Source organism: Ricinus communis, chromosome 5 (genome assembly GCF_019578655.1).
Source record: "Ricinus communis isolate WT05 ecotype wild-type chromosome 5, ASM1957865v1, whole genome shotgun sequence".
In the NCBI taxonomy this organism is placed as follows: Eukaryota; Viridiplantae; Streptophyta; class Magnoliopsida; order Malpighiales; family Euphorbiaceae; genus Ricinus; species Ricinus communis.
The window spans coordinates 3,166,150-3,231,088 of record NC_063260.1 but is presented as its reverse complement, the minus strand read 5'-3'; the positions used below and the strand labels follow the sequence as shown (position 1 = coordinate 3,231,088).

General features: G+C 29.8%; 9 protein-coding genes across 15 annotated transcripts; 2 read left to right on the top strand and 7 right to left on the bottom strand.

The window, feature by feature from the left end:
* Window positions 1–5,852: 5,852 nt before the first annotated feature.
* LOC8265025 (nuclear transcription factor Y subunit C-10) lies at window positions 5,853–8,837 on the bottom strand. Its single transcript, XM_002528023.3, has 7 exons — window positions 8,569–8,837; window positions 8,359–8,458; window positions 8,171–8,241; window positions 6,969–7,166; window positions 6,378–6,461; window positions 6,167–6,262; window positions 5,853–6,068 (listed from the first exon to the last, which is right to left on the bottom strand). Exons 1-7 carry the CDS (start codon window positions 8,728–8,730, stop codon window positions 6,066–6,068), a joined length of 714 nt encoding a protein of 237 aa, XP_002528069.1. The 5' UTR covers window positions 8,731–8,837; the 3' UTR covers window positions 5,853–6,065.
* A 7,221-nt stretch (window positions 8,838–16,058) lies between these two features.
* LOC8265027 (zinc finger CCCH domain-containing protein 14) lies at window positions 16,059–18,265 on the bottom strand. Of its 2 annotated transcripts, none has more exons than XM_015724707.3 (3): window positions 17,879–18,265; window positions 17,157–17,766; window positions 16,059–16,878 (listed from the first exon to the last, which is right to left on the bottom strand). In XM_015724707.3, the coding sequence occupies exons 2-3, from the start codon at window positions 17,760–17,762 to the stop codon at window positions 16,540–16,542; spliced, it is 945 nt and encodes a 314-aa protein (XP_015580193.1). In that variant the 5' UTR covers window positions 17,763–17,766; window positions 17,879–18,265; the 3' UTR covers window positions 16,059–16,539. The 2 variants fall into 2 exon arrangements, with proteins under 2 accessions (XP_015580193.1, XP_002528071.1); XM_002528025.4 differs by having other exon boundaries at window positions 16,059–16,875; window positions 17,879–18,257.
* Window positions 18,266–22,364: 4,099 nt separating this feature from the next.
* Window positions 22,365–24,290, bottom strand: LOC125370169. The gene is made up of 2 exons (XM_048374798.1): window positions 23,801–24,290; window positions 22,365–23,514 (listed from the first exon to the last, which is right to left on the bottom strand). Exons 1-2 carry the CDS (start codon window positions 24,204–24,206, stop codon window positions 23,477–23,479), a joined length of 444 nt encoding a protein of 147 aa, XP_048230755.1. The 5' UTR covers window positions 24,207–24,290; the 3' UTR covers window positions 22,365–23,476.
* An 11-nt stretch (window positions 24,291–24,301) lies between these two features.
* On the bottom strand, window positions 24,302–24,919 carry LOC125370144. The gene has a single exon (XM_048374704.1). The coding sequence runs from the start codon at window positions 24,917–24,919 to the stop codon at window positions 24,302–24,304; it is 618 nt and encodes a 205-aa protein (XP_048230661.1).
* A 2,201-nt stretch (window positions 24,920–27,120) lies between these two features.
* Window positions 27,121–27,925, bottom strand: LOC8265028. The gene has a single exon (XM_002528026.3). It carries the CDS (start codon window positions 27,839–27,841, stop codon window positions 27,449–27,451), a length of 393 nt encoding a protein of 130 aa, XP_002528072.1. The 5' UTR covers window positions 27,842–27,925; the 3' UTR covers window positions 27,121–27,448.
* Window positions 27,926–35,208: 7,283 nt separating this feature from the next.
* LOC125370061 (glycine-rich protein 5) lies at window positions 35,209–35,881 on the top strand. Its single transcript, XM_048373707.1, has one exon. The coding sequence runs from the start codon at window positions 35,459–35,461 to the stop codon at window positions 35,831–35,833; it is 375 nt and encodes a 124-aa protein (XP_048229664.1). The 5' UTR covers window positions 35,209–35,458; the 3' UTR covers window positions 35,834–35,881.
* Window positions 35,882–37,254: 1,373 nt separating this feature from the next.
* LOC8265030 (putative lipid phosphate phosphatase 3, chloroplastic) lies at window positions 37,255–44,129 on the bottom strand. 6 transcript variants are annotated; one of them, XM_048374801.1, is made up of 9 exons: window positions 43,980–44,129; window positions 41,342–41,463; window positions 40,454–40,678; window positions 40,266–40,353; window positions 40,044–40,153; window positions 39,882–39,972; window positions 39,482–39,670; window positions 39,307–39,366; window positions 37,255–38,042 (listed from the first exon to the last, which is right to left on the bottom strand). In XM_048374801.1, the coding sequence occupies exons 3-9, from the start codon at window positions 40,667–40,669 to the stop codon at window positions 37,837–37,839; spliced, it is 960 nt and encodes a 319-aa protein (XP_048230758.1). In that variant the 5' UTR covers window positions 40,670–40,678; window positions 41,342–41,463; window positions 43,980–44,129; the 3' UTR covers window positions 37,255–37,836. The 6 variants fall into 6 exon arrangements, with proteins under 6 accessions (XP_048230758.1, XP_015580199.1, XP_015580200.1 ...); XM_015724713.3 differs by having other exon boundaries at window positions 40,454–40,784; window positions 41,371–41,463; XM_015724714.3 differs by having other exon boundaries at window positions 40,454–40,766; window positions 41,371–41,463.
* Window positions 44,130–48,267: 4,138 nt separating this feature from the next.
* Window positions 48,268–50,703, top strand: LOC8265031. The gene is made up of 2 exons (XM_015724704.3): window positions 48,268–49,155; window positions 49,558–50,703. Exons 1-2 carry the CDS (start codon window positions 48,317–48,319, stop codon window positions 50,399–50,401), a joined length of 1,683 nt encoding a protein of 560 aa, XP_015580190.2. The 5' UTR covers window positions 48,268–48,316; the 3' UTR covers window positions 50,402–50,703.
* A 2,860-nt stretch (window positions 50,704–53,563) lies between these two features.
* LOC8265032 (probable inactive leucine-rich repeat receptor-like protein kinase At1g66830) lies at window positions 53,564–56,299 on the bottom strand. The gene is made up of 2 exons (XM_002528030.4): window positions 54,570–56,299; window positions 53,564–54,467 (listed from the first exon to the last, which is right to left on the bottom strand). Exons 1-2 carry the CDS (start codon window positions 55,996–55,998, stop codon window positions 53,818–53,820), a joined length of 2,079 nt encoding a protein of 692 aa, XP_002528076.1. The 5' UTR covers window positions 55,999–56,299; the 3' UTR covers window positions 53,564–53,817.
* Between the last annotated feature and the right edge of the window lie 8,640 nt (window positions 56,300–64,939).

Sequence of the window (64,939 nt, the reverse complement as noted above, 5' to 3'; positions counted from 1 at the left end):
TTATACATCAAAATTCAATATTTATATGAAAACAAAAATATTACATATGAGTCCAATAAGTTTTTATTAATAAATTAAAGAAATATATATAATTTTGAGTAAAACTACGTAGTTTTAATATACCAAACTAAAGAAAAAATCTAAATAAAACTACATAATTTTGAGTATATTAAATAAGTTCTTATCAAATTTAGAATTATACAGATATTTTTATTCAGATTTAGATCGAATTCAGATAATAAAAGTAATTTTTTTAAATCCTAAAACGAATTTAGGCATATATATATTTTAACCGGATCTGAATATCCTTAAATGAACGGATACTCTACGTGTTGTCATTATATATATATATATATAATTGTTTCTGAACTGAAAGAAAATAGTTAAATTTTATTATTATTATACATTGAAACCTCTTTTCCTGCTTATAATAATTGAATTGTGAATTAAAAAGGTTTAGAATTTGTAATTAGTGAAGGGTAAAATTGTAGTTTAGAAAAGGGGATGAGGGATGAGCGGCTAATATTGAAAAAGAACAAGGTTCTAGATTAAAAATCCCATTATCTGGTAGGAAGACATGTGAAGTAAAGGAGATATGCTTTCGTGAGCAAGAATCAAAATAAATAGGAAAATGCTAAACATTTCTGCTTCTTTTTTTTGTTCGAAATCTTGTTTAAGTGATGTAATGTTTAATACTTTTTATATAATGTTTCATTAAAATTTATAAAATTTATTTAAAAATCTAAAATTTATTTACTTTAAATAGAGTAAAAATTAATTTAGTATTTTATATAATTAAATTTATGTAAATTAGTTATAATTAAATTAAGATTTGATAGAATAATTGAAATTTTTAAATAAATTTCATATTAATAAGCTAATATATTTCATAATACAAAAATATCTCTTTTAATTTTTTTTATATTTTTTTAAATAAAATAAATTTTCTTATATATTTAACTAATTATAATATTAAAAAATTATTTATTAATTTTAAAATATTAAATAGTGTATAGTAAATAAGAAGGACAAAATATAGCTATCATTCAAATAAATAAACTTTTTAAACATTTGTGTCCGACAAACGCTTCTCCGAACAGTCTCTTAGTTTCTTTTCTTACATTTTCATTATATTCCTGTTTCGGATAGCCATAAAAGTTAATTTATCTAAAAGAATTTCTGAAATTGAATTTTGAAAAACTATTCTAATGAGAAAAAAGATAAACGAATATTTTAATTCCAGAAATAAATTAAATATCAAATCAGAGAATTTTTAAGTAATTATATTTTAATATCCAACAATAATTTAAAATAGTTCTGAGAATTATTAAAATATGTCTTTTACATGCCTTACCTTTATAATAATAATAATAATAATAATATCCAACAACAAATCCAAATGATCTGATACTTATTTGGATTTTTGGGAATATTTTTCCACGCACGCCATATTATTCTATTTGCTTGACAGCTATCCGCCATTTGAATACGATGCCTATTTGATTGACTGCTTCTTTGTTAGATCCACACATCAGATATTTTCAGACATCCAATCTTAATAGATGGATTTGGAACATATATATAATCTTATGTAATTAATAAGACTTAGATTTTGTATTATTTATTTAATATTATTATTTTACTTATATTTTAATTTATTATTTATTTGATCTATATTTTATAAATTTTTTATTTTATTTTAATAAATTATTTTATTAATTTAACTTTTATTTTTTGCTTTCATTAATATTTTAAATAATTTTATTAAATGGATATCGATTTAAATTATCTAAATTTATTTATATAAATAGATTTTCAACATATAGGTAAGTTAATATTTATAAATATAAAATATAACTAATATTAAATGGGTTCAGATAATATACGGATAGTACTAATTAGATTTGAGAATTAAATTTTTAAATAAATTTTAGAATTGGTTCAAATATCTTTTTTGAGCGAGTGCAAACAGTAAGGTGAAACACACGTTCAAGTGTCTTTAACGATCATAATTTTGTAAGATTTTTAATCTAAATGGAAAAATACTAACCAATCTAAGATCACTAGTGATGTGAAAAATAAAATGAAACACACGTTCAAGTGTCTTTAACGTTCATAATTTTGTAAGATTTTTAATCTAAATGGAAAAATACTAACCAATCTAAGATCACTAGTGATGTGGAAAATAAAATCCTCCTTTAAGCAATTATTATGACACTTTTTCTAACTTTTTTATGGCAACTTGGATTACTTAAAAAATTCGATTGCCACATTGAGAGCCTGAATTGGAAAATAAACTTCTTTCAGTATGTGTTTTAGCTTTAATCTTTGTGATATTTTACAACTATAAAATTCATTTATATAATTTTAATTTGTATAAATAATTAAAAATTATTATATCAATTCATTAAAAATTTAATTAATAGAAGGATGTATATAAATAATTAATGAAAGAACACTAATTAGTTGTCTAAAATTAAAAAAAAAAACACTTATAATGGTAGAATACCACATTGGTACTCTAGCAAAACCCCAATTTATAGGATTTTACTAGAGTGCTATTATGGTATCCTACCTTTATAAATTTTATTTTTAATTATAGACTATTAATTAATATTATTTTAAATAACTTATTTTTTTAATATATTTTTCTACTAATATAAATTGTCAATAAATTTATATATTATTTTTAATTATTTATACGAATTAAAATTTTATAATAGAATTTTATAGTTGTCGCTAATTAAATTATAAAAATAAATAAAAATATTATATTTAATTAATTAATAATTAAATACTATATATAATCGACTAATCTAGTATTTAATTACGTTAAGAAATTAGTGAATTAAAATAATATTAATATTTATAAACTTATATAGTATTATATATTTATTTTATATTACAATGGCTCCGAGTTATAAAATATATAAAGTAGAAAAATATATAAATAAGGGTAATTAATATATTTAATGAAATGGTTTTGTCCATTATACACTTGAACACTTAAAATTTAAATTCGTTATACTAAGGATTTTATTGTTAGTCAATGGACACAAACAACTTACTTTATTAAAAGATAAAGGATAAAGATAAATAAATTAATATTTAAATTTATTATGACGTATAAAATTGAACTAAAATCAAGTCGTTTTTTAATAGAGAAAAGCAGTGGTTTCACCATGGCGAAAAGAATACTTTCAATTCAATGTGGTCGGCAGACAGTTGCTTGGCAATTACTAAAACTTGTAACTACCCAATTGCAAAATAAATAAAATCTTTTGTTTATTGCGTTAAGTACAAATTCATCCTCCCATTCATGGGTGCAGAAAACGAGTCTACAACACAACGATAATTTAATATTTTATTATTATAATAGTCAAGTAATTGAAAAATCACTAAAGAATAACTAAATGTAAATGTTTTTAAAAATAAAAATATTATATTTTAACAGATAATTACATAATAAAAATAATATTTTTTATTCATTTTAGTATAATATTTTTTTAAAAAATCTCCTATTCTTTTAACAAACATAAATAAAGAGTTCACATTAACAGGATAGAAGCCTAAAACACTACAAACAATAAACACTAGTCCAGCTAAAAATCGGAGCAATGACCCGAAAGTGTTATTAAACACGAATTTACAAGAGGCAGCGTATAAGGATATAAAAGTTTAATCCCAAAATTCTTATTTAGCCTTATCGCCTATTTTTATTTATATATCAAATTAATAGATGATTGAATATATTTATTTATTTTTATAAAATATATATTAATTATTTAATATTAAAAATATATGTCACTTTTTTATTATTAGTTTAGCTCAAATCTAAAGTAACACAACGAAACGTCTTATGGAACAGTTTGCCTCTGTCACCGGTAGAGTCACTAATGGCAGGGAAGGGGACGATGAAGCTAGAGCCATCTAAAGAAACTTGTACCATTAAGCATCCATCAAAACACGCAGAAGGAGGAAAATCTTCAACTACAAGATTGCTGGAACCAGTAAGCGTAGTCCAAAAGACCTACACTGGTAACTAAGGTTGCCCTCATCGTAGATGATGCAGAGCCAAGAGGATCGTCAAGAGAAGCAAGCCCTGTCACCGACGCTAAGCAAATGATTGTATCCCACGGGTCAAAGGATGATGAGGCAGCCCAACTTTGCCATACTGAAGGAGACACTAGAGAATAACCTTCAAAACCAAAACCACTAATGGCACTAAAAAGATAGTAAAACACACCACACTACTGGATAGAGATACAAACAAGGCCAAGATCTAGGCACTATAAAAACAAAATTACAACAAAGAAAAGGAAATAAGGAATAATAACCACTGGTGACTGAAGCCATTGGAAGTTTCTCCCATACCAAGCCCTAAAAAAGGTACTCAGTAGGCAAAAGATTTTGGAAAGAGAGAGGTTATATCTCAAGAAATCAGATGGAAAAATTTATCTGAACAAGCATATAAAGCCACAAGGTACATTCCAAAGCAGGGCACCATATATGTCCACAACTGATTTGGATAATAATGCTAAATTCTCCAAAATATTCTTAAAATACTTTAATACCATATTTGGTTGAAATCTATAAAAGAATTCATTTTATTTGGAAAAAAAATATAAAATATAAGATAAAATGAAAATAATAAAATTAAAAGAGATATTTTGGTGTTATGAAATATATTAACTTAATTATATGCGATTCATTTCGAAATTCTACTTCTTTTTGTTAGAATTTCATCGGTTCCATTTAATTACGTAAAATACTAAATTAACTTTCACTATATTTAAAACATATAAATTTTAGATTTATAAATAAATTCTAGAAGTAGAAGTAGGGTTCACATATAAACTAAAAAAATTTATGGTTTGTGTGAAATGTAGAAAAATGGGAACCAAAGTAACAGGAAAGTGAATTTCAACCTGTATAAATTAAATAGACAGTAATTTGTTTTAAAAAATAAAATGGAGTTCATTTATATAAAAAATCTTAAGTAAAACTGTGGGGGGTTAATTTTCCAACCTTCAACAAACCAACTACACTTGGCCAAAGGTCTGAATCAGCTCAGAACTGATTCTAAATTGTGGGTTTATTATGGCTTATTTAGAGATTGAACTTTAAACCGGCCCTATATAGAAGATTCAATTTATAATTAAGAATGGAGCAGTTCTGAACCGGTTTTTTTATAATTCAGATTCATTATGATTCTAATTTCAGTTCGATCCGTTTCAAATAGTAAAAAAAATAAAATCTTTATTAAAAATTATGACAAACTACATTTTTTGAAAAAATAAATTTATCACACCTTTATTTTTTTAATTCTTAATAATATTTTATTATAATTAAATTATTTTATGAGAGCTCAGAATCACGATTTAAATTATTTTTTTAAGTGCAAGCTAAATTTAAATTTAAGTATACAATATCAATCAATATTCTTTATATAAGTAATAGGATAATCACATTTGAACATAAACTTAAGAATTTAATTATTTCTAACTTGATATTTTATTTAATTATTTTCCTAATTGTTGAACTAACCGGACGGTCAATTCCGATTCGTCCGATTCAGGTTCAATAATATGTAAAACCTTAACTGCCCTTATTTCTTAAAATCTTAGACCAGTTCATGAACCGAGCCATTAATAAGAGGCCGATTTAGATTTTGACCGGTTTGATTTCAGTCCGATACACGGTTGACCAGGTATAGAATCAACCAATTATTTTGGCTTTCCAGCTTTCTGTTTTAGGCAGATTATGGATCACCTTCGTCTCCAAGCTTTGTCCATCCAAATTGGCCAAAGTACAAATTCAATAAATTGTTGAATTGAATTTTAAAAATGGAATAAAAAGAAAGGCCCATCAACCCTCATAATAATATAATTCTCAGAAAATAAAGCACCAGTGTGGTTTCCCACAAAATTAATTGTTATGAGAAAAAGTTATACTTCATATCTCATACCCAAATAATTTATTTATCTCCTTATTTAATAAAATTTCAAGATGAGGTTATAGTTGTACCCAACTGGCCTCTTCCATCAATAGTTTCTACTACTTGTTCACTGCAAGAAAAGAAAAAGGGCAAAAAAGAAAAGATCAAGTAATTAATCTTCTATGTTTTAATTGACTAAAAATCATGGCACAAATCTTTAATTCTCACCTTAGGACCAGTTTCATAATTGAATTCAGCAGAAGAAGACAATGATGGCCTCATCATGCTTTCCTCAGGAGTTTCATGGTTTGTCAAGACAAAATCCTGCCAAAAGAATTTAGAATTTCATACAAAACTAACCATATAACTGATTCTAACAAGGAACAGAAGTGCATAGGCTTCATTTGATCAATGCCTTGAGTCCAAAAATTTAACTTACCTCATTAATATCTATCATAGGCAATGGACCTTCAACTGGAGGAAGAGGCTCAACTTCTTCATCACATTTTTCAATCTCATCAGCCTGATTCAAAACTCACCATTATAAATGTCAGTTCCCCATCAAAATGGCTCTAGCAATCTCTATCCTTCTAACTTTCTTCTTCCCAGGGTTCTTTATGTCATCGAAGAAGATAACTCATTATGTCATACATTGATTCTTTAATTCTTTTCTTTCCTTTTGATAGTTTGAAAGATGTTAAGGACTTAAACTTTTACCCTAGCAGACAGACATTCGATCACTCAGTCATTAACCTATAAAATTACTAATATGATGTCTCATAAATTACCCAAACCCTCATGTGTGATTCTGAATTTGCTAAATTTGATGAACAAAATAAATTTAATAACTAACTTAGCTGCAAATAGAATTTGATAAATCTAATGAATAAAATGTAGGCATCTACTTGGCGGGTTCTTTTTGGGGTTTAGTAAGGCCTGAATTGATCATTTAGGGTACCCAAAATTTGGCAAAAACAGGCATTTGCAGTGCATGAATATATAGATTAGAGAGGCAAAAGAAGGAAAAAACCTTGCAGTGGTCATAAGGAATAGAATCAAGCAAGAACTTTTGAAGGATGGGATCATGCTTTATGGCTCTGGCAATGTCACAGCGCTGCAACGTTCGCCGCTTACAGCCTTCAGTTTGAAGCCATGAGCGCAGAGTCAGCTCCGAAATGAAGAGCTCACATGCCTTTGCGAACAGCACTGGAGTGTCTCCGCTGATCATCTAACAATCACATTCACTCACATATTAACTACCAATTATTTGTCAATAACAACCTAAAATAGGAGGTTTTTTCTCCAATTTATTTCTAAAATGCAGTGTCTGGTATAAATAAAAATTTATGTAATTAAGTATTACTAAATTAAATTCCAGCGATTTTGATAAAAAATATTTAAATAAATATTAAATTTATGAACTTTTCTTTATTACGATAAGAATGTTTTTATTTGAACATCATTTTTCGCTAAATTCTCTCTATTTCTCGCTTTTCTTCAACTACTTTACTTAATTATTTTAACTTTTTTTCTTTTTTTCTTTTTAGAAAAAACACTTAAATTATATATATATATATATAAGGATAATTTTTAAAAACTGAAATATTAATTAAATTTTACTTAATTTGAATAAAAGTTTTAGCAAAAATATTCTATTTAATATATAGTATCTTAAGCACCAAAATTAATTTATAAATAAAATAAATTCAGACAAAGAATTGAGTCAAACACGACCAATTTTAGAGATCAATTATTGAATCATTTGGATATGTAAAATATACTATTTCTCATCATCACAAGAAAAGAACGAAAATTTGATACTCAATTTAAAGGGCTAAATAGAATTCCATAACCCCATCCTTTTTTCTTAAGAACCAACCACAACATGATGATAAGTTTTTCCAGTTAAAGCAAAGACAAATGAGGATAATCTTTTTTATGTCATTAGGTTAATAGTCTTGTAACCGGGGTTTCTGCCTTATAATGCTGAAAGAGATCTAAATTCGGAGAATTCCATCTTTAAAAATTCTCAAAGTACAAGAAGAAAGACATTTGCTTATATGCACAAAAGGGTGTTCAAATTAGTTAAGAGATATGTGCATATCTTAAATCCATTTTCTTCTTATTTAAACAAGATTTAAGGTTATGATTTTCTTGCAAAATTAGATCCTAATTAGCATGCACAAAGTAGAAAATTGAATAATCAACAAAAAAAAAAAAAAAAAGACAGACCTTCACTTCTCCACCAGACTTCATGATCCTTTTGATCCTTGCAAGGGGCAATTGGTGATTATTCTTAAACGCTTAGATTAGATCAAAAGAAACCCAATACAAGTATAAATTAGTAAATAAACATGTCTCTATAAAACCAAACATATATGGCATTTCAAGTCAGGAAAAGAAAAAGAAATATTATTCACTTGAAATATTTTGAATATCCAACAACTGTTGATTCCAAAACATCTGCAAGTTGTGCTTCTCTCCTTGCATAGAACGAGAATTCCAAGCCTTCTGACATTCCTGTACTTAATATTCATAAACATATTATTTATGTTTCAAGAAAGAAAGGAAAAGAGAAGGAATAAAAAGTCAAGAATTGATATAACGAAAGATGATCCTTTGAGACCAACCTCCTCAACTGGGCGATGGTGAGGAAGCATGAAAGAAGACATTGGCATGAAGTTGTGCACCGGTGGAGATGTGGCTGAAGAAGAGTTGAACTCAATTGACTGATTCAGATCCATGCCTGGCTGGGCTCCTTCTTCTAAACTTCTACCTAATGACCTTTTCATATCAAAACACAATCCTCAGATGAAAGACCTATACGACCCCATGAGAGGTTAAGACAGCAAGCATTTAAGTTTAAAGTTTGGGAAGACTATTAAGCATTAAGTGTGAGGTAATCTCAACCTAGATTTTATTTAGCAGGTGAATTTAACATTATATAGTAATTTTTAGGTACCGACAAAATAAAAACGCGGATTTCTTTTAACTTTTAAGCGTTCATAAAATTGGTAAGTAAATATATTTTGTACTATATTCGTCAAACTTTAAAATAAGAGTTCAAATCTCATCAAACTTCCTAAAAAGAAAAGATCGAGAGTCAAACTGCAATAATAATAATAATAATATGTAATATAATAGAAAAAAGAAAAAGAAAACTTGAAGTAATATAATGCTTTAAATTTATTATAACTTTCTCCAACTAAAATTGAGTTATTCTAAACAATCAACTTGTTTCCCTGATGGCCATACAATAGAAATATGGAATAATAGGTTGTCTCTTTCAAGTCTAATGATCTTGTGGATGGCAGTTTTAGGCGCGCACTCAAATGCTCTAGCAATTATAACATTGCAAGGCTTTTCAACATAATTTGAAACACACTAACTAGTCACAGAGATTAGTGCGGAGAAAATGAGTAGCCACTTGGGTAAATCACTAAGATAATTTTACTTTTTACGTGACATAACTAGATTCCATAAAGAAACTTTACCACATCTAGAGATGGATCCAAAAAGTAGCTTCATGTTTATATATTTTTACCTTTAATTTTATTAATTAATAATCTACTCCCTATAAATGCAACATAATATTTTTTACAAATAAGTAAAATAAATAATAGGTTGACCTAATTCTAGCCCATTTGATTAAGTCTGGCACAATTCTCATTTTATTTGATTAACTTAATTAACTACTCAATTACATACAAAGGCTCACTTTAGGCTAGCCACTTTCATATGTTAAGGCCAAGTTATCAATCTTTAATCCTAAATGGGCTACTTCTACATATAACGTCATGTTTTAACTTTCTAAGTTTAAATGGATCAGTTTATTACTTAAGCATGGCAAAATCTACCTAAATCTAATTGAATTTTACAATTAGGTCCAATTACCATCTTATTAACCTAATGGGCTATAGATTGCATGCCAAAGTCCAAATTTTAAAGTCTAAGTCTAGATAGATTATTTTTAGTTATCAATCAAATAAACATGCATTTGTCCATCACTTACAAATCATAAAAATCTAAACAAAAATAAAGAAAAGAAAGAGAAACTAAGTTACTACAACTCTCCTACAAAATATGCATAAATAGGCAAAAATCGGCACAAATCTTCAGATATCAGTAAAACAGGCGAGGGCCGAACGAACAGCCGATTGGCTATGTCACAGAGTCGATCGCTCTAGAATTTCTTAGGCCAATTCGACAAAGATGCTCCAAACTCCTGAATAATCGACATACATGCACAAAAACGCAAACATAATGATTAATACACATATAAAATGCAATAAAACAAATAAATAAATCAATTTCTATGGCAAAGCAACATGATTAGACTTTTAATAAACCTACAGTAAACAATCAAATTCACTAAATGTGACAGCTTTTTCTAAAACATTGAAAGATCAATAATTCAAAGCCTAATAATGTGAATTTAATAAATACATAGTAAAATATAAATCTAATCATGCAAATACACATGAGTCATAAGATTTAAAACCCTAGCATACCAATCTAATGAAAACAATATAAATTTAATAAAATCTTGACAAACTTATTAAATCAATCATTCTTACATGCAAAATCTAACCAATTAATAGAAAAATTATCATATTTAAGTTATAAACATGTAATTCTATTATAATCAAGATTCATGTTATCATGATAAGAACATTAAGTCTAAACCTAGGCATCAAAGTCAAACGAACATATTCCTAAACATGCCAGTAAGAAAGGAAATCATAAAGAAAAATGAAAGGTGATTAGATGATTAAGATTTAGAAACCCTTAGGTTGTTACTGTATTTTGCAGATCCTCAAGTCTCACGAGTAAAGAAAGAGGTTAATCCAAAGATAGGATAGAAATCTAAAGTGTTTTAGGCTAAGTGTTTGTTTTTTCTTTTAGAAATCTAGTGAGCTACTAATCGTTCTCCGTAGGTATCTGCCAACTGATAATTGCCAACCCCCTAGTCTAAAGTTTTCTTTTCTATTTATAGAGAAGGAATGAGAAAATCCTAGAAGCCAAGATAAATATACTTTTAATTACTGATAATTTCAAAGAGGACTTATCAAGACTTTTTGAACAATACAATCATGTATTTAGGATAATTATTGATAAAAATCCATTGAATTATAAAAAATAATTAAAAGCTAGATAATTATCGATAAAAACCTTTTAAATAGTACATCTTAATAATTGTTGAACTTTTAAAATAAAAAAATTACCAAAATGTGATGCTAAAGTTCGAGTTTTAGCCAATCAACATTGTGTAGAGTCGGTCGACTCTAAGTTGGAAGTTTTTGGAGATTTTTACAATTTAGTCCCTGAACTTTATAATTTATTCAGTTTTGACCCTAAAACTTAAATTTGTTATCAATTTAGTCCAATTTGATTTCAAAAGGCAATAATTTTCTCAGTTACTTTTAACCTTAACTGGGATTCTTACCGTTCTCAATTCTGTGAGACTCGGGAGAAGCAGCAACTCTTATCATCGGATATTTCGTAATTCCATTGATATCTAGAGTCAAAAAAATAGATACTTATAGATCCCACAATTAAAACACTTATAGATGTGGATTCATATATAAAGCTCATATTTGAGTGGTAGCTAGGTATATTTCTTTTTATTCTATAATTCCAGATTCCGTGATTTAACTATTATACTGCTATGTTTGATTGAAATTCATTAAGAAATTTATTTCATTTGAGGAAGAGACACGAGAAAGAAAATAAAATAGAAATGAAAAGGACAGAGAGATATTTTAGTATTATAGGATATATTGACAAACTAATATGAAATTCATTTGAAAATTCTATCTGTTTTGTTAGAATTTAGTTTAATTATAATCAATTCCCCACAAATTTGATATATAAAGTTTTAAATTAACTTCCACTTCATTAAAAGTATATAAACTTTGATTTTACAAATAAATTTCACAAATTTTATGAATTTTAACTAAATACAATAATGGACTATTATGATGATAAAATAAATTAACCGAACCGATTATATGTTTAAGGGGGGAAAAAGCTACTGGGCTAGAATGAACTTGAAAAGATGTAATTTCTGTTAATTGTAATATATTGTATACAATAGTTGGAGAAATTTTTAAATATACTCAACAGAAGAAATATTGATATATTATAAGATTATAAATTACAATTTTGTAAGCATTAATTTTAATAGCTAGATACAATTCATAATTTTATACTCAATCAATATTACATCCATGTTATGATTTTTAAGTAATTTTAGTAATTTAAAGATTAAAAATAAAATTTTATTACAATTTTATCTATTTCATTTATTATTTTTAAATTTTTATTATAATTAAATGCATAATTTTTTATTACAATTAAAATGATATATTATATTACTAAATATTTTATTTTAATATTTTTTATTATAATTAAATTTATTATTTATTTATTCTAATTAAATTGAATTTAAATAATTACATATTTAAATATGTGTATCAATTTGTTAAAACTAAAAAGTCGTAATAAAATCATAAAAACAGTTAAAGTTCATTTTTCTTTTATAATTAAATAAGGTGATAGTCTAATACGGCATTTACGTAAAATAGTTCAATCAATTTCGATACCGCGTATTTCTTAACTAATACTTTAAATTATAAAAATTAAAATTTATATTTGATAATGTTCAAATTGAAAAATTTATATTAAATTTGTATGAAGCACCAATGGTGTTTTTTTTTTTTTTTTTAAAGCTAACTCATCTTTCAAATACAGACTAAATTAAATTTAAGTTGAACTTACAACAGCTAGTTATGCTTTATTTTTTAGCATAAAAAATAAAAATGAAACTTGAATTTTTACACCCTACTTTCCTCTTCTCTCTCGATGACTGATTGTATTTTTCGTGTGGCTAGGGTTTTTCCTTCTAATGATCTCTAGAAAAAAAGAAAGAAAGAAAATGCAAAGCATCTCTTGACTTAGGTATTAACGTATAAGAGAGTTATCGTGAAGATCAAATGTGATCCACTAATTCAGATCATCCAAGGACACTGCGAGGCAAGCTATTCAAAACCCCTTGTGCGCAAGTCTCACAAAACCCTTTATTGGTCTAATGAGCACAACTCCACGTTTTTGTTACATAATTTTTTGTTTATATAATAATATGTTTTTTTTCTTTAATACGACCCGATCTGTAAACTCGTTATTAGCATTAGAGAATGGGTAAGCATAAGGCCACTAAATCTCGTAGTAAACTTGATCATTCACTAACTCAAACAAATTGAAATTCAGACTCAGTCCAAAACACTGATTCACAATTAATCTTAACTATCAAATTCTAGTATTCGATTTGCCGGTATAATTTGGCAAGATCCGAATTTATATAAAATTACAGCTGATAAGTCATTTGCACAGTATTTCATTTATACTGTGTTTGACTTTTCTTTTATCATTTTTACCGTTTTTCTTTGAGTCTAAGGATCCCTTCCTCCTCACCTTCTTTTAACTTTCTTTCTCTTCCATCGTATAACCACAGCTGCTGTCTTGCCCAACTATTTCTCGCTGGTCAGCCGACTGCCATCAGCTTCGTTGGTCAACCATCCTAAAAAAGTTGCACCTCCTGCTGCTGCTCCTGGTGTTGGTGGTGTTATCGGTGTCAGTGGTGCTGTGTGGTTTCAAGATAACGAGCGGGCCGACCACCCAAAATTGTTGGTAGTGTTGTCGTTATCCCTTAAAAAAGGCATGTTGGGAGGCCTAAGAAGAATGCAAATGTTTCATGGCAGCAGCTCAAGCATCGCAACTGCAATCGGAAGCAAACGGAGATCGTTGAAGTTTGGATTTTGTTTTTCAATCAAAAGTAAGGCAAGTTGTTGGTGTGCTTAGGCCTTAATTAACCAATGAAATACCAATTGAGGTAGCAGTTGCAATCCAAGAGTTTGAAGGGCTTGCATCACTGGAGATTAATGCATTATTAAGAGAGGAGCTCAACCACCACTATATTCTTGTTTTCTTATCTGGATACTAAAATTGTTTTTTTTTTTTTTTTTTTATGTGGTCTTTATGCTTGGGTAATGCTTAAAATTATTGATGGATGACATAAATTATGGTTAGATACTAGAATTTGTGTCTAGCTTTGATTCTTCTAGATTTGAATGGTTAATATAAGCTTAGTTTCAAATTGGGTGGTTTTTGTTTTCTGGAATATGCTTGAGAATGTGAAGCTTTAATGTGGAGATTTCAGATTTGGACTTTACTATTTTTTAGTATCAACCCCAGAAAAGTGTGCACACACAAAATTTTAAAACAAGGTTATGCAATTAGAAGGCAAATAAAAGAATTTCACAATGAGAATAAAAGCTTTCTTGATGAGTTCTATATTATGTTCTTTAGGACTTGGATTTCTTCTTTAGAGTCATTTGGTGGCAGAGAATTGCTTGTTACTGAGAGTTTATTTAAGTGTAATCCAAATGCTTGTTTGGCTATTATTTCTAATGCCATGGATTTTGAAAGAGAGAATGGTCTTTTAAGGCCTTCTTTTTTGGATAAAGGGTTTAATGTGACTGCAATTAGGTATGATTTTAACTATATTTTCAAAAATACGTATGCAAGTCATGGTTTAGTGAATTAAAGAAAATTAATGTTGATCCTAGAGATGTTTGCCCATATTCTTTCTTTGAATTGCAGTGGATTTGGTTTTATTATTAGAAATAAGTAAAGAGATGTATCATTAGCCGTGCAAGCATAATTGATATGATAGCTGATTCAACGGTGGCAAAGGGAGATGCATTAAGGTGGGCACTAAAAATTGCCCGAGATTGTGGAATACGAGATATAGAGGTTGAATGTGGCATTAAAGTGGTCATTGATTCTATTCATGGAAAGAAAATTCTGAATGCCTTTGGTGACTTAACAGTGGATGATATTCTAATGCTTGCTAATCGAGGCTTTAAGCATGTTTCTCGTACTGATAATGCAGTGGCTCATAGTTTGGCTCACTTTGTGCCAACAAAAGATATTTTCTATGTTTGGGTTAAAGAGGTCCCTCCTAATGTTGATTTGTTAGTTTCTCAAGATGTAAGACTATTTTCATTTTCTGTTTAACTTAATTTCTTTTATGATACTATAATTATATGTGAATTTTATTTATATATATATATATATATATATATATATATATATAAGTTATAGATATAAGAAAATTTAATTGGTCATTTTATGTATAAAAATATAGTTGCAAATACTAGTTATATCTCAAATATATACTAAATAGATTCTAAAAATATATAATTGATATTAAAAGATAATTTGATATATCAATTTCAAATAATAGTATTATATCATATATATACTAAATATATACTAAATAAATGTTAAAATATATAAAATTTGATACCAAAAATTTAAAATAAATAGTAAAAGATAATTTCAAATAATATTTATATACTAAATATCCTAAAATAATATGATACAAAACTTTCTTACTAATTATAATTATATATAAATATAAATAAAAGATGTACACTATATATTAAAGATATACTAATAGATACCAAAAATATAAAATAGATGCGGAAAGATAATCTCAAATACTAATTATATATTAAATATATAAAATAAATTTATTAGAATATAAAAAGTAAATATTAAAAAATAATTTTAGATACTAGTATGACTCTATAATGAATTGACCTGTAACCAAATTAATATTACCGAATGTATACTAAATATATATCAACTATATACTAAACATATACTAAAAACTAGATATTATAAAAATTATAAAACATATATCAAATTGCTAATAACATATATCATTTTAGAAAAATATATCTAACATATACTACTATATTTTTAAAATACCTTTTTAAAAAATAGTATTTTTGAAAGAAAAATTTGTTGACAGTAAAGATAATACTAAGGTATTTATGAAAGAAGCTCGTTAAGTAAATTAGGGCTGAAAGAATACCAAGATTTGAGTCAATCCATGCTTAATCCAAATGGCATGACAAATACAATACAAAACCATATATGCAGTAAGCCTTATTTGCACTTAAATTTGGTGACTTCATTTGCATCGATAATTCAGACTTAATTAAGTACATCATACACTTCCACAATCAACATCACAACTGGAAAAAATAAATAAATAAATAAAATGCAACAATATATAAGAGATATGACGTAGTAAAATATAACTAACTTGAAATGAAGGTTGCGTAGCATTGCACATCAAAACTATCTTCACCATCATCATTACAGACCTGAAGTTTGGTCTATTTTTTGTTGGTTTGGTTTGGTTGGGTTGTTCCTTCTTTACCATAACCGAACCAACTCCACATCAGCGAATTCACAATTATATTTCCTAAGACAAAACAATCAAAAAAAGTATATATCCAATTTCCATTAGTAATTACTTACCCCATCAATACCCATATTATCATCAACTCATAATATCACCCAGCTTCACTAATTATTATCATTTCTTTTCTCTTAATATATTTATTATTTATGATCACTTCTCTTCCCCTTTTCATTTGGTTCTTTGTTAGGCTTCCTTTTTTTATATATATACATGATTCATCTTCCCCCTTAGCAATTGCTTAATGTTTACATTTCCATGCGCATCAACGTGGGCCCGTTATTAGTCTCTCTTGGTCACTAAGAGAATGTCGAAAATGACACCTATGACCATATGGACAGACTTCACCTGCAACAACCATTCTGCAAACTTGAGTCTTGTACCTTGGGTGCCTTATAACGGGACGCAACTCCGTTATCCCATGAGCAAACTGGCAATGATCACCGTAAGGGCACATGCCTGTCTCCTGCCACTTGTTACATAACTCCGTCTTCCACATCCCTTGATTATACACCTCCATCTCCACTGCTGCTTCCTCTCTCTTGTTGCCTCCGCCGCCGCCGCCTCCTCCCGCCACACGCACTCTCTGCTGCTGATGCACCTGCTTTATACCATAACAAATCCGCTTACTTCATTACATTCATCAACGGCTCTGATTTAGTCATTAATAACTCATCGTGATCATATGCTTACCCTAATTTTAAACTAGTTTAATTCATCGTGATTATTTATAACAAGATGAATTAATTATTTGAACTATTGAAGTGCAATTAGATTTATCAAAGCTGCTAACAAAGATTAGAAACTAAAATTGTTAATATATAACTTAATTAAAGTGTATATTTAAGTACATCTCATAGTGATAAATCTAACAGTACATACCGATCCAGAGATGAGTTGATCGAGATTATGACTCGCAAGTAGAGGCCGAGTTGAAGAGCTAGAAGCGGCTGGATTCAGTTTGAGATAACCACTAGACCGAACCGAAATGCTTTTTGGCAACATAACTCGCTCCGTGTTATTTCTCCTCTCGAAGCGACTCGGTTCAGCAATCTCGCGACGGTTATGTATGGAAGAAATACTGAGAAGTCTAAGGAGGTCGTTGTTGACTAATCTGAGATCCGCATTTTCTTGACGAAGAGAGTCGATTTCTTTAGAGAGAGATTGGAGACGAGAGAGACAGAGGTCGTAGTGGTCGCAAAGTTCTTGATATTCTAAAATCAGACTCGCTTGCTGAAGGCGGTATTCGGTGTCATCAGTCGCAGACGCGGAGGAGGTGGAGGACGGAGTTAGAGAGAAAGAGAGAGAAGACGGAAGTGCCGGTGGTTTTGGCGGGAAAATCGAGTGATAAAGTGTGGTGAAATCGGTGGCGAATTGTTGCGCGTGATGATGAGTCGACGGCGGAGATGATTCGAGCTGCTGCGGTGGCGATTTTGATTGCGGTGAGACGGCTTTTGGATCCGACGGTGGAGATGCGGTTTTCTCCATTTCTCTGCAACAAATAACGATATCAAAATAGCAAAAACAAAACAAAATCATGCTGTTGATAAATACATAAATAACAGAATCAACAAAGAGCAGAGGAAGCGAAGCGAGAGAAGTACCAAAACGAGAGGGAGAGAGAGAGAGAGAGAGAGAAAGAGAGAAATGATTGCTGCTGGAGGCAAGTTTATGGTGCAAGTGCAAAGGACTACAGCGGATGAAACTAATCCAGTGCGTGACGGTCCAGAAGAAATATAAATTACAAAAAGGAAAAGCGTTTTTAGATCCGTCCTCCAATTACACGTACAAGTAAATGATTGGTATTGGAAATCATAACGCTGTATGTATGGAGGAAATACCACAGCAGATAGTTACTCCTCTGGAAAATCTCGAAAGAGGAATATTCAGCTTCCCGCCAAACGTAGAGAGAGAGAGAGAGGTATTACTAGTCTGAGGCACAGGGAGTGCACATGTGGCCTCAATAGCCATATAAATATAGCTGGATTTTGATTAGTTAGAAGGAAAGGGAAAGAAATGGTGAGTTAGTTAGTTAGGGGGATAAAGGGAGTGGCGTGGCGCGGAAGGTATATTATATACATGTGGATATCAAAAGGAAGGAAGGAAGGAAGGAAGTGGGTTTGTTTCCTTGTTTGAAATTTGAACTTAGAAGGTTTGATATAGCTATCATTAGTGAATTAAGCCATAGTTTTCTAAGTTATATTTTAAGTAAGGTTTAATGATTGCTATAAGCTTTTATTCTTTATATATATATATATATATATGGTTTGCTTCCTTATAACTCACTACTTTAACTAACTATGGCCCTCCTATACTTCTTCTTCTTCTTCTTCTTCAATAATCAACAAAGATTTAACATTAACATGCGTAATTTTCTAGTTATATAACCAACTACCACATTCTTTCTTCTTCTTTTTTTTTTTTTTCGTAAGTGATTTTTATGGGCCATGAGTACTATTGATTATGACCCCTAATCAGATTGGCTTGTTTAATATGTTTTGTCCTATATTTGTTGACCATTAATTCTCCTTTTCGGCATAAAACTGTCTATTGTGAGTTTGTGCATGTCACAAGTTATTTATAGCAAACTATACACAGGGTTTGGCATATAATCTGCGTATATATTTCTATTTACCCACCAAATGAGAAAACGATCGATACATGTTTGTTGGTTTAAAAAATATATATTTATTAATTTTAAATATTTATATATTTATTAACTATTCGATGTTAAAACATATATATATAATCTGTTTTTTCCAGATGCGTTGACATTTCCCTTTTTCATTCTATTTATCAACGTGCGCGTTCGGGAGTAAAAATATATATATATATATATATATATATATATATATATATATATATATATATATATATATATATATTACTCTCTTATTCATATCAAGTTGAATAGATTAACATTTTTTGTTATATACTATGACATCATAGATTGGAAACTGGGTTTTCTGCAATTGTATGTCTGATAGTTTCAATCACAACTTAAAAACTCTATTATCTCAATTACCCAATGCAATAGTTACATTCGGTTTTTTTTTTTTTAACAGATTTCGATGACCGATTTTGATTTTACTTACTTTGACACTTTGGTAATTGTTACTTATTCATTCCACAAAATAGACAGTTTTATGCAAAGTAATATACTCAAATTTTAAAAACTATCGAATTTCGAATGTGGTCTAAAATTAAGCTTAGTCCAAAACTTAAACCAGCTTATATGACAAAAGAGGAAGAAAAAGAAACTAGAAGGTTATATAAAAATTAAAGAATAAAGTAATGAAAAAGATGCTTTTCTTCTTCTTCTTTTTTTCTTTGTATCATATTTCTGATCCTAGTTGGAAAAAAATTTAATTTAAATCATTTATATAATAAGATAATGAGTTTAAGTGAATTAAAAGTGTATATTTTTTTGGTTTTGAAAATATAATCAATTCAACAAGGACTAAACCTCAATCGACTCCATAATTTTGCAATCAGGTTTAATTTGGCATTTTTACAATTAATTTAACACCTTATCTTTTTTCGATTGGGTTTTAACATTGTTTCTAAAAGAGTGAAATAAGCATTAAAAAAATAAATTGATTGTTGGGCCAAATTGAATCGGACAACACATTGAGGATTAAATTGAACTTTACTTTTATTGTTAAATTAAAGTTAAAAATAATAAATATAAAATTTCCTAATTAACATTAACAAAAACAACCTTCCACTGTTACGAACACCTCTCCACACTGCTATCAATATATTTAAAATAAATAATCTTAACAAAGAATGAGATATAGATTTAAACTGATAACACTGCCACCATTGCATCTTTATCAAGCTTCGCGTATATCTCTACAAGTGATTAAAAGAATTATACATGGAATTACTATCAACACTTACAAACATTTAATCCATTACTACAGGAAAATGAATGCAACCTAAATAACCAAAGTTATTGCTACCATTGGCATCAAAACAATAAAAACATATAATTTTCTAATTCGCTCAACTAATTGAAAATTTAAAATATATAAAAGAGGAATTTGATTTTGATAATTAGATCCATCTGAAAAGAATAAGTGAAAAAGCTTTTCTTTTCTTATTGACAGCAAAAAGAGAAAATATATATATACACTACAATGACTAAAATAGCTCCTAAAATAAAGCATATAAACGGTTAATTCCTATTTAGAGTCCCATACAAATAGAAATAAATAAATATAGATTTGACAACTGTTGATTGTCCTAATTAGAGGAATATCCTGATTTGATGTAATGGTTGACTTTACTTTCCTTAACACTCCCCCTCAAGTTTGGAATGAATATTGATTATTCCTAACTTGCTCAGTAGAGTCGAGAATTGCAAGGAACTCAAAGGTTTTGTGAAAATGTCTGCTGGCTGACTTAATGTGTTCACATAAGTCATCTTGATCATCCTTTCTTGAACTTTCTCTCGCACAAGATGACAATCTATTTCTATATGCTTTGTACGTTCATGATAAACTGGATTTGAAGCAATATGTAGTGCCGCTTGACTATCACAAAATAAATTGACAGGTTGTGAATGCTTAATACCCAAGTCTTGTAAAATACCTTTCAGCCATGTGATCTCACAACAAGTTGCGGCCATGGATCGGTATTCAGCTTCTGCACTTGACCGTGATATAGTCGTTTGCTTTTTGGTCTTCCAAGAAACTAGTGAGCTCCCAAGAAATATGCAATATCCAGTAATTGATCGTCGTGTGTCACGACATCTAGCCCAATCCGCATCACAGAAAGTATTTAACTGAATTAAATTTTCTGCAGGAAAAAATATTCCTTGTCCAGGTGTTTGTTTCACATACCGTAAAACACGGTAAGCTGCTTCTAAATGTGGCACTCTTGGTTTGTCCATAAATTGACTTAAAACATGGACTGCATATGCCAAGTCTGGTCTTGTTATAGTCAAATAAATCAACCGACCAACAAGCCTCCGATATGAAGATGGATTATCAATATATTCTCCTTCAAAATTACTAAGTGATAGGTTCTGTTCCACAGGGGAAGAAGCTGGTTTTGCACCAAGATATCCTACATCTTCAAGAATTTCGAGAGCATACTTCCGTTGTGAAAGAGTGATACCTTTGTTGGATCGCGCAACCTCTATACCTAGGAAATACTTTAATTCTCCTAGATCTTTCAGTTTGAACTGATTCTTCAAAAATGATTTGATGTCTTCGATATCTTGTAGATTGTTTCCTGTTAGGATAACATCATCTACGTAAATAAGGAGACAAGTAAATTTACCATGCTGGGATCGGATGAACAAAGAATAGTCAGCCTTGGATTGTTTGAAGTTGGCTTTCTTGAGGGCATTAGAAAGTTTAATGAACCACTGCCATGAAGCTTGTTTGAGGCCGTATAAAGACTTGTGGAGTTTGCAAACTCGTGTCTCCCCCTTTCGTCCGAAACCAGGTGGTAAGGACATGTAAACATCTTCATCAAGATCTCCATGTAAGAATGCGTTGTTAACATCAAGTTGGTGAAGGTGCCATTTTTGAGTTGAAGCCACGGCAAGAAGAAGGCGAACTGTAACGAGTTTTGCAACAGGAGCGAAAGTCTCTTGGTAGTCGAGTCCTTCAACTTGATTGTAGCCTTTTGCGACCAACCGGGCTTTATAACGTTCCACTGTACCATCAGATCGAAATTTGATCTTATATACCCATTTGCACCCAATCGGCTGCTTGTCGGGAGGCAATGATTGCAATGACCATGTACCATTTTTTTTGAGTGCATCAAGTTCTTGCTGCATAGCAAGACGCCATTTTGGATCACAAACTGCTTCTGCAAATGAGGATGGTTCCTTTTCAACTGAAAGAGAAGTGGTGAAAGCCTTGTGTTTGGAAGATAATCTATCATATGAAAGGAAAGTAGATAAAGGATAGGTGATACCTGCTGCAGTAACCAAAGCCGAGTTAGACGTCGAGATGTTCCGTGAAGAAAGAGAAATACCAACTTGATACTCATTGAGGTGTTTGGGTGGTTTTGTAGTACGAGTTAATCGTGGTGGAGTGGTTTGTGGAACTGAAGGCAACAGTGAAGTAGATTGATCAATTAATGGAGAAGAAGTTGTGGCTGAAGGGTTGTTTTGAAGAGTGGTTTCTGAGTTGGCAAGTGAATTATCTCCTTGAGAGGGGCTGTCGGGTGAGAATGTTTCTAGAGTGGGACTATCATAATCATATATTGGTGAAGGATGAGGAATAAGAGGTGAACTTGCAGCGGAAGATGAAAAAGGAAAAATTTCTTCAAAGAAAATGATATCACGTGAAGTGAAAATTTTACCTGTTAAGAGATCATAAACCCTGTACCCTTTTTGATTGTATGGATAACCCAAGAAAATACATTGTGTGGCTCTAGCATCAAACTTTGTAGGACGATGGTGATGAGTTGAGACAAAGCACAGGCACCCAAACATACGTAGATGGTCATATGTAGGCTGTTTACGAAAGAATACTTCAAAAAGTGATTTCCCTTGAAGAAGAGGTGTGGGTATGCGGTTGATGAGGTATGTAGCTGTCAAGATTGCATCCCCCCAAAATTTCTTAGGAAGATTAGCTTGGAATAATAATGCTCGGGCTACATTGAGAAGATGCCGATGTTTTCTTTCGGCTACTCCATTTTGCTGAGGAGTGGAAACACAACTAGTTTGATGAATGATACCTTGGTCCAAGTATAGATTTTTCAAAGTGAATTCAGGTCCATTATCACTGCGAAGAATTTTGATTTTCAAGGAAAATTGTGTTTTAACAAGGTTAATGAATGAAGTAATATATGTTTGTGCATCTGATTTATGAGACATCAAATAAGTCCATGTGCAAGGGGTATAATCATCGACAATCGTAAGAAAATATTGTGCCCTTGTGATAGAAGGAACATGATATCCTCCCCAAATATCAATATGTATTAATTCAAAAGGTGCTTTAGTGCGAATAGAGCTTAATGGAAATGAACAACGAGTCTGTTTAGCTAATGGGCAAATTAAACAATCAGAAATATCACAATATTGAATGTTCATAACTGAATGAGAGAGTAAATGGAAAATCTTATTGGATAGGTGACCAAGACGTTGATGCCAAAGTTTTGGAGAAGAAGGGACAGGTGCAATGGCTGCATTACAGCTGGTTCTTTGTGAAGTATCAAGGTAATAAAATCCTCCTCGCTCAGTTCCCATCCCAATCATCTTCCCCGATCGTTGGTCCTGTAGCAAACAAGTATGATCAGTGAATGCAGCAACGTAATTGGATTTATAAAGGAGTTTGCTAATTGAAATCAGATTTAGTTTAAAGGAGGGCACACATAGCACATCATGTAAAACAAAATTGACAAAATGAATGCCGCTTCTCCATTTGGTAGAGACACGGTTCGATTGATCACACGACGATTGGTGGTTAACATATCAGTTGAGCATACCATGTGATCTGTGGCTCCTGTGTCAAGTATCCAACACATTCCTTTGTCAATAACTGATGCACAAAAGATTGTACCTGAAACATCACTCATGGCTGATGTGCTACCAACATGATTGGCCATGAAATTTGACTTATTTTCATTAAGTAATGTTATCAGACTATGGTACTGTTCAGCAGTGAGAGTATATCGATTACTGGCTACAGGTGTGGCTGCGTTTGCATGGTTGGCTTTGGAGGGAACATTCTTGTGTTCTCGTTGATCATGTTTATTACCTGTGGAGTTCTTTTGTAACTTTCTACAAACATCAATGGTATGACCTTGCCAGCCGCAATAATCACATTTGAGATGGGATCGACATGTCTCTGAGGTGTGACCAATTTTGTTGCAAGTTCCGCATTTTAAATGAGGATTTTTGACATTGGAATTTCTTTCCGAATTTCTGAAATTATTCTTCACAGCAAAAGCTGAAGCTTCAACCATAGGTGTGCCTCCTTTTGATATACCTCGCTGCTTTTCATCTTGAAGGATTAAAGAATAAGTTTTGTTGACTGTAGGTAGTGGATCGATGAGAAGAATCATCTCGAGCGAGAGTAGACTTCATTAAGTCCCATGAGAAATTTCATGGTCTTTTGATTTTGTTGGAATTGTAAAACTTCCTTCATAGTGCCGCATGTGCATGTTGGAATGTTGCATAATGCGTCACGTTCATCCCAAAGGCCTTTAAGCTTAGTGTAATAAGCTCCAATGGTCATATTGTCCTGTTTGCAATTATGAATGGCTTCTTCCACATGGAAAAGATGAATGCTGTTGGTGTTTGAATAACGCTCTTCCAAATCGGCCCAAATCTCATGGGCACTATTAATGTATATTATGCTTGCTCCAATATCTGGTGATATTGAGTTAAAAATCCATGCTCTTACAAGATTATTGCAACGTTTCCATTGTTGGTATTCTTCAAGAGAGCTCTCCAATGGTTGTTTGATGGTACCGCTGACAAAACCTTCTTTGTTTTTGATGCTAAGAGCCATGAGCATGGCACGGCTCCAGGTACTATAATTTTCTTCATTCAACAATTGTGTAACGAGTACAAGACCAGGTTGGTCTGAATGGTGCAGGTAGAAGGGATCAGTTGGATTGTCAAATTTGCTAGCTTCAGGCTTGGCTGAGCTTTGAGTGTTATCTTTCCCTGCCATAGATGTTGGCTAAAGGAAGGTGGGCAATATGTTTTATATAAAAGAGATCAGGAGCGTGGCCGCTCTGATACCATGAAAAGAATAAGTGAAAAAGCTTTTCTTTTCTTATTGACAGCAAAAAGAGAACGTATATATATACACTACAATGACTAAAATAGCTCCTAAAACAAAGCATATAAACGGTTAATTCCTATTTAGAGTCCCATACAAATAAATACAGATTTGACAACTGTTGATTGTCCTAATTAGAGGAATATCCTGATTTGATGTAATGGTTGACTTTACTTTCCTTAACAACATCGTAATCAAAATATTTAAGATATCAAAAATATAATTTTCTAATTTCTAAAGTTTATAATTTTGGTTTTTTTTTTCTGTTATTCTCAAATAAAAAATAAAAACAATAGCATTGAAAACCAACTAAAAATCAACCAAAAAATAATTAAAAAAAAAAACCTTAAAAACCAGCTGGAAAACAATTGAAAAATGAAACAACTACACTAGAAATTAAAAAAAAATAAAAATAAATATTTTCAAAGAAAATAATTACACACTAAAAATAATAATATTTTATCGATTTTAATATATTTTTAAAAAAAATCTAAAAAAAAAAAAAAAAAAGCAACTGCCTTGCTACAGCTACAAGTTAAACCAAGTCCTGTATGTTCAACTATAGGGCTTGGACCTTCGAATTCGAGACCCAAGACAGGTCAGTCCGCTCTTGCTTCTCCCACTGCCACCTATAAGTATTAATCCATGATTTTATGTTTATATATTTTTTCTTTTGCTTTATGGAAAAACTAATAATGAAATACATCTAATTTCATATCCTTTTAATTTTTCATTATCATTTTTCCTTTTCTTTTCTTTTGTATAAACCACTTTCTCCATCCTGAAAAGATTAAGAGATATGGAACAATAATAATAACATAATAATAAAAATATTAATTGAAAGTATTAATCAAATATATAAAAAAGCACTATGTTAAAAAGTATTAATTAATGAAATTCCTTTTACTCAGTTTCTAGTGCTTGGAAAAATTTGCTAAACTACAAAGTATTAGATAAAAAGAGTACTCAAATTGATATTATATTAAAATTTGAAATTAATATATATATATATATATATATATATATATATATATATATATATTTATACACCTACAAATACAATGAAAGTAATTAATTTTGTAGGTTCTTTCTCATGCTTTTCCTAATATTTGATAGTTGAACATTATACTTTGGTGTCTGTTGCACATTACTGAAAATTAAAGATTTTGTATACATTTCCTTTTGACCCCACAATTGTACAAGTATAATAAAATCAAATTTCATGGTAACAATATGTTTTAATGAAATGGCTATTCCATTATGAAAATAACTCATTATTTTGAAATTGAAAAGTCATTTTCTTCAAGAAGTTCTCAAAATGTTTTCCTTAGGCCCCAAGCTTCAAGAATTTTTGGAATTATTTTCTTTAAATAAAAAATTAATTATAAATATATAATATATAAAAGAAGTCAGTGATAATTGGATGAGGATTAAAGGTCCATTTCCTAAAAGTTTACTTTGCCCTAAAAGATTGACTATTGCCTGGTATTTGTTTTGTTTTTCTTTCATATTGTCAATTCCATGGCAATTGATACTAATTATCAAACTTATGATCTTTACAATTTAACTGATATTTATAGAGGGCAAAGAGAACTGATTACCTAAAATGGATTGGTCAAGTCCAACTATAATTTTATAGATTTGTCATAAAATAATCTAATTTTTGGCGGGTAACCAAGTTGCCAAGCGACCCAATCGATTTATACTTGTATGTGCAAACTGACTCCAATAATTATGCCCAAAATAGTTGCTCAAGTTTGCCATCTCTTATTATTGCAGAGATTACTGTAAAAGTATGAGGATCATCTACGTACTTATTTGTTCTTCTTTCTTCCTCTCCTTCCTTAAATTTACATAGTTTTTAAGTGTCACCCTGGGCTAGGATCAATTGTTTTTTTACCTACATCCTCCACTATTGGAAATATAGAAAAACATACTTTCTAACAGTAGAAATTCTTGAGTGAATCTAATCTGGCATAGACCATGGAGACAATAAGGTTCTATACATAATCCACAAATCTGATTTATATGAACTTTCTCACGATAAGATTTAATAGCGTATGCTTATCAATTGAGGAGTCACTTCAGAATGAAAAAAGAAAATTAAAAATTTGCTAATTTTATCAAATAGGTCATGACTGATGAGCATAGAGATGAGCAACTGGCCGACATAGATATAGAGCAGTAAACTAGAATTTTCTAGCCAGCCAATGTCACATTTGGTTCCATTACAGATTAACATTGAAAAAGAAAATTACAATTAACAAAAGATTTGTGGGTTTTCAGAGAACTGGGAATTGTAACCTTAATTTAAGGAATTAAAACCCTTTTAAACAAAAAAATAAAATAAAGACATAGTTAACTACGTACAGACATGGAAAACCTCTACATTAATCAAACAGAAAACTAATAATCATCTCACTGGGTAGCTTTCAAAGCTTTATAAATCTCATAAACCATTCTAGCATCAAACTCTTCGTTAGAATAAGCAGCATTAGGAACCTGTCTAGCTTTCGGGACCCTTTTACTTCCGAAAACATTATCACTAACATTTCCAGCCAAAGTAACCATCATATCAACATAAGAATCCTTGATCTTCTTTAACAGCTTCAAAGGAGAGGAGCAAGCAATCCTTAATATTTTCAACTTCCTGGCTGCTCTCACCCTCCAAACCCTACGCGGTGGGCTGCTTCTGTCTCCTCCAAATCTTATCACCCTAATGTTCTTTCTGCCTTTTACCCCTCCATCTAGTCTTTCATATCTGTTTCTTCTTCTCCATTTGCCAGTTAATGGTGCAGAAAGTAGCTCCATAATTTCAGATTAAGAGAGAGAAAGTTGTATGGTTTGTTAATATTGTGGCTCAGAGTTGAAAAAAGAAAAAAAGATAAGAGTTTTCTTTTATAGCAGGAGATTGATGAAATAAAGAACAGGATCAGTCAGTCTGGTCAAGAATGCCGGTTAGACTCTAGAAATTCAAATAATGGGTTCTGGGGTCCATTATCAAGTTTGTTTTCTTTTGTTGACTTTATGTTAAATAAGAACAATAATAAGGATACAATAATTTTTATTTTTTGTATGTATAAACAAACAAAAGGTGTCGATTTTAGGACAAGCCTTCACTACTTCTAATGGTTGCTATATTTAGACTTTTAATTGTTGCGTACCCTTTTTCTTTTCCCTTTCTACGACATTCAAATGATTTTAGATAATTTTTTTTTGCTTTTATAATAGAATTTATATTTTAATTAATTTCATTTTATTATTGAATATTAAAAAGATAAGCCACCACATATTTTCAATTTATACATTTAAAACGTAAGTGTTCTATTATAAAAGATAAGCACGTTAAAATTGTTGAAGTAATATTTTACCACCTGTAAAGATTCTATCCGGTACACTCTATATTAGTTAGATTATAATTCTAAAATATTAGATAAAAGAATTTATTTTTAATATATTAATTAGAAAGGCCAAACATGATATATCAAATATGGAAGAAGTATATATTTAAGTTTTAGTTCAAATGGTTAGGGCATTTCCGATGAGAGGTTTTGAGTTTTAATCTCATACTAGGTAATATAAATACTCCTTATTGTATAATTTAGATTTATTAAATTTCCTATGAATTAAAATAAATTATATAGGAAGCATGGTTAAAGAGTTATTAATATATGGTAGTATTATTATTATTATTTTAGTTACAAATAGAGAGAAAAATCTAAATTTAAGATTTAGTTCGATTTAAAATAAATTGTATCGATAGAATAAGTATTTAAGTGTTTTTGTATTAAAAAGTTTAAAATTCAATAAAATAAAATTTAAAATAAATAAAAGTTTCTTAATAAAAATGGTATTATAGATGGCTGTAAGTTGTCAGAATTTGAAATTCTAAGTATTAGATTAATAATATATCTTTTGGATCAAATAAAACTTTGATATGCAATCTTCTAGATGCTTGACCATAGATCACAATAATAATGATGCATTTAAGCCATGACTAATACATTAAATTATAAGATATCCATTCCTGATATAATATTAATATATATATATATGAAATGAGAACTTTGGCTGCAAGAAGGCTAATTTGACATGTATTTTGCAAGGAAAATGCTTTACTTAGTCCCTTGACAATGATTGATATCAAATTGTTTCTTGGCTTCTATATATTTATTTTCATACAACAGATGCACACATTATTGGGTTCTTCAAACATAAATTCAGTTGGAAGTTGGAAAGGAATAACAGATTCCTAGTCAATAATCATATTTCAAATAATTTCCTTTTTTTTTTAGAAGAAAATAATTGTTAATTTATTATCTTTAATTATCATCCAATTCGATTTTTCATTATGTCATTGTCTCCGTCACCAAGTGTCCTCTTATGCTTCAATGTCTCACATGATTATTACTTTTACCGACAAGAAAATCAGTTGCTGAATATCGGCATGAAGCTCGAGCTAATTTTATCGAAATTATTTTTATATAGCGCCGAAAATAATAATATAATTCGATCAATAATAAAATAAAAATAAAAAAAAAAATACTAATTAAATTCTTAACCAAATATGCGTGACAAATTAGGATTCTTTGCTTTTTCTTTGATGGCTTATTAAGAACAACTGACTATATTTGTACTAGAATGGGAGTGAACATCAATTTTTGATGGTGTCTGAATTTTTGGTAATTACCCACACCAGTCATTTTCGCATAAACTCTTATCTTTGCTAACTCATAAATTAAAAATTCCTTCAACTTAGATTTTTTCCGTTTCTCCACCATACAATTAATCTGGTCACTTTGAATTGTTTTCATTTTTATAGAAATTATGAATTTTTTATTTATTAGAAAATAAATATATATATATATATATATTAATAATAAATATAAAATTTACTACAATTAATAAATAAAGATGAAAGAAAATCTCGCTTGAATTTATGTTCATATCCTTCAATCGTGGCAACAAACTTCTTTTAATTTTGCAATTCGGTGAACTGCAGGCTCCATCCAGTATTTATTTTAAGTCATAAATTGACTCTTTAATGTTTAAATGAGTCTGATTGTAAGAACATCAATAAAAAATTTCTCACTATCACCAGTAAAGTTCCCTACAGTTTCATGAATGCATTTATAAAGAAAGATTCAAATCTTAAAAATTTTCATAAAAGAAATCAAAATATCTATAATAAAGAAAATAAAAAAATTCTATGAAAGAGAAATCAAAAGATTACAATAATAATAAATAAAAAGTTAAATAAATCTAAAAATTTATATTTATTTATTAAAATATAATTATATAAATAAATAAATAAAAGGAATCACCGCCGATCTAAAAGATGACGACGGTCTCCAAAACAAATGTAAATAAATAACAATAAGAGAAAAAAGAGTAGAGAGACAGCTTATGCTAAACTTAAAGTTAATTGTCATAACAATTTTATTTTCTTAGCTCAAAAAGTTCATTCTTTATTTTATTAGATGGAGTTTGATTTTTAATATTAGACTACAATTTACATGGCTAAATTCCAGTATATATTAGCAAAAAATAAAACAGACGGCGGTCCAATTGATAAATTTAATTATGAGAAGTGAGCATCAAGAAATAATTATTGATTTGTCGAGAAAGTAAATTGAATTAATTAAAAAATAGTGGAATTCTAAATGATCAAGTCTGGGATTAGATGTGAAAGCAACTGGGTTCCTAATTGCTATTATATGTACACCAATATTCTGTTCTTTTATACTTGGATAGATGCAACACTCAAACTTCAGTATTTGATTAAAGAATCATCAAATGTTGACCGCATCTTTATATGGATCTTACAACATAATTAATTACTTAATTAATTAATTAGATTAGATTAATTAATCTATCCATTGTGAATTTCATATATTTTTTTTATAATTTTTTTAATTTTATATCAATAACACTTTGCAATATGAATTTTATCCGAACTAAAAAATTTAGATATGTGTTTTTGCTAATTTATTATTATTTTTAAATTAATTAATTAATTGTCACATGGCTCATAAGTTGTGCTGACACTAATGCCATGTATTATGGGCTCTCACATTTATTACAGACCAATTAATAATGTTTTCTAGAAGCTAATTCATTTATGCATGCGATTCTGTTGTCTTTCTTTTTATTCAAAGACTAAAAGAAAACATTACATTAATTTCAAGGGCTAAATCTAGACTAAGGAAATAGGATAAATAACATGTCATATTAAACAAAGTATTTAAATAAGCTATATGTCTGCGCATTTTCCGATTTAATAAAAAAAATTCACTAATTATTAATATATCAATTGAATAATATAAATTAATCATTATAAAAATTTATCTAGTAATATAATTACAATGAAAAGGCTACAATTCAAAATGGCCAATTATATTATTTTAATTCTACGAGTAAAAAAAAATTTAAAAAAAAAAAGATAAGCGACGCATTCTTTTAAAAATATATGAAAAAATAATACTAAAATTGAGGAGGGATAATATAATACAAACGAAAACTACCAATTCAAATGAATCTGACATACAAATTGTAATCCTGAGTCTCTTGAAATGGTCAATCCAAAACTTCTTTAATTTAAATTCACCAATCTGCAATTTTCAACTTGGACTAAATAAAATAATTTTGACCAAAGTGTTTGGAGTTATTTTGCAAGGAAGATAAGATGATCAAAGGAGAGGAAAAGGTAAAGAGAACAAAAAAAAAAAAAAAAAGGCAAGGAGTCTAAAAGTGGTTCCATTAATATTTATATGAAATTTGAATTAGTATCTGCCGTATAAATAAATAAATCAAATCTAAATACTTTTTGAAAAAATTATGATGAAAAGTAATTTATTCAAGTCATTATGTTGTTTTAAAATTAATTTTAATATTTTAAATAATTTATTAAAAAATATTCTTATCAAATTATGATTTGAAAGAAAAACTAGGAAATTTAATATTTTTGTAGAAACAATATTCTTTTATAAGCCGTAATTCTTAATCGGAAAATAAACTTTGCCCAAATAAATAAAGGAATTTCTACATATGCATGGAAAAGCAGCAAACGGTATTTTTTTTTTTACGGTCAAAATCCTTTTTTTATATTTTTTTCAAAATAAATACGATTTTTTTTTGAAGCTGCATTGTGGTATTTTTTTTATATTTTATAGTATTTTTTAAATATATTTTTGTTACCGTTAAATAATTTATTTAATTTAATTTTAATTATATTTTCATGTATTTAAAATTGCATTTGGTATAAATTTTAGTATATTATGATATATTTTTTGAAATACACATCTTCATGTCATCAAAACAATAGTTGCTATAAAAATATATAAAATTATTTAATTCACGAATACTAAACATAAAAAATATAAAAAAATTACTTCAATTTTACAATAATACAAGTTAAAATAATATCATTTAAGTATCTTATAAATATAGTAATTTATTATCTTTCAAGTGTACTTTTAGTATCCTTTTTCTTATGAAATTCTTAAAAAATAAATATAAAATAAAAACTGAATTTACAATAATACAAATTAAAAATAATATCATTTCAGTATTTTTTAGATATATTTTAATATATTCTTTTGGATGAAATTCTAAAAATAAAATTCATAATACTATAAATTAAAATAAATAAACTTTGAGTATCTTTTAAGTATATTTTATTATTTAATATTTGTTATATTTTTGTATTTTTTATAATTAAATAAATTTATTATAATTCATTACCTGTTGTCGATCAAATAAAACGAATCATTTCTCTGGGCCAATTCAAGAATTTCATAAATTTCATTAATACCCCTTCTAAGATCGTTCCTTTCCGTCTAGTATTTATAGGAATAAATGATACATAGATACAGACAGTAAAAAATATATATTATTATTTTTTCTTTTCTCTTATTAAAATGAATAAAAGATACATTTAAATATCTAAATATAGATATCTCGTTCATCTATCTTTTATTTATCTATCATTAATTCTATCTATGAATTAAGCTGAAAGACTTTGTTTTTGGGTTCTCCAAAGCCCCGAATGGATTGGATCCTTTCTGCCAACGAAATGAACGCGGAGCCCGTTTCGAATGCTTTTCTGATATGGAAGTTCTCGCGAAAAGAATAAGATGTTGCTCTCCCTCCCTCCTTCTGTTTTTTCTTGCTTTGCTAATTTTCTCCTCTAACGCGGGCTGGGCGGCAGAGGGCGTGAGAGGAACAAACCTAAGAGAAGAGTGTTTTTCCTTAGGTCTTTCTTTTTTCAGTGCAACACATGAAAGCATCTCCTTTTTTTCATCATTGCAGCTTTCCAGATTTTGTATTGAACGCATGGCATAGTTAGGACCTTCAAATCATATTTGAGCCTATGTTCAAACCCTTCTCCTCCCTATTTATTTGAATAAGGTCGAAAAGAATGCCCGCGAAGTTCAGATAAAGGAATGCTTCCCCCAACCATTAATAATGTTGGTGTAATTCGATTTGAGCAATTGATCCTGAAGTGATATATCTTCGTAATAAAAATAGGGTGGAAACATAAGGTGGATTTTCTATATTATTTTTTGATAAAATTTTTAAAAAATATAAAATAAAAACTGACTTCATAATAATATAAACTAAAATAATATTATTTTAATATCTTTTAGATATTACTGATGGTGTCTTTTTTTCTGAAAAAATACTAAAATAATACCATATAAATAAGAAATTTAAGAAAAATCATAAAAAAAAGTAAAAGTGAAATATTTTCAAAAAAGAAATGGCTAGGAAAAGTAAAACAAAGGCCCATTCAAACTATTATATTTTCATTTTAATTCAGGCCCAAAAATTTATGAAAAAAATATATGTCACCAATTCATGGGATTTTATATCCTGCGTCCCATACCATATTATAATATGGTTCGGTCAAGTGCAACACATGCATCAGAACTCTGATGCGCGTCGGAGTTCTTATGCATATTCTTTTTGAACCTATGTTTATTAAATCGATACTAAATATTCATTAACTTACGTTCATTAAACACGTATTAAATATTTATTATTTAAATATTAAATATTATTATTTATTAACTTTATTCTATTAAAAATATTTTTCTACAGTATAAATATTTATAGGATAATTTTCACTTGACATTTTTTTTGTTTACTAATTATAAAAACGGTTTATATTATGTCTATATTATATATGTCTATTTAAATAAATTAATGAATATAGTGTTCATTAATAATGATCATTTATTAACAAACTAAAAAATATTACATTTATAAATGATGAATACTTATATCGATATAAAATTATTTTAATATGCATTACAACAATAATTATCTAACTTTTCTAAAGAATCCTATCATTTTCATCTAAAAATAAATATTTCACAAAATTTAAAAATATATATAAATTTATAACTATTGAATTGACAAATAATAAATTAATGAATATATAAATTATAAATGATGAATATCCTTCTTTATAATAATGAATATTTAAAAGTTGATTGAATACAAGATGAACATTGTAGTAAACAATGAATATTATTCAATAATGAATAATGATGTTCATTATAAAAATGTAATACTTTTAGTTATTAAATTATCAATTATATATTGATGAAATATCTAAATTGTCAAATGTGCAGAAAATTAGTTCCATTCAATAATGATATAGAATTTTAGTATATAAAGAGTTCCTAAAAGTTATATTATATTAGTTTTAATAGATAAATTATTTTATCATTTATCGAAAATATATAAATTTTTAATTCTCTAGAGTATGATTAATAAAAAAGTAAAAGAATATGTTATTAATTATAGTAATTTTTAAATTTTATTTATCTATATATATATATATATATATATATAATTTTGAGATATACATATTTTTTAACATGTGTTACTATATTTTGATACATTTTGATATTTGTACTATTTTTGTCACATAAAATTTAAATTTATGTATAAAAGAATTAAGAAGAAAATTAAAAATATTAAATTTATTATTATTCATAAAAATATAAATAATTATAAAATATGAAAATTCTATTTAATTTTATTTATATTATTATTTAAAATTAAAATAATTATAATAATCCTACAATATATAAATAAAAAATCATTTTTATAAATAAAAATATTTATTTTAATATATAATATTAAATTAATATAATATCTAATTTTTATAATTTATTTTATTATAACCTCAAATTAAAAAAAAAAAAAAAAAAAAAAGTAAAACAGCGGAATTGTCGTATGTTCCTGCCTCCGGCCCACACTGAAAGGTGGACCGGGGTGCAGGGCATAAATTGCCCCAATTCGTGGAATAGATAGAATTCTAAACACAGCAGAATGCAACTCCACTGTTAATAGAAATCTTTAAGCAAGTACACTGTTTCCACTTGCCACCATTATCTGAATCAGCAGTCAGCATCCATGAAACCCAAATCCAAACATAACTACTACAGTAAGCCAGACGACTCAAGCTTCCTTTGGAACTGGAAGGAGCACAAGAATAAGAGAAGCAAGAACAGTGGGAACCAGTTCCCAGTAACTGAATTCCTCCAAGATAACTACCGTAAACTGGAGGAGAATGTGGTGGGTCCTGGAGCTGGTTTAGGCATCGGGTGCGGCTTTGGCTTCGGTCTAGGTTTGGTCGGTGGAGTTGGGTATGGGGGGTGGCCTTGGAACCATGTTAAGTTTGTGTATGGGTTTGGCATGGGTTGTGGTCTCGGGTTAGGATTCGGGTACGGGCGTGGACTTGGATATGGTCGTAGCTTGGATTCTTTGCAGTCTGATTTGTTTGATTGAAAGACATATGCTCAGAATAAAAGAATTGTTATTGGGTTATTGATTTCATTATTTGCATAATCTTTTGGTTGTTTTTCATATATAATATTTAGTGAATGTCAAATGTCAAATAATGCTCAATTGGTACTAAAATGGTGAATTTTACAGTAAGGTGGTATTGGTTGCTCAACCAAGGATTACTGACCATTAAATTCTCCCTGTTCCAAGGTGCTAATAGATCAAAGCTGATAGGTGCATGTGATTGAGGAAATTGAGTATCAGTAGTTAGTGCAACCCCAGATTCATTACCATTTTTCATGAAATTCAACATTGTCTGCTGCCAGTTGCCCCAAAGTTTGGATTAAAATGAAACATCTGAGGATAATCACCTTGAAAATGGTTAAGCACTTGATCACTATGAAGTGAATTCACAGACTGTTTCCCACTTGAATATTCATTGTCATTGTTTCTTTGTTCAGTCCTTGGAAACAATTCCAACTCAAACTGACTTGTATCTGTTAGCATCAGAAGTTGTGTATCTTTCAACATTTTAATTTTCTCATCAGCAACTTTAAGTTTAGACTCCAATTTACCAAGATTTTGTTCCAATTCTTCATACGGTCATGTAAAGGGTACTTGAGCACCAATTTTCAACTCCTGTTTACTTTCAGGAACATGCAAGAATGATCTCTTCTCTTGCTCCTTTCTTTTGTATTTTCTGATAATGTGCTTAACTTGTTGAGACTCCATAGGCCATGTCTCTGCCTTGACATGTATGTTACGCTGTTTAGGATCCAAAATGATAATGCACAAATCAATACCCTTTCCTTAACAAGCTTTGCTTTCTCCTTTTATAGGAAACCCGTAACGCTTTCTCTTTTTTAGTCCTCCCTCAGTTTCTTACTGTCCATGTTTGACTGAAAAGGAAACAAGAATAAGAGCAAGTACTGTTAATGAGAAGCTCTTGTTGGATTTTCACTTGCACCGACTTATCATTTATTACTATTTGCCAAGTTCAGGATTGTTGCTAGGCTTGGTAATTAAAATTTGTACAAGCAAAAATTGGATAGGACATAACGACTGCTCTTTATTCAGAAGAGGCAAGTACTGTAATAACAGCAATTTTCACCATAGTATTACAGTACAAAATACAGCAACAAGGTTACATGGACGGGAAGTTTGGTGGATAAGGCAAAGGCAATGAATAGCTGGTGATTAGGTCGTAAAAATGGATTCTTTGCATGATACAAGCATTTATGTGTTATCTGAACTCATGAATGTCTAATAATAATATTTTTCGGAAAATATTAAACATTGAATCATTTTTTATTTCATATTTATCCACTTGATGTTGCCTTCTTTTACAAAATTATTCCTTAATTTTAAAATATTAAAAGATAATTTTATAAAAATTATAAATGTCACATTAGATAGGCAAAAAGTGAAACAAAATACTCATATTTGTCTTTACTAAAATAACATTTGGATAAATAGTTTAGCAAATCCATTTACACATCTGTGATCTGACGAAAAGGGAAAAAAAATAAAATCAGTCCTCCATTAGTCTAACACTTTGCAATCCTCATTCGTCCCAGGAATCCTTGGCATGTTAACCCTATACATGCATGGTTTACAAAATATTACATCACATTTTCTGACTTTTTTTTTCTCATTCTGACGAATTTATCATTACATGATTCGTACAGCCATCAGTATAAGTTTACTAAAATAATATCTTACTATTAATCATTCATCGAATTCTCTCTTGCAAAATATAATCAAAATAGAATGATGCAAGGACAGCAACTTCAGTTTTGGTGTGCCAAATATGTGGGAGTTGTTCCTTACTTTTATCAGAAAAGATTTCTTGGAGATAACTTTCAGTAGCTAAAATGGACAAGCATTCTGCAGATCAGTGGTATTGCAATGAAAGATAACTACCTTCTTCTTCTTCTTCTTCTTCTGGTCAATGACAAGAGTCTAACACCACATTATACCCTGCGCTTTTAGATGACTACTGAAAATCACCTCCTTCCACGTTCTATGTCTTCCTTTCCCATTGGAAAACTAGAGGCATCAGCCAAATGTAGCCCCAAAAATCCATTACTGTCATCTTCATTTTCAACTTGAGCCTCCCTTATCTCTGAATTTAGCAGGTTTATGGCACTGGATGCTTGTGTACTTCCACGGGACTCCTCCAATACCCGAAAGTAAGCATAAGGCCCCCAACCTACAAACAGATAGGAGAACAGTAAACTCAGATTACCGTGGCAGCCCGATGAGATGTCCGCTTTTTTATCATGTCAAGATCATCAAGACCACGGCTGAAAATAAACAACATAAAATGCTGCAAGGAAATTTGGCAATCTATCAATATATGATGTTGAAAGCCAAAACATTGATAAACTCAATATGAAGTGACAGGCAAATCTGCTTGGGTTTTGTGTTGGCATATCTGGCAATAGTTACTTCCCAGGCTTTTAAGAAGCTTCATACAAGTCCTTGAAGCTCTTTACAATGAGCACATCTTTGTAGCACAGGATGTCAAAGAAATTTGAGTAAGATATTTACTAATCTGCATCACCTCAATTTGAGGTTAACAGATAAGAAAAAACCATATAGGCAGTCCTAAATTTGTATGAAAATAGCTAAATCTAGCTGCTAAAAGAACTGTAATAAGGAGGATGGATGATACAAGGGGGCGAAATGCAATGAAAGAAAAGGGTAAAGGGAGCACCATGGTTCCACTTAATCTAGGTCCTATTACAGAAAACGGTCTTCAGGATTTGCAAATTTGCAGATGAGACCAAAACCAGGTTAAATTTGGCATCAACAATCCCTTTACAAAAGGAAAAAAAAGTACAAAAAATTTGTGTATTCAAAATTGAGTTTATCCATGCAGATGCCAGAGACAAACATAGACAGAAGAGGTACTAAATACATCTTTAAATTAATCTTTACTTTCCAATTCAACATGAAATCATTTATACAAATTAAACTATTTGTAGGAGTCTTCATAAGAACTTCTAGAAAAGGGTTAATAAAAGGATTTAGAAAAAAAAAATTTATTATCATATAAAGGGTACATCTATAAAGTTATACATTTCCTATATGGTCGTTTTCAGCTTCATTTCTAGGTAGTTTTTGCAGTGCTGCAATACCAGTAACTTTCTCAATGTCCATGTATCAGCTAACATGGATGAACTGCAATTCTCTTACTTTACAGTACCATAACTTTGATAATCAATTACCAAATTTTGTCCATTTCTAATCTTTACACCTTTTCTTGGTGAAAATGGTTCTCAATGCACCAAGTGAAACAGAAAAGTAGATTCTAAAATGACATGCAGATTTTCATATTACCATCACATTTTGTAGTTCTTATAAATAAAATGCTGCAAGGATATCATTGATTAACTATTAGTGGAAATCCTCTCCCAGAATCCATTGCAGCAATAAGAAAGGAGAACTCATAAATTTATAAAGGAGCATACCTTGAGGATGATATGGTGGAGGAAAGAATTGCAAATAACAAAAAGTAGCAACTACAAGCCCTGCAAAAGATGCCTCTTCAAGAGTCAGTGAAATTAATATTTGATTGAACAATGAACTATTTTCACTTAAACAACTGAAATTAAAATAAAATAATAAAGCACATAGAGCACGAACCCAGGAGACCTCCAGCAAAGACATCCTGCCAATGATGCCAGTAGTCATCAACTCTAGAGATTCCAACAAGACAAGCAACTAGTAGAGGAAGAAAGACAATGCAAAGTTTTGCAACATGGCCTCTGCGATCAAATACTTTTATTTTTCCAGATAAATACAGTGACAGAAAACCCAGACCAGCAAAGGACCCTGAAAAATGAAAGTGATTACCCCAAGAAAGTAAACTGCAGAAAAACGTTTGACGAATTAACTGAGGGTTTCATTTATTCACAAAATTAGCCAATATTTCAGTATACAGATTAAAATACTTCTTCATTAATAATTGCCCATGTAAAGTATAAGTCCTCTGATTGTTAATGTTTTCCTTAGTTTTTCTTTAAATAAGTGAAAATAGACTTACCTGAAGTATGCCCACTTGGAAAACTCTTGTGCCCTTCCTTTATAACACTTTTATCACCATGACATATAACATTTCCCAATTGATCATAAACCTGAGACACCGTTAGCTATTAGCTGCAGTAATATAAATATAGTAAATAGCAGCAGGTTCATAGACACATACATCCTTTCCATCAGGAAAACAGCGCCAAAAGAAATCAGGTCTAGGCCGACCGACTGCGTTTTTAATCGAATCAGTAATTACAGCTGTCACTAGAATGGAGTATAAGAGGCCTGCATTAAAAATGCATTTCATGTATTAATTAAATATGTAATGGTTTTTAAACAGATGATTATGAGATGAACATTTTTATATAAAACAATAAGGAGCTAAAGATATTATTACCTAGTATAGCATGATGGAGATCATAGATGTCTCTCCTACGAAAATAGATAATGAGGAAAATCACCATGGGCAAAAGAATGCTATATAACTGAGTAATAGAAAACGAGAAATTCATTAATTTTGTTGCTCACATGGCTTATCCGCAAATGAATAATTTAATTCAGAAGATGATCTGACAAGAAACTTACTGGAACAGCCCAAAATGGCACTGTATTACTTTTCATTGGATACCTAAGATCTGTCATCATATCCTTCCCAACATACCGATAAAATGGATGAATAACATATAGGATGACATCTAACATAACAAGAAGCATGAGTATAAGCCAATCATGCATGTGAGTCCTTGCAACAGTGATTCCATGGGACCTCACAGTATGTGAACCAAGTTGGATCTCCCTCATCTTGCACAGCTTGATGCATAAATGCCAGAGTTTAGAGTAATTTGACATCAGGGTGCAAGCTCCACATCAAAAAACATACTAAAAATCTGACTTTGTTCTGTATGGTGAAGTATGACTGAAGGATCGATTAAACACTTTCTTCAGGTAAAATGCAAAGTGATATTACTTTGCTGTGTTACTGTTTGAGTGTCAACAACAATATAATATGCTTTTCAATGCATATGCAGCTGTATACCAGTATAGCATCGTTCCAACAAATAATACAGAAAAGAATTAATCATGCCAAATTATGCATACTGGAAGAGGACCAGACAGTTTTTTAGAACAATCTATTAAACACTGTAGATCAGTGCTGTCTGAGGGGCTATAAATGAACACGGCAGACAACTAAATGTCTGAAGAAAATGACAAAGGACTCATGCATCATTATACAATGTCATCAATTCACCTGCCCATCCCTCTATTAAAGAGAAAAGCAAAAGAGGCATAAAAATAAAGATGAATATAACAATCTATATCAGTGTGTCATCATGCTCCGTGTTCGAAGTTCTGATGTTATAGAAACTTCGAGTTTAGCACTTATTTATACAACTAGAACAAGCATAACAAAGCTAGTACCCCAGTGGACGAATATAAGGTCCAGCAAAATTATAAACCTCAAGGAGGCCTCACCTTCAAGCAGAAATCATAAGAGTATATACCTCTTTGTTCTTGTGTTCTATCAATGCAACGCCAAGAAATGGAAATGATTGGCAAGTATTTGCAGTAACCTCCAGCCTCTGAGTTGAAACACCCTAAATAACCCCAATCAAAGGCACTATTCAGGTAAAGCTAGTAGTATGAATAATGCCTCAAATTCTATATATCTAACTTCAGATAAAAGTTAATGCTTAGGACATGTTGGTTTATTTAAATTTATTTTTAGCAAATTCTTAGATCAAGGGTAACTTAGGAAAGATGCGCACAGCACTAACTACATACATTGCAACCCAGAAAAAATGGTGAGAGCGCAAATCAAATTTATTATAGGAAGCAAGAGGTACAGAGAGTGGGGATTTTATGATGCTGCATGCAAGTATGATAGTTGCAAAATTCTCGAACAATAAAATCATTTTTATAGGACGTGTAGCATAACACACTTTGTATACATTGTGTTACTTTGCCACTACCAAACATCAAATGACAGTGTTACATGAACCATCAATGACATTGTTCAAGCTAATTCCATGGGATTAATCTGCAAAATTAGTTTCCTGAAAATCCAGAGTACTTGCTAATTAGCTGCCATGAATTGGTACTAAGAAAACACCATCAAGATTCTCCTGCACGTGAAAGCACCACGTACACATACTGCTACGCAAGAGAAGTCCAAATAATTCCACCATATCCACCAAATATATCTGAAAAGCTTTCCTTTTCACCCTGGAAGGTCAAACTACGGAAAATCACACAAGTAATTATAAGGTTATGTTTTTTCTTTTGTTTTTGTTTTTTCTATTTTTCCCCCTTTCACACCAGGGTATATTCATGACAGAAATAAATGGGCCAAAAAAAATACAATTTTCAAATAGATACCAGTTTTACTTTGTAGTCAAGTATTGCATCACCAAAGAGAATTTGTGTTTCTAACCTTTCCCTAGATACAAATATGTTGAAGGTTTATCTAGAAAACTGACTCATTTAATATTATGGCGGCCCTCATAACAATATGCAAAATTAAGTTTCTCAGAACAAACTTTAGCTCACAATAAAACAGGTCATTGGCCAAAAGTAAAACCTTTTGGCTCAACCGTGTAGTTTCTGTGGTCCTCTCAATTGCCAGTATATGTGATAGGCTAATTGTTCATAACTAAATTGCAAACAAATGAGCTAATTCAACAAATGCCTCGCTGGCTATACATTCTCTTCCAGAATCTATAAAACAGAAGTTAAGACATAGAAGCCATGTGCTATTGATAACAATTGTACCCTGTATATACCCCTATCTTTCATTCAGCAGTTTCTCAACCTGTGGAGGTTAAGCTGAAAAACTGTTGATGAAGCACATTTTGCACAAGAGAGTGGTAAATGGGATGAAGCAGTTGAAGCAAAACCGCATTCATGATTAACTGTTGTTCTATGAGCCTAAGTTATCAGATCGCAGACAAAAGTGAAAAGCTAACTTGGACAGAACACCGAACTTTGGCTTTAGTTTCTGGTTTGTGCATGTAAATAAATTGGTTCCATTCATCACCAGCGTTCTATTACACCAACAATTTGGTCATCCTTGATGAAAATGCAAACACTTCTGGTCATTACTTCAACAGAAAACTACTGTGGCAGTTGACTGATGAGGGAATGTAAGAAGAGAGAAACTCGAACTCTTTTCTGCATATATAGACACTGCCACTTAAATTATGTGACTCTTTAAAGTATCTTTTTAACCTAAAGGATGTGATCTTAACATCATTATATATTTGATAACATTTCACTAATATTTGGAGGAAAGTTCATGCAGAAGCAAGCTGCTTATCATCATTCAGGTAACCTGATCAGCTACATTACTAAAAATGACTAGCAATTAGATAATATTCCAATGCTTTTAATATCTTCATGTTTGTAATGCATTGACAGAAAATTTTGTCTTTAAAATGAAGGTTTCAGATATATTGGATAGATGGTGGTAAAGGTTTGCTCTTAACCTTCAGAGCAATTATATGGCCGCACCAAGATTCCAGCTTAAACAACGATTCGAACTCTCACAGTAAAAATCCAAGGATAGCCCACTGAGCATTTGGAATGTTACATGTACAGAAGGAGCAGTAACAGAAAAATAAAGCATACCCATTTACTAATCTAACTCTACTTCTGATTAGTTAAACAAAAGCAGTCCCATTCATGGTACAAAAGTACAACTCCAGCAACATCAAAAATAACAAACTTTATCCACAGATAGTACAAAACCCTGTATCCAACTTCACAGCTACAAGACTAACGAAAAGAGGAAAAAAAAAAAAAACAAACCACTAACCTGAAAGATGCCAGTGAAATTCTTAAACCAGGAGAGAGATCCAAAATCCCACCCAGGCATTACATGAACAACAAAAACCACAGAATAATGCAGATGCGTATTCTTAGTTTTTAGTGGCAACAGTTTTGTCTTACTCAAGAAAGTGGAAAAATGGCGAAGGAAGCTTCCTACGAGTAGGTTCACACGGTACAGGTACAAACTAAATGTTACCCACCACACGAAAAATTGAACAAAACGAAAAGAAAAAAAAAAGCTCTTAGGTAAAATAATAATAATAATAAAATAATACTAAAGAAATACCTGAGAACTTTTGGGTTTCCCTTGCAATGTAATTGACAATCAATCTTCTTAAAAAATAAAAATAAAAAATCAATTGACAATCAAGAAATGGTTTAAAAGCTGCTACTGGCAGTTTTCCATAGTCAAAACCGTCTCAATACTTTTTTTCTTTTCTTTTCTTCCATCCGTTTGACAGTGAGTTTTTCTTTTTAATTTCTGCATAGAAAATGTTAAATTACTATTAAGCCCGGATAATTAGTAAAATTTACAAAATCAACCATCTTTTTTCTAAAATTAACTGATATCTAGAGATGGTAGAGTTCCATGTTACCTTAGAAATCTAATTCAAATCACTTGGATTTAATATATTTTAATCTAAATTTTAATAAAAAGTTAAACACTTAGAACTCAAAATGATTGGAGCCGAAATCGTCCAAATCTAAAATGACTCGAATTTAAAGCAACTAATCTGAAATAATTCAAGAACTCAGTAACATGCGACTAAATCAATTCGAACTCGAACTATATAAATTTGAGTCCGAACTAAATTCAAGCTCGAATAAAATCAATCTAAATTTGAGATAGTCCCAAAATTAAAAATAACTCAAATTTTAAAACTATTCAAACTCGAGGCTAATAAAAAAGTCCAGAATTACTTGAATTTAAAACAATATCCGGATATAATATTAAAATATAATATTTTAGTGATATTCAATTATCATATATATAATTAATAACTTTCCATACTGATTTTTATATTTTATTTCACTTAAAATTTTAACAAATATCTTTTGTAAATTAATCCTTAAATTTCTGATTTTTAAGATTATTGTTTTATAAATTTAATCATGAAATAAAATAATTAATTTACCTAATGTATATCATATACTCAAAAAATAAAATTATTAACAAGTAATTAAAAATATAATTTAAATTGAGAAATAGATTTTTTGTATTTATTATCTGGAAATTTAATTTAATTTATATTTTAAATTATTTTTAAGAAAAGTTAAAACTTCTAATGTTGCTATGAGAAAAAATCTTGAGGATGAAAATAAAATTATTATTAAACTAATAATTTAAAAGCAATTGTTATAAATAAAAGTCAAGCAATCTAATTTTTAAATATGTTTTTTTAGCTCCTGGAGGAAAAATGGGACTATACGAGGGAATTGGAGTGGGTAAAAGAGTAATTCACTATGAAATTGATTGACAATTTTGCTTACTTCCGGGTGGCTTCCTCACTGCCCATCTTCCATTCATAAAGAATAATTTACTTTTGAAAAATTAATTAAATAAATTTTCGATATTAATACTATTTACATTTTGAAAATCTTTAGTTTATAGACAAAATACTTTTTTAAAATAAATTAAGTAATTAAATTAATTGTTCTTAAAATTAATAATATATTTAATTACATAGATATTTTTATATTTATTACTTTCATATTTATTTTTTGATATTTTAAAATAAAATAATTTGCATTTCCTCTATAATTGAAATGATACTATTGGTTAGTGAACTATTCGTTCAATATTTTTTGTTAGTCCTAATTTGAGAAAATGGACTAATTTAATAAATTTGATTAATTTATAAGATTTATTACGTGATAAAACATTTAAAATACAAATAATTTATTAACACTTGATACATATTTATATGAATGATTTCTTAAGTAATTTGTATTGTAAGGTTTCTTTGATCAAATATTTAAAAATTAATTAATTAAAAATTAGAAGTACATTGGATTTATATTGACAATTAACTAAATGCATTCATGATTTTACTCAATGTGTATAGTAAGTATATTAAATTCTATAACTTTAGTTTTATTTGATTAAATATTTATAAAAAAATTAGTTAGAAGCACATTAAACCTATATTAATAATAGTTAACTGTATTCATAGCTTTATTAGACATGAAGTTAAAAAATTAATTAATTAAGTAAAAAATAATTAATTAATAACTTGCTTTAATCTTGAGATAATTAGACTTATATAACTTTATTAGATAAAATTAGTGAGATTAAAAAGTAAAATTAAATTAATTAATTCAAAAAGTTAAATGGAATTTGATAAGTAAATTTGAAATTTCATTTAAAATCTAAGAGAATTCAAATCAACTTTTTTTTTTAAATATGTAATTATTTGAATTCGAAGACAAAATTGAATAAAAAAATCGAATCCAATATGATCCAAACTTAAACTCTAAATTATTCAAATTCAAAATTATATTAATCCAAAATTATTTTTATCCAAAATGATAAAATTTAAAATCATCTAAAATTTCAAATGATATTATATGAATACGACTTGATCTACTTATTTATAATTTTTACAAATTTTCGTTAATTTTTATCTATTCTCTTTGACTTGAATATATCCATGTAGCTAATAGATATGGAATTTAGAATGTTAATCTAAAAAAATAATTTTGTTCAGATTAAAATCTGTAAATTGTAAATATTTAAATATCTCCAGCAAAGTTAATACTGAAATGGCCATACTGCAATGGACTTTTCTTTTATGTATTTTGTCAAACATATAATGTGCCATATATATGAGATAAACATCAATACATATTTAATCAAATATAATTTTATTAATTTAATTCACCATCCATTTCTGTCAATTAATATCCAAAATGAGAGATTTTAACTAAAAACCTTAGTAAACAAGATTATCTCCTTATAAAATCATATTACAAAGTGGAAACTTACAAAACCACATAATAAAAAAGCATACCTTATACGTCCAAAAGTTTGATACTAAACTTTACAACTAATAATTACCAATTGGCCTAAATCATTATTACAGTTAACACCCTTACCACTATGATTCATACATAATAATCAATATCAACAAGATTGCACTTGGCCCGTAGATATGTTTCAGATTCTCCATTTCTTATCATCCTCAACTAATTACATATGATTTATTTTATTTTTTTTCACTAATTGGTGCATCAAGCACTTGAATATATGAATAGCACCTTTCTCACATGAAATAAACTATCTATTAGGATTACAACTTATCTTACGAGATTATTAAAATGTCCTGCCTCTCATAAAAACATAAATAAACAACATTTTTCTTTATTTTACACTAAAAAAATAAAATGTAGAAAGAAAATTAGTGTAAAGAATATGAAATGTTGGCTTTTGGTCTTAGAATACTTGGACATAACTTCCTAAAAACACTTAAAATGTAATCGATTTATAGATTTAACTACCAAATTGTATTAAGAAAAAGTTTAGGCACTAAATTGTTAGATTTTATGAAGTTAGGACACCACAATGGTAATTTTTCTAAAAAAAAGATTAAAATGTGAGTTTTAAATTATATTCTTAAGATTATTATTTTAAATTATTTCTTAAATTTTATTTCTTAGAGATGGTTACATGTTCATTTTTTTTATTCTATTTAAGAAATTTCGTAATTGTTCTTGCTAGTCAATATGATTCTGAAGGTTGGAACTTCACAATTTTCTTACACAAGGCCACATCATTTTGTCCTCTAATTCTAAGTATCTTCATAAAAAGCAATAATTTTTGTTTTTAATGTTATCTTTTGGATGTGTAGTTATCTACTCATTCCAATTTGTCCTCCTCACAAACTCATAAAGAAAACACCATTATTACACTTTCTATTCCTTCCTCTCGAACATTAAGAACTTGCTATCATTTCAATTTGGATTGTCATAAATTATGGTTATATAATAATTAATTTTTATATAAATTTTCATATTATTATTAAATTTTTTATTCATAAATATATATATATATACACTAATAGCATTTCTAACCGTTAATTTTCAATAATATTAACGAATCTAAAAATTTAAACTCAAAACTAACTTCTCATATTGCACATTAATTGAATAATTAAATGATATTATGGTTTATAGATAATAATTCCATCAGTACCAATAAATATAAAATTTTAATTCTAATATATTTTATAGGTTTTAAAATTTTCAATTTTTTTTAAAATAAGTAAATATGTCATATAGAACCTAATCAAATTAAATATAACTAATTCTTTTAATTATAATTTAAATTTAAGATCACCTTACCCTTATTCAATTATATTAAATATTAAAATAAAACTAAATAGGATAAACGCTTAATATTAATTTATTAGTTTCACTTAATATTATTATATTTATATCAATATTCGATAACTTTAACCATTACAAATTAATCTAAATTATGAAAAATATATAAAATGGAGCTATCAATGCATTTATGTTATTGAAATTAATAATAGTATTAGACATGGATATATAAGTTATCCAGTGAATTTCATGTTTATCTTAAAATGCTGCATCCGGTTGCGTTAAACCTTCTTACAGAACATGTTAGAAACACAAAAAAAAAACCAATTTCCCACTTGCCAATGTCAAACTTATTTTAAACACCTCCACTCCACCACCCTAAACACAACCACCGCTCTTCTATCGACCTCCACCGCCTCCGTCAAAATGGATCCAACGCCGCCACCACAACCCTCCTCCACCACCACAGCAACAGCAACTAATAAATTCCGTCTGATGTGCAGCTACGGTGGCCAAATAATCACACGTCCAAACACCAAATCTTTATACTATGCTGGTGGTGACACTCGCATCATCACCATCCCCACGACCACCACAACGCTTTCTTCTCTCACTACCCACTTATCCTCAACACTTCATATTAACTGCCCATTTACTCTAAAGTACCAACTTCCAAGCCATGATCTTGACTCTCTCATTTCACTTTCTACTGATGATGATCTTCTTATTATGCTTGATGAGCACCACCGCCTCTCTCCTACTCCCTCACGTATTCGATTATTCATCTTTCAGACAAAACCCATTTCTTCTAATATGGAGTTGAGTCAGTTCAATGAATTGAAGCATCCCAAGACGGAGACTTGGTTTGCTGATGTTTTGAAAAGTGCTAAAATTATGCAAAAAGGATGTGGAAGTGGTCTTGGGTTTGGTTTAGAAGGGAATTGTGAGGGTAATAATGAGATTAATGGTCTTTGTGGAGCTGAGTCTATGATTTTGGAGACTACTTCTTCTTTTGGCTCTACTTCTTCTTCTGTTTCTTTGTCTAATTTGCCTGCTAAGGGTGCCCAAGCTGACGATCTTGGTGCTGGTTTGTTGGATAATAAGGTCAAATTGTCTGCTTCTGAATCATTTGCTGCAAGGTATACATATGTTTCTTATCAAAATTAATTCTTTTCCCTTATTCGGAACAAATCACTTGCAAGAACTCAATTCAATTGAATTATTTCCAAATGATTCATTTGTGGAAAGCTTTTATGTCAATCATAATGCCTCCTCTTTCTTTTGCTGAGTTTCTATGACATTTCCCAACAGGAGAAGTGACTAAATAGAATTCAATTGAATTGATTTCTTGCGTTTTTAGTTTCCGAACATTATGCTGTAGAAATGTAGTAATCATAGTGATACTTAAAAAACTGAATCTTGGTTTGGTTAACCGCTTTTTATTTTTAAGTTCTTGTTTTTGCTTTTCCCGATATTGGGATGTTAAAATTTTGACCTTTCCAGCAGTGAGTATGACAGGGTTGTGTAATTGTTGTTTACAGTGATAATAGTGTGGCTATGGCTACTACTGTTTCTCATCCACAGCCTGGGACTTATCAAGACCCAGTTGCTCCTGTTCCTGTACTGGAGAATAGAACTGGTTACCCTATAGAGTCAGAGACAAAGGTCGTTGATTCTCCCATCGGTATTGAGATGCATAAGACAGTTCAGGTTTCTGGGTTTCCATTGTCTCTACAGTTTGATCAACCACAAGTACAATTTGTTCATACTGCTACCCCACATTACTTGCCCCAGAACCCAACTGGCATGATGCCAGTATCTTCTTACTATGTGATGAGTTCTCCAGTGCCTCAGCAGCAGACATATTATCAGACCAATCAGCCGGCTCCAGTATATTTTGTGCCTGTTGGGCATCCTTACAATTTCCCTATGCAAAGTAGCTTGATTAAACCTGCAACTATTGCTTCTAGTCGTCCACCAGCTCATCCTAATCCTTCTCTAAACCCAGTCCAAGTGGCTTACAAGGTTGCAGCAGCATCATCTGTGCCTGAGGCAGCCTCACAGGTTTATAGAACAGTCCCAATGCCAAGTTCACTTGTTAATGTACCATGCAAGGAAAATCGTCAGCAAGCTGGAGGTTTTTCTCAAGTAAATCAGCAAGTTCAGTCCATTGGTATTGCTTCCATAGAAACTGAGAATTATACTAATGAACTTGATGATGACCCTCTGCGTATTCAAATATATAAATCTCAGCCTCCACCTCCTAAATTGCCTTCTCAATACCCAACCATGACCAAAGCCTCAGCAGTCATGTTGTCAGAGGCTTTAGCACAGTTGCACACGGACAATGCTAAGCAGCAAATAAGAACCACACAGCCACAATAAGCATATGTTGGATTGAACAATTTTGGGAGGAGAGTTTTTGGTAATTTGGAACTTTTCCTTGTATTTTTATTCTGGTAGTATTTTGAGTTGTTTATTTGTAATGGAAGTAACAGTTTGGTCTTCTTACCTTTTTGTTTCATTTTTTTTTTTGTTACCCTAAATTATATTGCCGTCTTTGTTACTTGATATGAGTGTTGAGATTTTATAGTATGTAGTATAAGTATAAATATACCATACTTGTAAACACAATGTATAAGTTTTATTGAATTTAACTGTGATCCATCAATTTTGAACTGTTTTAAGCTCCTGGATTATTGTCGTTAACGGAATGCTAATGTTGATTTGCTTAAAGTTATCATCCTGCTTTATGATTGTGTTCTATGAAATGCTATGGTATTTCAATCTGATTAAATATTGTTGGAAGTATATTCAAATGTTTGATGTCAAATGTGCTTTCATGTAGTTTAGTGAAGATGTAATTTTTTTCTTTCTCTATTTTCCTTCTATTGTTTGATGTAGTTTACTAGTCATGGGAATGACCAACTTCTTGTTGGCCATTGGCTAGTTGCACGTAGAACTTGTGAATATAATGTGCATTAGGACCAACTTATTTCAGTCAGGCAATGATACCAATTGATATTTCCTGGTCATTTGCAACAGTTGTATTAAATCTGTGTATTTCTACATTAAGCATACTCTAGGTTTCAATGAACTTCGCCATATAACCGTGCTTCGAAGGGAACTTCGCAGGAGTTTTATTGTTTTATAAGTTTCTGTTATTTCTATATTGGGATGAGCATGTTTTGTAGTGCAGGCAGGTCTTCTATTTTCTTTAATATGATTGTTAGGTAGCACTCCTATTATGCATGTCGCTCCATTTTTTGGCCCGTATTGGTTAGTTTTAAAGATGGTTGTCTTTTCTGCTATTTTAAACTTTAGTATTCAAATTAATTTCCTTGATAGTCTAAAAATCATCCATGCTTTGAAATTTCTTCCTTTTTGTTTCTTCGTGTTAACAATAAAGAATTTTGGTGATTCTGACATGAATCGAATAACTGTACTGAAATGTATTAAAATTGAAATTATTGAAAGTTTTTATTACCGAATTGAACTGATCCGAAAATTGTTTATATTATATAAATAAATTTTATTAAAACTAACTATATTAGAATATACTTTATATTTTATAATAAAAATGACTAAATGTAGAGTACTAATTTTGAAGGGAGGTAATAACCTTTCTTTGCTAATTTTGTGTTATGGTGTATGTATTATATTAAGTTAATTTTGGTTAAAATCAAAGTTATAAGAAAAATTTGATTCATTTTATTAGCTACTTTGCTTTTTTTCTTTTTCAATTGTTGGGGTGTGTACTAGTACTGTTGTTCTTCTTCTTTTGTGAATTTTCTTAGATTAAGCTGGTGATTTTAGATTTGGAGCTGCTATGTTGTTGTTCTAAATTGCAGTTTGTAATCTTTAGAACTCTTGTATTTTTTGGATTTGTGTTCTAGTGCTACATAAAGGTAGGTTTTTCGTTTTATTGATAGCCATCTGTAAAATATTTTTATACTACTAGTAGCATATATTTTAATGGTTTGTATTTGAAAATTAAATTATCATACTTGCAAGTGGCTGAATTACAAAACAAGTTCTTCAAAAATGTGATTGTAATTCTAATTTCAATTTTTATGCTACTTTTTTTTTTTGTTGATAATTGTATTTTCTCTGACTGTTTTTGATTAAAGATAAGATTTAAAAACGGTCTTTTCTAAGATTTAGAATAAAAAATAGCAACGAACCAAATTATATTTAACCGTAAAAGTTGGTTCAATTCGGTACGGTGTCATTTATATTTAGTACGGTATTTGTATTTTTAATTTTAGAATAACTAAAATTTAGTATGTTATTAAAGATTTATAAATAATTGGACCGAATCCATACACAAAATGGTGCAATATGCTCGTCATGGTGACTTGCTTGAATGATCATTTGCTGCAGCCTTCGTGTAACTCATACGATTGCTTCTAAGTACTCATCTGATTGCTTTCAGAATTTCTGCAGCCTTCCTTAAGTCGCCATCTTTCGTAGCCTTGGTGTACTTTGCTTTCAAAGGATTTTTTTTTTCCTTCCTTTTTAAAGCTTACAAAATTCTATCCTTTGCATTTTGTATCTTTTCATGGTCTTGATTGAATCTGGATTCCTGCATCTTTTGGGTTAAAAGAGCTTGTTGAGCTATGCCATTGGCAAATGGCAGGTGGCTATTCCACGTCTAAGGTAAGAGCTAAGAACCCTTCATGTTCTGCTACGTGTTTTCTTCATCATCTACGACATAGTTATTTCTCAGAAAGTATATCATTGCCAACTAGTATTAATGTAAAACACTTTTTTGATCTTCTCCAGTTGGTCCTGGTTTTATCTATCCAGAATCAATGGTGGTTTATGATCACTTGTAATGAATGATGCAAAAGTAAGGTCGACACTGGTTGCTTAGAAAAATTATTGTTGTGTGCCTTTATGCCATTGACAGGATCATCATGTTGCGAGTTCAGCATTTGGATATAAATAAGTGCTCCTAGTATGCTGGGGGTACTTTCTTTGGTCAAACCATCATCATAGTTGGCTCTTTTCCTGAACTGTGGGCATCTAAAACCATAAGCATTAGAGGGCCAAGGACAAAGGAATCCACTTGGATATTTGATCTGCATTTGTTCATCTCTTTCACAACCATTACTGGTCATGATTACTTGTGATTTTTTTTCTTTTGCTGTGCTTGTTTACTTGTGATTGCCTGTCGCTTACCTTTGCCTTTGGCATGCTTTGGTTGCTGGTTTAATAAAAAGAGATTTGCTTCACCAATGACTATTCATCATTTTGTCCCTGTTTTTGTTTGTCTTTAATTCTTTTTTTTTTAGATGAACAAAAAAATGTCTAAGTGGTTTTGTCTGATATAAGGGTTGGTTTCAGTATGTGTATATATATTTAGTGGTTGCTTGTGAAACTGTTTAACCCTGCACAATTTCATGAATTTGCTTGATCACTCATTGCTAAATGCTTCACATGTTGAAGGAATAGATAAAAGGGAAAAAGAAATGATTTTGATAGGTTAAAGAATCACCACAGTATGAATCGACTTTTTTTCAAAAGGAAAAAATGAAAATAAAATTATTACCAAATAGATTGTTCAGCTTATTTATTCAGAGTAAGAGAAACTGCAGCTAGAGTGTAGTATACATAGCAATAGCAGGTAGTAGCAAAATGCAGTTTAACCCAAAACTACTCCTACAGGACAAACATACATAGCAAAATGACAAGTGGACAAACAAGAAGACTACACACATTTCACTATCTTGCAGAGGAAAACTAGGGGACATAATCTGTTTCTTGAAAGAAGATGTATTGTGTACATGGCGGTTTCCTCATGTAGATGAGGACAATCTTTCCAGAGAATCACTAACATTCCTCATAGAAGGTCTCTTGTCTGGGCTCGTATGAACACAGGTTAGAGCAATATTGAGTATTGCAACCATCTCTTCTTTTTTATCTAAATCATGAACTAGGAAGGGATCTAATACATCAGAGAGTGGCTTCACTTCAGTACTCAGCTGTATCCACTGGACAAGACCCATTTCTGAAGCACTTGTCTGCATAACTGGCGACTTCCCAGAAATCATCTCCAGTAAAATTACTCCAAATGAATACACATCCCACTTCTGTGACGGCTTGGAGGATTTTGATACCTCAGGAGCTTCATAGTAAGCCATAACTGCACCTGAATTTATTGGTGTAAATGCGAATGGAGATCCTGGTAGCGGCGTGCCACCTGTTGTTTGTTCTAAGTAAACTGATGTTGATTCTTCAGTTGTGTATGCTAGACGGCTAAGTCCGAAATCGGAGATGCATGGCTCCATGTTTTCTCCAAGCAGAATATTGCTAGGCTTTAGATTTCCATGGACATATCGTCTGGGGCTAAATTCATGTAGAAAACTTAATCCCCTGGCTACTCCTTGCATGATTCTAAGGCGAACCAGCCAAGAAAGAGGTTTGAAGTATATCATTCCTGTTCTTCCTGATCAGGTTGTAAGAACAAGTATTAATTAACAATAACAAACAACCCTGATTAGTTGAGATAACAAAAGAGATGTAGTCTTAGTTTGAAAAAAAAACTGACCATGAATTGCAGCAGAAAGGTCCCCGTTCTGCGCGTACTCATAGATGAGCAGCTTCTCATTGATACACCAGCAATAAGCTAGGAGACAGACAATGTTTGGATGCTTAATCTTTGCAATTGCTTCTACTTCAGTTTGAAACTCTCTGTACCTTTGAAATCCTCCGTCTTCCAGTCTTCTGACTGCAACAGTTGGTCCCTTCTCAAGAACAACTTTATACACAATTCCTATTCTGCTCTTACTCAGAAGAAAAGCAGAAGCTTTGAGGAGCTGTTCAAGATCAAATTTAATCTGCGAGTCTAATGGCATGAAAATATACTGTTCCATATTTTCTGATAAAGACTCCAAGTCATCTGTTCTGAAACAGAACATCTCCTTTCTAACGCTTGATTTTTCTTCAGGATTACAACCCTCGACACGTTTGCTTCCTTTACAAACATACGTTCTCTTATACCAGTAAGAGAACAGCACAGCGGTAAGGCTAACTCCCACCACTGTACTTGCAACAATTCCTATCACTACAGTAGGACTCCGGCTGGAGCTGTTGCCCCCAGGAGAAGCCTGACTTGGTTCATAAGGGATGGGTTTCGGATCCATAAGGCATGGAGATTTTAATGGAAGTCCACATAAGAGAGGGTTGCCTACAAAAGCCGTTGGTCCTACACTGAGTAGAACATCATTTTGAGGTATAAGACCACTGAGGTTATTGTAAGAAAGATTGATATAAACTAATTCAGGAAGCTTTCCTAGGCTTGCTGGAATAGTACCATTAAAGAGATTGTGAGAAAGGTCAAGACCACGTTTCAAGCTCGACAAGTTGCCTAGGTCGTTAGGGATCAAACCGCTTAACTTGTTAAACGAAAGATCAAGTATCTGAAGCATTACCAAGTTGGTTCCGAACCCATTAGGTAAAGAACCAGCAAAATTGTTTCGACTAAGGTAAAGCTGCTTCAATCTTTTGCATTGAACAAGAGGTGAAGGTATCGAACCATTAAATGAATTCTCCGAAAGATCGAGGATCTTCAGGCCCTTGAGATTCCCTATCTCATCAGGAACTGATCCAGAAAATGAATTTCCTGACAGGACTAAATTTGTCAATCCTCTTGCACGAAAAAGCTCAACCGGCAAGCTCCCAAAGAAGTAATTGTTTCTCAGATTAACTTGACGAAGAGCAAGAAGCTTGGTTGCGTCGAGATGGAATAACCCAGAAAGACCCTTATGTGGAATTCTGAGAGAAACGACTGTTTCTCCTCTGCATTCAACACCATGCCAGGAACACGGGTTGTCATCTGATGAGTTCCAGTTATCTAGGTAACCAGCAGTGGAATTCTCTATGGACTGTCTGAAGGAAAGAAGAGCAAGGCCTTCATCATTTAAAGAATTGGCCAGTAAAATATAGCTGAACATGAGAAAAGATAGCAATGGAAACATATTATATACCAGAAATTGCAGAGAAGAGAAAGCAAAGAACTCTGTATATAATGGATTCACTTTTCTTTCCCCTTTATATATGTTTTAAGTTCTAGAAAAGAAAAAATAAATAAGAAAAAAGAAGCTGCAATAGGTCAATGCAAAGTGCAAAGCCACTTTATAAGTGGCCTTCTTGTGGCCCCAAATTTGTTCCAAGTATTTGAGATGTTTTCCAGTTAGGTTACAGTGATAATAATACTATTTATCAAGTATTTGAGCAATGCAGTTAAAAGGCTAAAACATCTATGCATCACACTTTCTTTAACTAAACGCAAACTTCTACTTGAATTATGCAGTTGGCATGCTGTATTTTTCTAGAATCCTATATCATAGTTAATAATTACTCCCCATTGATTACCAGATTATTAAATAAGTCTCTATTTTATAATACAAAATGACTTACATTAAGAGTAAAGCAAAAATAACACCCATATATATGAATTATAGAAATATAACATCAAAAATACTGATGGGTATTTATATATCCTTTAAACAAATTAGAAAATATTAAATATCTCATTAATATTTATTCTAATTCGTATACATTTGTTGTGATATATAATATTTTTATAAAATTACTTTTAATTTTAAAATATTAAAAAATAATTTAATAAGAATATTACATGTATAAATATTAATGGATTATGCTGCGTTACTGTCAACCTAAAGAAAAAAAAGAAAGTGTTGATCTGACCTGTCAATCGTTACAGTTTGGTATTTTAAGTGTTTTCAAATGTGAAGTTGGACTATTTCACTGAGGAGCTGTGTTTGTAAACTTGATGGTCGATTAATTAGGCTGGTCGTCACCATTAGACGGCGGTCGGTCACTCAATCAAAGTATTCTGTAGCGTGATTGGTGGCGATAGTTGATGCATGAAAATGAGACTGAATTTGAAATACGTAATTAAGTTTGGGAAGATAAGACTTGACTGTGAATATGACTTTGGTTTAAGAGTTTCGTTTCATATGCTCAATGCCTACCATGAAGGAATTGGGTTGGTTTTACGGTAGCCGTCGATCACTCAAGCGCTAATCTGACCTGTGAACTTTCTTTGTATTTTGTGTTAACTGTTAGAAATTGTCTTCTACTGTAGAAACACTATTTTTTCTTTCTATGGTCTCCCGTTTCTTTATTTTCTTATTATAGTACTAATAATTTATTATTATACTTTTTATTTTTATTTTTTTAATATATTTTATATTTTTTATTAAGATACTAAATTTATTTTTTAATAATATTTTTATAATGAAATATCATTATATTAAAATAAAATTTATTAATGATTCGATCTTTCTATAAAAATATAAAATTTATTTATATTTTAATATATACTTATATTTTAACGTATATTATATTTTACCTCGCAAAATTTAAATTCTTATATTTTTTATTATTGTATAATAATATTTTAATTTCTTAAAATTTAATAATAATAATGAAAATTAAAAATAATAATTTTATATTTATAATTATAAATTAAAAAATACAATCATAGTTTATGAATATAAGTTCATAAAAAAAAACTATAAACATTAATAATAAAACTGTAGGTTCGTAGGTCAACAACTAATTCATAAATTGTAAACTATAAGTTCATTACTCGTATATTTGAAGTTCACATATGATAATCTATAAAAAAATTTAAAAATACAAGTTAATAGATTAAAAATGAAAGGTTCATAAATTATAAACTATAGATTTATCACATTTACACTTGAGATTCATAGATTATAGTTTAGAAATTCATAATTTAAAAAATTAAAGCATATATTAACTAATAAATTTACTGTTCATAAATGATGAATCCACACCTTATAGTTGACGAACCTATAAGCAATATTTAACGATTTTGTTATTTATAATTATACTTAGTTGTAAACTTTTAATAAACCTATATGACATTATCAATGAACCTATAACTTATCAAATATGGATATGCGTTATAATAAAAATTTAAGTTCATATAAAAGTAATATTTTATGAAAATATAAATCATCCTTAAAATTCATTTAAAAAAACTACTCATAAAAATATTAAAATTTATAAATAATTGCAAAAAAAAATTATTTTTTTATCTTTTTCTATTAATGCTTATGATACTAAAATTATTACTAAAAGAATTAGAAATAAAAAAAACTCAAACATTAATGTATCTTTTTCTTAGAAAAATTAATATAATTTACTTAGAAGAATTAAATGAATAAAAAGCTCAACCATTAATATAATTCTTTTTAAAAAAAAATTAATATATTTTAATTATCTCTTAATACTGAAAATAAATATAATTTTAAATGTAGATATTACAAAATAAACTAACAAAAAGTTACATACAAAACATGGATATCTTATATATTAGAACTTGGCGTTGGACTATGCTAGATATATTTTTAAAATTATAAATAAAGTAATAAAATATTTAGATAGAAATAAAAAAAAATTCATATGCATATATGCTATCTAAAACTCATGCGTTTTAGATTAGACATATGATATACATTATGTATCTAGTCCAAAATATAATTTATCGAAAGAAAATATGTGTGTTGTTTGGACTTGTTATCTTAGGTTTCACTTGTTTTCAATTTGTTTTTTTATTTTTTTTATTTTGCCCTATAATATCCCGACTCAGGTATACTGTGCATCGGTATCCAAAATGAAAAAAAAAAGAGTTAAATTATGAACGAGAACAGAAAAAATCCTTGATCCATCGTACTGCAAATATAGAAATTTATACAGGTACAATGATCTATAATTAAGGAGAAAAACTAGTAAAGAATCATCTAGCTAATTAATAGAGCAAAATTATAGCCTAAATTCTAGTTATTTACAGTTAATAATACATAAAGAAACATATATACAAATAATATCTTCAAGATCTCCCCTCAAGTTGGAGCATGAAGATCATAAATGCCCAACTTGCAAAGAAGAAAATGAAAGCGGTTACGTCCCAATGCTTTAGTTAAGTTATCTACTAATTAGAATTCAGTTGAAACATATTGTGTAGCAATTCTGCTATATTGTATATGTTCACGGATAAAATGACAGTCAATTTCAATGTGTTTAGTGCGCTCATGGAAAACAGGATTAACAGCAATGTGTAATGCAGATTGATTGTCACAATATAAAAGCATTGGTTGAGAGTGTGATAAAGAAAGATCGCCAAGTAGACCATGTAACCATACCAGCTCACTAATTATAGTAGCCATAGAGCGGTAGTGTGATTCTGTAGAAGATCGGGAGACTGTCGGTTATTTCTTTGATTTCCAAGAGATAGGAGCAGCACCAAGAAAAATGTAATAACCTGTAATGGATCGTCAAGTCATGGGACAACCCTCTAGTCGGCATCACAATAAGCTTTGATGTGAAAATTATTATTTGAAGGAAAAAAAAAGACCTTGACCAGGAGAACTCGTCAAATATTGAAGAACATGATAAGCAACATTAAGATGAGGTTGATAAGGTTTTTACATAAATTGACTGAGAAGCTGTACCGCATAAGTAATATTGGGCCGAGAAATTGTGAGATAAATGAGACACCCAATCAGACAATGATATTGACTTGGGTCCTTTAATGGTTTACCACAATCTAAAGACAATTTATGTTGTTTAGGAATGGAAAAAATAGTTGGTTTACTACCCAACATCCTAGTTTCTTTCAAGAGATCAAGAGTGTATTTTCGTTGACAAAGAGATATCCCTTGAGGAGAACGAGCAAGTTCCAAGCCAAGAAAATACTTGAGAGTACCAAGATCCTTTATTGAGAAGCATGTACATAAATAATTCTTGAGCTTTTGAGTCTGCAAACTGTCATTCCCAGTAATAACCATATTGCCAACATAAATAAAGAGAGCAAGGAAAGAAGTACCTTCAGTCAACGTAAAGAGTGAATGATCATAGTGAGATTGTATAAAGCCAAATTTCCTTAATAACAAGGAGAATTTTTCAAACCATTATCAAGGTGCCTACTTTAGCCCATATAAAGATTTGTGAAGTCAACATACAGGAGAATTATTTGGTGTGAGATAGCTTGGGGGAGGAGACATATAGATTTCTTCATGCAAATGACCATGAAGAAAAGCATTATTCACATCCAATTTATGTAACTCCTAATTTTTGGCAGCTGCAATAGCTAATAAGCATCTAGCGATAATTAATTTTGCAACAGCGGCAAAGGTTTGAGTATAATCTAATCCTTCAATCTGTGTATATCCTTAGGCAACCTTATGCGCTTTGTAGAGCTCAATAGAACCATCTGATTTGTGTTTTATTTTGTATACGCAACGAGAATCAACTGGTTTCTTTCTTAAGGGTAATAACATTAAGCTCCAAGTTTCATTATGTTCTAGAGCAGAAATTTCTTGTTTCATAGCCTCACACCATTTTGGGTCTTTGACAGCCTCGAAAAAAGATTTATGTTCACTAGCAATAGAAACATTAACAAGAAAGGCTAGATGAGATGGAAGAAAATGCGAATAAGATAAATAACTTCACATTGGATAAGGAGTACCTGAAGAAACTACATTGGATGTGGGGTGTGATAACTTATCTACTATAGGGAGCTGGTACACATAATCATCTAAGTGAGAGGGAGGACGTCGAGCTCTTTGAGGTCGTGATGGGTTTTATGAGAAATTTGGTTGTTCGCTAGAGATAGCTGCAGGTGAGTCTTTAGATGAAGTTTCATGGTTTGAATCAATAGATTCATGTGTGGTAATGTTATTATCACGATTAGTTTGAAGAGATGAACTTGGAGAGTTATGACATGGAGGCTCTGCAATTGGTATTTCCAAAGAATCAAGGATTGGCAGCGGAACAACAACGTTTGGCTCTATTGGAGGGTTATGGGAGAGGAAAGGAAATTGATTTTCATAAAAAATTACATATCTTGATGTAAAAAATTTCTATGACTCCATATCATAAACTCTATATCCCTTTTGTCCCATAAGGTAACCAATAAAAGTACATGGCTTAGAACGAGGTGCAAACTTATCTTTTGATCAATTTTTATAATGTATATAACACAAGCAACCAAAGAAACCTAAATGAGAATATGATGGTTGTTTTGAAAATAATATCTCATAGGGACTTTTACCTGACAATTTAAGTGTAGGAGTATAATTTATTAAATAAGCTGCAGTCAAAACACATTCACCCTAAAATTTGATTTGTAAATTTGCTTGAAATCGAAGAGCACGAGCAACTTCTAATAAGTGATGATGCTTTCGCTCTACTATTCCATTTTGTTGCGGGATTTCAACACAAGATGTTTGATGCAAAATACCCTTAAGAGAGAAGAAATTAGACATGGAACCAGCGGTAAACTCTAGAACATTATCACTCATAACTTGTTTGATACTGCGACGAAATTGAGTTAAAACTATAGCATAAAATTGAATGAAGAATTTTTGTGCTTCTGACTTATGTTTGAGAAGGAAAACCCGAGTACATCTTGTGCAATCATCTACAATTGTAAGAAAATAATGAGCACCAGAAGTAGATGGGTTTTATAAGGTCCCCAAATGTTGCAGTTAACCGAATCAAAAGGAAAAATATATTTATTATTGCTCAAAGGAAAGACATTACGAGTTTGTTTAGCTCGATGACACATACTATTTGAATTTTTAAAAGATAAACTAGATAATTCAGAAATTAATGACAATCGGTCAAATGAAAGACAACCTAACCGCTCATGTCATAAGGTGGATGAGGAAGAAAGAGATGCAACTGTAGCAAAAGGTAATTGAAGCCCACGAAAGTAGTATAAGCCATCACGTAATTCACCAATTCCAATCAGTTTCTTCGATTTGAGGTCCTGCAAGAAACAAAAGGTTGGAAAAAATGTGACTAAATGAAGGAGCTGAATTTTAAAATACACGTGTGAGAGAGTTTCAATTCAAATGTAATGCCTACCTATTATTGCCGATTTAAAATAAAATCGCAAGCTTTCTATAAGGCGTTGTTCTTCGTTCTTTTTTTTTTTCTTTCTTATTCTCTGCTGCATAATATAGTTGTTTTTATTTTTTTCTTTCTTTTTTGTTCTCATATATAGATTATGCATATTTACAAATTTTGAAAACTAATTTTCGACAAGCTAAATTTTCTTATTTTTTTCTCTATTTTTTAGACCTTCAAATCAGATTCTACAAGTTTTAATTCTTTCTTTTAAAATATGATTATGGTTTCATTGCTGGAAAATAATAGGTTTACTATGTAGGACATTAAGGTTCATTATCTATAAATTACACGTTCATCGTGTTGTTCATAATTTCAAAAATAAATTTATTTTTAAAATGGAATAGATTCATTATGTAGTAGACTGCACCTTATATCATTAACAGATGAATATAAAAGTTTTACGTAATGAACATACACCTTATATCATTAATTGAGCAAGTACAATCTTTCCTAGTCCCCCCATGCCACATACAACATAAACAATAAAATTATATAGATTAGCGCGCAACTTAGTAATCAGCTCTTCTTTCTCATCATCTCCGTCATAGATCTTTAATTCATTCACCAGAGAACTTGTTTGTCTCCAATCAAAACTATCTACTTTTGTATTCCACACTCCCTTATTCAAGTGGAATTGATTCTTTTCTTTAGAAATGACATCTAACTTCTCACGAACATTTTTCAATTTATGTGCCATAATTGCATGAAAAATTAGTGGGTTTTGAAGAGAAAAGAATGATCTTACTCTGCTTTCCATATCTCTATGCATTGAGTTCAATATCAAACTCATCGAGTACGTCATCATCACCACAAGCAACATCCTTAAACTTTTTGAGCCGATTCCTGACAGATAGTCCTTGAACAAGATCATGCATTTTATATTTAACTTCTCTTTTCTTATTAGTTATTTATTCAAGTACAATTATTCGATTTTGTTAGATTATGGAAATACAATTAGGACTGGTACTTAGTATCAATTTCCTCATGAGAATGATACTCATATTCATTCTATACTGCTTGTTGCGATCCGTGCATTTATGAAATTTTCCCATAAGTTATCCAAGATTGTGCTGACAAGAGAAGAAACAAGTGGATGAGCCATGGTATTCATTCTTGATAAGAGAGAACAAAAACAAGATTGTAATGTTTTTAGAATTGTTAGTAAAATGATTAGCAATAATTAATGATTGCCCATGAATTTAAGGACCGTAAACAAAAACAAGTTCTCGTCTCACACGGTTTTGACTCGAGGAAAATTAATGAATACCCATCACATGTTGACTACTAAGCTAAGCAATTCTTATAACATGCACCTCGGACTATTGTCTAATGTGGTCTGGAGGCAGGTAAAAATAAGAAGAGGTGATAACAGTTGCCATTTTTTTTGTTCTTCTTAATAATTTTAACAAAAAATTATAGAATTAATATTATACTAAAAATTATATATTAAATATACTTTTTATATTTATAAAAATTAGTTTTTTTATCTACATGTTGTACAAATGTCATAATTATTTTAATTGTAAATTATAATATAAATTGAATTTATAAATAAATATATATTTATTTATTTATGAAATAGATTTTTTGACGTGTGTTGTTATTTTAAATTTTTTAATTTTGATATGTGTCTTTATTTTGGATAAATAGAATTTTTATTTTTTATATTATGATAAAATGAATTTAAAAATTAACATTATATGAAAAATAATATAATGAATAACTATTTTATTTATTTATGAAAACTAGTTGTTTATCTGTATATTGTACGACTATCATAATTATTTTTAATTATAAATAATAATATAAAATTAATTTATGTATAAAATTAAATAGAATTTTAATACTTTATAATTATTTAAAAATAATAATAAATTAAATATATTTAATGCCTAGTTAGTTTTTTTATATTTTAAGATTTTATTAAAAAATAAAAATTATTAGTAAATTAATAAAAAAAACTATAAAGTATACATAAACTTGAATTTTAAGTGTCAATAATAAGTGCATATGTCAATAAAAATCATATATATCGAATATAGTAACACGTGTCAAAAAGTTTTTATTAGACTATATGCATATTAATAATTTTTTATTCATTTACATGTACTAAAATATTCATTTTATATATGTGCAATGTACATTAGATGTAATATTTTATAATAATTAATTTTTTATATTTAAATATTCATTATCTATTAATCTAAGATTCATTACGGTTAATATTTATGTTTATTTTGTTTCATGTATTGTTTATTAGTGTTAATATTAATGTTCATTATCTGGTACTGCAATGTTCATTGTCTGTGTGGATAATGTATATCAATATTTTTAAAAACAAATTAATTATTTATAAAAAATTTATTATTTTTGTTATGCATATTAAATTTTTTTTATGATTGATATAAACATTCATCATTTATAGGCACAATCCTCATTAGTTTGTTAATGAATATTTGTCAATAATGAAAAGCATATTCATTAATTCAGTTAAACGGACATATGTAATATAGAAATAACATAAATTGTCCTTGCACAGTTAATAAATAAAAAAAATATCAAATTAAAATTATACTATAAATATTTATATTATGATACACATATCCTTCCAACAAAATTAAGTTAACACATAATGAATATTTAATATTTAAGTAATGAACATTAAACACATGTTTAATAAATATTGTGGACAAATTTAACAAACATAATTTTTTTTAAATGCGCGTTAACGTCTTATGCACGTCAGAGTCTGGACAAAAATCTTTAATAATTTGTAAAAAAATAAGTATACATGTCAAAACAAAAATTTATAAAAATACTGCTATATATCAAAAAATTTATCTCATAATTATATATATATATATATATATTTATTTATTTATTTATAATAAAAAATTATGGAATTAGAATGAATCAAATTAAATTGAATTAGAATGGAAGAGGACA

Coding starts and splice junctions, on each gene's coding strand:
- LOC8265025 (XM_002528023.3), bottom strand. CDS start 8,730: ATGAAAAGGTCATTAGGTAGAAGTTTAGAAGAAGGAGCCCAGCCAGGC. Junction 8,459..8,568: donor ACCATCGCCCAGTTGAGGAG/GTTGGTCTCAAA, acceptor TATTAAGTACAG/GAATGTCAGAAGGCTTGGAA. Junction 6,263..6,377: donor CTATGATAGATATTAATGAG/GTAAGTTAAATT, acceptor TTCTTTTGGCAG/GATTTTGTCTTGACAAACCA.
- LOC8265027 (XM_015724707.3), bottom strand. CDS start 17,762: ATGGAGAAAACCGCATCTCCACCGTCGGATCCAAAAGCCGTCTCACCG. Junction 16,879..17,156: donor ATCAACTCATCTCTGGATCG/GTATGTACTGTT, acceptor TATGGTATAAAG/CAGGTGCATCAGCAGCAGAG.
- LOC125370169 (XM_048374798.1), bottom strand. CDS start 24,206: ATGGTTGAAGCTTCAGCTTTTGCTGTGAAGAATAATTTCAGAAATTCG. Junction 23,515..23,800: donor AGCCATGAGTGATGTTTCAG/GTACAATCTTTT, acceptor TGTTTGCTACAG/GACCAACGATCGGGGAAGAT.
- LOC125370144 (XM_048374704.1), bottom strand. CDS start 24,919: ATGGCAGGGAAAGATAACACTCAAAGCTCAGCCAAGCCTGAAGCTAGC.
- LOC8265028 (XM_002528026.3), bottom strand. CDS start 27,841: ATGGAGCTACTTTCTGCACCATTAACTGGCAAATGGAGAAGAAGAAAC.
- LOC125370061 (XM_048373707.1), top strand. CDS start 35,459: ATGAAACCCAAATCCAAACATAACTACTACAGTAAGCCAGACGACTCA.
- LOC8265030 (XM_048374802.1), bottom strand. CDS start 43,739: ATGCCTGGGTGGGATTTTGGATCTCTCTCCTGGTTTAAGAATTTCACT. Junction 41,464..43,679: donor ATTTCACTGGCATCTTTCAG/GTTAGTGGTTTG, acceptor GGGGTTATTTAG/GGTGTTTCAACTCAGAGGCT. Junction 39,367..39,481: donor CTTTGCTGGAGGTCTCCTGG/GTTCGTGCTCTA, acceptor CATCTTTTGCAG/GGCTTGTAGTTGCTACTTTT.
- LOC8265031 (XM_015724704.3), top strand. CDS start 48,317: ATGTTAGAAACACAAAAAAAAAACCAATTTCCCACTTGCCAATGTCAA. Junction 49,156..49,557: donor TCTGAATCATTTGCTGCAAG/GTATACATATGT, acceptor TGTTGTTTACAG/TGATAATAGTGTGGCTATGG.
- LOC8265032 (XM_002528030.4), bottom strand. CDS start 55,998: ATGTTTCCATTGCTATCTTTTCTCATGTTCAGCTATATTTTACTGGCC. Junction 54,468..54,569: donor CCTTTCTGCTGCAATTCATG/GTCAGTTTTTTT, acceptor CAACCTGATCAG/GAAGAACAGGAATGATATAC.